Here is a 72,089-nt window from a genome sequence, read left to right on the forward strand (position 1 = left end):
GCACCCTTGCTCAGTTTTATCCAATCTGCAATGGTTGTTTGCTGCTGTTTCACAAATCTGCGCACTGTCACCGACATCTTCGTTTTCATCTGTGGTTTCAGGATGATTTTGTCAGTGTAATTTTAGTCTGGCAGCTCCCTGCAATTCATCATGGTCCTAGTACATGTGACCATGATGTCATTTCCTCTCAAGACAGGAACTAGCTGACTGCCAGAACTTTGAAAATTGAAGATGTCCAGTGCAAGCAGTCACCACAATAGTTCCATTTTAACGGGAAAGCAGTTTGTACGAATGAGTATTTTTTTTACATTGAGACTGTGAAAAACCAACCAAGCATTCTCACATTGTTCAGTATATTGAAGAATTTGGTTTAACAGAGTTCATCTCAACGGGAGTTTACTGTGTGTGCATACTATATACAGTGTCATGCACCGAGGTATAGTACATGACAATGACAATAAACTTTTAAAGGGTCCTCTAACACTTTTCAAGCCCCCGTTTTTATCTGCAGGTAGACTAATCGCTGAAGATGGTTTTAGCGCAGGTGAAAACATCGATAATAAAATAGTACTTAGTATTTCAATCACGCAAAAAAATACACTTCCACCATCCGCATCAGCGCGTAGTGGCACTCGCCAGAAGTATTTCTGAATGAAGTGACGTCACTAAGCACTCATCCATAATTGGTTAAGAATGAAAGTTGCACGTAGTCAATTTACTGCTGCAAAATCTTGCTTTAAATTCATTTCGTTTTGTTTGCTGTGCTTTTTATAGCAATGCGAACAGATACTGTTGATAGAAAAGGAAGCTCTGGAACTACAAAACACGGTAGGAGCACTGGCTAATATGCACCCAAGGTTTGTGCACACGACGTTTGTCTCTGTGCAAAAGCTTTTCTTCTGTCTGTGTATGCTAATGAGCAGCCTCGTTTTGTACATGCTGTACACTCGTGAGTGCTATTCAACATGTGTATGCTTCTCACCTTGGCACATTGTTTTTGTCTCACACTTTTTCTTGGGGTGCAGTGCCACACTGTTTATTACTATTGGCCTCGAGGAGTTACGGAGTCGCCCTCCATCGGACGCGCCTCGATTGCGTGCTAGGCAGGATACCGCCGGCGCGCTCCCCATAGGTTTTGCTGTCGGTGCTCTACAAAAACACCTCGCGGAAGCCCTCCAGGGCGTTTCTGTAAGTACTTTCGAAATGAACTGTGTTCTTTAATGTCAAAATAATCATTTTCGACGAACTGAAAGCACAAGATAGTCTACAGTCGCTGTCTCTTTGCAGAAAACCGAGCACCCGCTTCACGCTGTCACCGCGTTGCAGACCCCTGAACCGGCTTCTTGCGTGAAAGGTAGTCACTCGCTAAGTGCAAACTATGTGAAATATCTCGTTAGAGTAGACTGCCTGTATAACCAAACGGAGCATAACAGAAAGAAGCCTCAAGCCAGCGATCGCACGGGTTCGCGACGACTGACGGTGCCTCTGCATGTATGAGCGTCTGCATGTATGTTCGTACTGGTGGTTTCGCTTTTGCTACGAGCGCGTTTTGGCACCGCGCTGTGAACTTTAGGCCGCAAAATATGAGAATTTGTGAGTAAACAAACAACTACTGTTGCGCGGACGCTATCAGAGCAGTTAAAAAACAATTTCCTTACAACTGCGGCTTCGGTGCGCATGGCAACTTTGTGATCTGCCGTCCCGACGATTCAGTGTTTTTTTTTTTCTTTTTTGGTCTAAATTCGGGTACGTTTCAATGTCATTTGACAAGTTGTCTCGCACTGCGTATTGATCGGTCTTCTCAGCAGGCAAATGCCGCTGCTTATGTTTCTTTATTCCGCGCATTCGTTTCGTTTGGTGCTCACACAAAACGTGAGCAAAGGCGACGCCTTTTTTTAATGCTCCTTAATTATCGTTCCGTTTGCATTCCAGTGAACTTGCCGCTCTCTGTCATCAACAAATTCATAGACCAAAGCTTCACCACTTCGAGATTGCTGGTGGAAGAAGAACCAGTCTACGAGACTGAGCATGTAGTAGCATGCGACGCCTAGGAAAAGAAAGAAAATACAGTAACGTTTGCGGACTTGTTCTGCAAACGTCGGCTGTGAACTATGTAGGACCCACATGAACTTGAAATAGCGGTGAATAAAATAGAAGTTATTGCAGCAACCAACAGCCGCAAAACAGGATAGTAATTATTTGACATGTACCCCAGCAATTTTGGCAGCAGTGTCGTGTCTAACGCCAACAGGGTGGCATCTTTCCCACGTAAATAAATGAGGCTCCAAGAAAATAGATGGGGTTGGCGGGTGGGCCGATCACGGAGGCAATGCAAAATTTATGTAGCTTATGAAGCAATGCATACCTCATCAAATAGGAAGGTTGCCCGTCGGCGTCCCGCGTCGGCAGCGTCAACACGAGTGATGCAAAAAATAATCGTCACGTGATGGTGTCACCATATGACGTCATCATGACGTCACAGATCGCCAAAATATGTAGCGTCATTCTGACGTCACATAATGTGACGTCACATGATGACGTATTCACACGTCATGGTCGCTTTGCATTGCCTCCGTGATCGGTCACGGAGGCCGTGCAAAACCGCGTTAGGCGCAGAACGCTTTTGGAGGGGGGCGCGGGAGAATCAGTACATCGACTGACAAGAAGAAGATGACTTTCGCCTTCTAGTCATCTTTAACGAATGCATAAGGGACGCTGTGCGTTTTTTAATTCAACGTATCTAAACAATGACTTGCGCATCTGCAGCCGATTTTGTGGACGCTGAGCACGGGGCCGACGATCAAGAGGTCGCATTGGAGGGTTCTGAGATGGCATCGCACGTGGTAAAAGGTAGCGCTTTTACCATCCTGTGGCAGATAAGCATCATTTGCCGGCGGGAAGCGCGCGCGAGCCATCGTCTCAGTGCGCGCTGTCTGCTACTCACCGAACATCGCAGGCCCGAAGCAGTAACAAAAGTCTTCGACGCGGAAGTGCTTGTTGCACACAAGACTCGTAGCGGATGGCTACTTGCTGGTTCTTAGCTTTACAACCCATGCTTCACGCTGTTTCTTGTCCCGCGGTTACCAGTGCAGGCTGACACTGGGCTCCTTTGCGTAAGCACGGCACTGCGGGACCGAGCGGTAGAGCCCCATGTTCGTCGCCTTCGGAGGCAGCCACTCTATTACAATGGTTTCAATTGAGTAGAAAATGAGAGATGAGGGCAGTATTTTTTTCTTGTATGTTGATTTTTTCCTACGCTGAATAACTTCAGACTGCATACCCCTATTGGTGCCATTCTTGCTGTATTTATCTGTCCATCCTTCAGTCATTGCAATCCGCCAATAAAAAAAATGGGGGTTTGGAATGTTAAAGGGCCCTTTTAAGGATTTTCTTTTTTGCCGTAACAATTTGTCTTCGAACTCAATTTTTGTGCAGACATTGTAGAGAGGAGAGTAATGATAACAATGTATGTAACAGGCTCCCAGCATTGCAACACCCTTAGAAGCAATTGGCAGGAGCAATAGTTATTGGATACAGGTGGTAAAAGGTGACAAAAACAATGGGGAGAAGAGGGAGTCGAATTTACCTTTCAAGGATCAAATGGAGAAAACAAGCACCAGGTTGACATCGCTGTGCAAGTTGGTAGGAATTAATAGCATGAAAAGGCAGGCATACAAGACAGACTCCTCTAGCGTTGTATACTGTACGCCTACCTTTTCATATTATGATGCAATGGATAAGAAAATGCCACATTGTAGTCTACAAGCATGGGAAAAAGCAGGTAAAAAAAAAATTTATTAAAAGGGGCTCTGAACCGACCACAGTATCCGAGTTGATTGCCTCATGAATCGACTGTGGCAAAAATTTTTCGAATTTGCCAAGTATGAGTGGAGTTACAGGGATATGTCACACGCTTTAATCACTTTCTCTCTTCATTTGGCCTGATGAGCAAGCTGGAAGCTACACAGGGAGGAATGGCAAGAGAGAAAGAAGGAACGTTACATGCGTGTCATGAAACCTTGAACAAATGTCATGAAACCGTGATCGCTCTCTTTTGGTGTTATTCTGGTGGGTGCCAGTGTCACTACTGTGTAATTTTAGCACACTATGCAGCATGTGGTGGCAACCCATGGCAAGAGGCACATCTGATCCTAATGCCGCTCTTGGTTTATGTCAGCTTTTGGCCAATATCAGAATCTGTTGTGTGATGCAAGATCTATTGTATGACTGCCCTCCGATGAGAGCGTATGGGCCTCTATAGGAGAGGGCACTTGAGAAAGAGGTAACTTCATGCTTCGTTTGTGAACTCTCCTTGCCATTCATGACTACAAGATTTGGCTGAGCTGTTCATAGAAGTGTCTGCTGTTCACTGTATGTACTTTTTCACCAAGCACGACGGGTGGTTCAGGACCCTTTTAAGAGCGTTTTGGTAACAGAACAGCTGAGGAGCAAAATCTAGGCTTGTGCGAATATTCGAGCACTTTGAATATTCGAACGAATAATACAGTATTCGAATTCGCTTCGATTCGAATTTAAATTATTGAAAATTTCGAAGTATTCGAAAGGAACGAATAGGTGTATATTATTCCGCTTGTAACCCGCCTGTAAAGGTGGTTTCACTGCAGTGCAATGGTGTTGTACCGTGAAAACACCTTTTATAAAAAATCCGCACTTTCCGTTTGTAATCTCCTGTAAAGGTGGTTTCACTGCAGTGGAGGGATGCTATACCATGAATACACCTTTCCAGAGAAAATCCGCGCTGCCGCGAAGCCCCACTTCAAGGTTAAATGAACATATTACCCTCACATCAATTCATCATTTTTTACTTGTTGTACCAGCTTATATACTCCAAGTGTAGTAAATTTTAAAATGTAACATACTTTACAGGTTATCACTTGCATTCTACCGAAAGCCAAATCCTGCTACTATTCAGAGTTGCTTCGACTTCCTTTGAACCTAAAAGAATGACATTTGCACATGCCTTGTTACAATTAAATGCAGGTTCGTTGGGTCATGACAAACATGCTCGTTTTTCTTTATAATGTGTGATATATACTATTCGAATTCGATTTGAAATCATTCGACCAAAATCACTATTCGCTTCGAACCTAAAATGTACTATTCGCACAAGCCTAGCAAAATCCCTACTGTGCAGTAAACAACGCTGGCAAACATCTGTCACACTAAAAACAGGGAGATGCTTCGTTCAGTGTGAGAACTTTCAGTGCATTTCCTTCTAGATGACCTACAAGAAAGCCTAAACTTTAGATTTATCTTCATTGTTTGCATAATAGGTGGTATGTCAAAATGTGGTCACCAAGTGCTCACGCCCAGTGAGAGCAGTCAAGATCAAACTTCCAGGAGAACGTGTCGATGGTAGGTAAACTAGGCTTCAACGATGCACACGTCGAGCATGCAGAACACGGACCTGCAGAAAAATGGTGGTAATGAGGCTCAGGAAGCAGCCTTCTATATGCATGGCCCTGACCCATTGGCACAGCACTTATGAACTGCACCAACAAGCTGCTATGACCGAAACTTATTTTGATTCCCGATTAGCGTAACCATTTTCGCTTTGCAGCCTCCTCATGAATGGCCGAGGAAGCAGGTACCATTGTGATGGCTTTACTGTCTCATAAAAAGCACTGGTGTGCTCGCATTTGCTTCCTTGAGGCCTTATGACAGGAAATGCGGGACGAAAATTTTTAAACTTTTTCATGAACAGTCAAAAAATGACAAACATTGCTGAAAAAAATTTTCAAAAATCGCTGTCACCAAATCTTGGCAGATGGCACAGTATGGTCAGTGCAGTGAAATGTTCCTGACATATCCTGTACTTAAGCTGTTCTACACGCTAAAAATTGTCACAAACCCACATAGCTTTCTGCACTGGAAAAGATTATATACATACTGCTTTGTACAAAAAGAAACAGTATTCCATGAATTAATTAGAGTTCCTTAGGTTTAAAAAAAAACGCTGTTTTATAGCCCATGACTAGCCATCTGCTAAGTGTCAATAGAGTTGTTGCACATCACCTCAGGATCACTAATAATTACCTTGACAAGTTCACTGACAAACAATACTTGTGAGACTGTTGGCTACAGTTACTTGTGAGCTGACAATGGCTCCATTCTGCCTATCACAAATGACTAGCATATGTAAGCACTAACAATACAACAAATATTATCTGACCTATATTAACTATGAATTATGTCTTATAAGCTAGTACTAGCTCCAAACACTAGAAGGTGTCTGAACGGTCTATAAGACTACGTGTAGTACGAATCCAGAAAGTTGTGTGCTTACGAGGCAGCACTACTCTGGCTTCATTTACCTGGCTAGTATTATATCACATTATAATGCTAGCCCTAAACTTCCAGTTATAGGTCAGTACTCGTGTAGTGACATGCTTCTTTGATGTACAGTGTCTTTTGTTCATACCGTAGATAAATGGTTCTCAAACTGTGTACTGCCGCAAAACCCAGAGGTTCCATGAACAGCACCTTAGAGTTCCCCAAGCAATTGGAACTGTTGAAAAACAGGTCACTGACCAATGTAAATGACTGTCACCGACCAATGTCAGTGACTGTCGCTGACCAATGACACTGGTCAGTGACCTATTTTTCAACAATGCCTTTACATGACGAGATGGTATCCTGTCGAACTCTCGACTACTAAACAATCGAAATGAATCTGATCCCATCTTATTTTCCTATACAGAAGAACTTGAGTCTGGCCTAGCTGGTGCTTCCTGTTCGACATCTTGACCGCACACAAAAGACGAGGACAGAGGGAGGTACGGTGACACGGGTGCTAAACTTTCAACTCGTTTATTCATAGAAAGATCTAGCAATATATAGGGACTTATGACATGCGCAGAAACCGTTACATTCACTCATCAGCCTAGCGGGACAGACACATATCAAAAAAACATATTTCAGATTGAAATAATCTAATGGATGTATCGCTTACACAGTAGCCACTTTTATTTCTAATATAATAAGCCTCCAACAGCTCTCGGGCTGTCTGATTTTGGCTTCTGCTCAGAATCTTGATCTCATGAAACCACGGTTCACAGGCGCAGTCATTACAGTGTGCAGGCAGATGCGTCAAATCGTCTTTTTTTTAAACCTTTGTTCGTGTTCCTGCACAGTTCTATTTTCCTATACAGTTCTACAATTCAGCAATCTCGAGAATAAATAATGAAATGCATTTTAACCCCTTAAGCACTTATGACGACCTGAGCTCGCAATGAGCAAACGTCACTTTGTTTGCTTATGATGACCTGTGCTTGTCATGTCTCTTTAGCAATGTTCCATAAGGCTTTTGACGAGCCCAGCTCATCAAATGGTGTTTTCCTATTTAAAACATACATGGCAGCACGGGTTCCGTGATTGGCACTTTTATTAAACGAGTCTGCACACTAAACGGCGAAATGCGTGCCGTGCGTTTCCTGCGCATTATAAATGAACATGGCGCAGTGCTGTGCTTTCAACGCTACTTCAAGGATGGTAGCCTCATCTAGTCTGTATTGAACTATTGAGGAATAGTACATTTTTTCCATGGGAAGCCAAATGGAACCCCTACTTGGAGTTGCAGAAATTTCTTTCGAAATACACATCAAATGCTCCAGGTGTGGGGTATTACCAGGCCCGCAGCCAGGGGGGAGGGGTGGGCTAGGGGCCCGGGCCCCTTCCACCACCCCCCGCCCAAAATTCTGATGAAGGGGGTGTTTTACCGAAAATAAATAAAGAAAATAGGTGTTTTTCAAGGCCTTCAGCAAATGCCACCCCCCCCCTTCCAAAATTCCTGGCTCCGGGCCTGGGTATTACATGGCAGTGCGAAATATGACGAATAAAGCACTTTTATCTGTTGTAAAATGTTTTTGCAAGTATTTTTCTGTTTTGAACATGTCACTGAAGCATTTCATGGCATAAAAAAATTTGGCAATTTTCGAACGATTTTTCGTAATTCAATTGGCACTTAGGGGTCAAACAATGCCACCACGGTAATTACACACTAAATTCGCACTTTGGTAGTCAGTGATCAGCAACAAACCCATTTGGATATGGTGTCGAGACTCATCACTGTGCAACTTGTGGGCCTACAGTGGTCACACTGAGTGCATTGAATTCATGCTTGTGAGCACAGCTTTTAATATGACAGCACTAAAAAGTTCTGCAAGTGCCACTTCTCAATTCACTGGCATCTGCCTTGTCGATTTTTGTTGCCAATAGATCAGTGTTTAAACATGCATCAATGGTGATTCAGGCACATCACTCTCTGCATTGTCCAATTTCAACATAGATAGATTTGCTACCACATTGTGTTTACTCTGATTAAATCTGTATGACAAGCGTTTCAACGTGTGTGAGAGGCACCACTACATGCATTTAGGCTTAGTGCAGTGATTGCTATAGTGAAGACCATTCTGCAGCACAAAAGACCTAAGGCATTTGTTTTAAAAAATGAACTTTCCTTTGCCTGATACTTTGTTTACATGATGATGTCACTTAGGCGCGGAGTACATAGTGAGGTAATCGTACGGTCGATGCACCATGGCATGCACAGAGCACCATGAAAAAGAAATCAGAGCTTTATGTATTATCGCAAGTCCCTCATAAAGAGCTATGGCCTTCAAGAGTAGAGATAACATGACGAACCATGAATGAAGGAGGGCACATGAAAACACAGCAATGATTAGGGAGGTCCAGAGCTGATGTGGCTGTCCCTCTTTCCCCTCCTGCCTCACTCCCCCTCATTTTACACATGCAGACATTGATAATGATTTCAGGGTTTTATGTGCTAAAACCATGATATAATTATGAGGCACGCCATAGTAGGTTCTTTAACATCCACCTAAGTCTAGATACATGGGTGTCCTCTCCCATCAAAGTACAGCCACTGTGCCCAAGAATCGAACCTGCGTCCTTTAGCTTAGCAACACCCTACCTGCTCAGCTACAGCGACAGGTTGGCAGATGCTTCTGTGCTTACAGAATAAAGTGCAAAACAAGACCCATTATCCCACCTCCCACACTCCCCTATCCTCACCTTTCTTTCTCTGTTTTAATCAGCCCTTATAGTGAGTTGATCGAATCAGGAGCGGGTGGGGGAGACAGGGGGATACACTCCGTGGCACTGCTAGTGGAGTCTCCTAACGTGAGGAAGCTTGAGAATGCCCTTGCTGCAAGTTAAGATTCGTAAGGCCAGTGCACATGTTATTATCATGATCATTATAATTTGGACACCATGTTATGGTTCCTGTTGTGTCGTGCGACCCCTAGTGACATGCGAAAACACCAGTGCTGTAAAGGTCCTTGTTCATGCCACTGGGTAGAGCTGGGCCTCCCCCCATGCCTGTTTGCTGCCACCAACCCGGAGTGGAATGCCGGTCATGTGACCCATGCCTCGCTGACCAACAGCCCTTCTTCCCCCTCCATAAAACCACCTGCAATAAATGCGAGAGAGTGGTTTCCCGTCAGTCTCACCGAAGCTTGGTCTACGAGTCGTTACTCTACGCGCCCTCCTGTCGCTCGGCTTCTCCGTCGGCCTGTCGCGGGGTTACGCCGCGCTCCTGCCTATACAACACATGGCGTCGGTACAACACATCGCGACAAGGATGGGATCCCTGTTCATGTCACTGGGTGGAGCTGGGCCTCCCCCCATGCCTGTTTGCTGCCACCAACCCGGTGTGGGCATGCTGGTCATGTGACCCGCGCCTCACTGACCAATAGCCCATCTTCCCCCTCCATAAAACCACCTGCAATAAACGAGGGAGATCAGTCTCTCGTCAGTCTCGCCGAAGCTTGGTCTACGAGTCATTACTCTATGCGCCCTCCCGTCGCTTCTCCGTCGTTACGCCGTGCTCCTGCCTATACAACACATGGCGTCGATACAACAGTTCCTACAAAAACAAATGGTGGTAATGGCTGTTAATTATTTCATGTACAGCTCCATCACAGGTGGAGTCTCGCAAGGCTCTCAAGAACTCAAATGTTCTAATGTATGCAGATGACACTGCTATATTATTTACTGGCGACTCACTCTCTGCTCCCAAATAGACATGATGCCAGAGCTATCAAGAATTTCCTCATGATTCTTTACTTTTACTAACTGTAAATCTAAATAAGACAAAATATGTAGCTTTTTTATCAAGGAGAAAGAAATGTATTTCGAAAAGGTTTTAAACTGCGCGATGAAGACAGGACAAAAACAGGAACGCACACACACACACTGCGCTTGTGTGTGTGTACAGTCAAACCTCGATATATCGAACACGGACATATCGAATTATTGCCTATATCGAACAGTTCCCATATCACGTGGGAAATCGCATGCATTTTTAATTTTTTATTTCGAACGAAGTTTGACGTATAATGGATGTATCGAACTCGGCCACCCCAAACCGCCCGCGCTCCGTTGACAGGCGGCGAGCTTTCCCGCAACTCTCGAAAATAGCGGTAGCGCGGTGGGCGTTTACGACTGCTGCACACATCGATGGCCACTTGCGGCGTGCGTATGCTGCCACTTGAACGTAGCGGCATACGCACGCCGCAGCCTTGCAGCAACGACCATAGCCTCCTCTATGCAACGACGCACTGCACTTGTTGCACCAGCTCCTCCTTGATAGTATCGGTATCGCCAGGCATCCGTCGCATCGGTCGTTGTGCTCGTGTGTTAGGCCTGCCGCGCGTTGTGGTGTGTGTAGAGATGGCTGCAGACGCGAAGAAACGGACGGCCCTGACTTTTGCAGCAAAACTGGAAGCAATCCAGCGCGTTGAGAATGGTGAGAAGTCGAGCGTCGCGGACGGGTTCGGCATATCAAGGAGCACATTGAGTACTCTGCTCAAAAACAAAGCCGACATAAAGGCCAAGGCCGAGAAGAGTCAGCACACGGGCTTCGGTGGACGCACTGACGAAGCATCAGTGGAAGAATCCGAGGAAGCTGGGTTGGCATGCGCAGATGAAGAAAGTGAGCTCGCCGAAACGTGGAGCAAGCTGGAGAGCTTTGTTGGTGCGGAGTCGCAAAGCATGTGCATCGAAGACTTCGTTGGAGGTGACGACAGCACTGGTACAACGGCGGAGCTAACGGATGTAGAGATCGTCGCCGAAGCTACCGCTGAGCAGCCGAATGAAGACGCTGCCGAGGTGGATCCCGCAAGCGCTGATGGTGCCCCGCTCCCGACATCAGCTGAGGTCGTAGCCGCTTTGGCCCTTGCGCGCTGCCACTGCAGCGCGATTGAAGGCACCGGCCTTTCACTTGTGGATCGCCTGGACTATGTTGAGGACGCAGTCGTCAAACACGCCATTGCCAACAAAAAGCAGGCTACTCTTTTTCAGTATTTTAAGCCAACACAATAAATACTTTGTTTGAATCTTCAAGTGAGTATTTACTGCACCACGATTGGTTCGTTGGTTGTTTTCCACAAGTTCTTGACGCATGTTTTACGTGATTTTTTATATCGAATTCTGGATATATCGAAACTATTTCGCGATCGCCGTGCCGTTCGATATATCGAGGTTCGACTGTATGTGTTCCTGTTTTCGTCCTGTCTTCACCGCACAGTTTAAAACCTTTTTGAAACCATGAACCAACTAGCCCAACAACATGCCTTGCTTCAGTAGAAAGAAATGTAGACACCAGCCTTAAAAACATTGTTAAGTAACTGCCCAATCTAAGAAGTTGTTTCTTTTAAAAATCAAAGCATCATATTTGACCAATATTTACACTGAGTCCATACATCACAAATACATAGTATTCGTGATGTATACATACAGTTGTTTACAACCTTATCAAAGCAAGGATATATTTTCCTTGTGATGTACTGTGATGGTCGTAGCTGCATTAGTTAATGTTAGAATCCTGGGGCACGAATTACATGATATACTAAAAGCCTTTACTATAACTTGAAGGGTTTGGGCCGTCTTGCTGCCATGGAAATGATGCTCGTCGGTTCAAACTCCAAAATAAACGCTTATTAACATTAACTCAGAAACTGTAACATGACTGCACGATACAATTGCTCGCGGGCACTAGCACTCCCCCCTAACCTTCGCCCCGGCAGGGCACACGCTCCCTGCGCGCACTGCGGTCTGTCGCCGACTGTCTGGACGTGCCATGACTGCCACTTTTAAAGGGACACTAAAGGCAAATATTAAGCTGACGTTGATTGTTGAAACAGCATTCCAGAAACCTCGTAGTGCTTGTTTCATGCCAAGGAAATGCTTATTTTGAAAGAAAATCACGTTTTAGTGGTCTGCATGGCGTTAGCGCGCTTCAAATCACCCGCCTGAACGGGCCTTGTGACATAGCAGTTGCCGTGCCCAAGGTTGCCCTCCTTTAGTGCCCGGCTGCTGACGGTACGGTTTCTTGCGCAACAACGGCCATCAACCTTGCCAAGACGCAGCCACGGGCCACTCCGAAACTGTATAGTTCACTGTAACAGAGCTTAGCTTGGCCAGCAGCAGCAGCAGCAGAGTAGCAACAGTGCGAAAATAGCAAGAGCCAAGCACATGCAGCAGTACACGATACCGAAACTACCACTGAGACGCGACCGTGTGAGCGAAGCGCAGATCGGCGAAAATGGAACTTTTGAACCACTCGCTCCGTTCCCCCATGGTAACATCTTCCACGAACAAGAATCAAACAGAAATTAACAAGCAGCATTTTATTACGTCTTGTGATGCACAGAAGGTTTTTTTTTTTTATCACAACTAGTTTGATTATTAGTGGTTAATTGTACTCGAAACTCTTGATGCCATCGGGTTCATTTCCAACATTCCTCAGTCATGGTGCACATTGTGTCCTCCATTTACCTTAATTTCTCGATTAGTAGAGCACCACTGTTGATAAAATTGACATTTTAGACGTTCTCACACATTGACCTTTCACTCTGACATAAATTGTTATTTGCCTTTAGTGTCCCTTTAAAGCCCGTGAGTGGGCCACGCCACATCACCATTGTGCAACGTGTGGCGCTATGATAGCAGCCTGGCGATGGGCATGGCTTCCACATATTCCCTCCCTGTGAAGAAAGGGTTCGTGGCAGGTGTTCAAGGGCCGTTCACTTCGGGTAGGGCTCGGCGGTGTGTCCGTCGACTGCAGCGCCAATGATACTTTCGCGGCAGAGTCCGGTCGTCGGATGCGGTCAGCTGGCAGTTACTTTGCAGTCTCCCGGTTCACCTTGAACAGGGGCATCATAGCCAGCCTGAGAACCATGCTCGCTACTTTGCGAATGCTGATCGGTGTCATTGCTGTACTGTCGCGACAGCGGTTGCCGTCCTCCACCGTGCAGGCGGCATTAGAGCGCCTCACCCAGCGCTCTAATGCCGAGGCGGCACTAGAGCGCCTAGAGTGCCGGCACTAGAGCTCCAAGCCGAGGCGGCACTAGAGCGCCTCACCCGGTCGTCCTTGCAGCTGTCCTGAAAGGGTTCTTGGTGCCGGATCTGTCGGCGCTCTTCTTCCTCACGCAGCCTAGCCAGCCGTGCTTTGATCTCACGCTCTCGGGCAGCCATGTCAATGAGTCACGCTCCGCCGAAAATGGTCGACGAGGCCTTAGGTGCAGGTTCGGCGGCCTTGGGCACGGCAGCACCCTCCTTATTTGCTTCCACGGACACCGAGCGGGGCTTGAGCTGCAGCTTCTTGCGCTGCTGCGGTGCAGAATCTTTACCTCAGACATCCCCGAAGCTGCTGCCATACTCCGCTCCGCCCGTGGCCGAGTCCTGGTATTCGTCAACCGTCATGACCAGGGCCTCCTCGGTCTCACCCCTGACGTCTTCATCCTTGCCTTCACTGAAGACCTTGGCCACGGGCTCTCCCTGGTGCTTTGCTGGCGAAGACCGTCTGCCGAGCCAGAAGCGCCGCCCATCGTCCCTCGGTCACTGTAGGGCCCTGAACTCCTTTTGCCTCAAAGTAGGCCGCGGTCATCTCGCCCATCCGCTGGACCGTCTCACGAAGCCTTTGCATCAGCGTCTCTATCTTGCTGACAGCAGACGGCAAAATCTATGTTGGGCACGAGATGAAGGGTTCGGACCATTTTGCTGCCACGGAAATGATGCTCGTTGGTTCAAACTCCAAAATAAACGTTTATTAACATGAACTCAGAATACTGTAACAAAACTGCATGATACAATTGCTCGCGGGCACTAGCACTCGCCTCTAACTTTTGCCCCGGAAGGGCACACCCCTCCCGTGTGCACAGCAGTCCGTCGCCGACTGCCCGGGCCGCGCCATGGCTGCTGCTTTTAAAGCCCGCGAGTGGACCACACGCATCGCCACGTGTTGCCGCCATGATAGCGGCCTGGCGATGGGCGTGGCTACCAAAAACTACAAAAAAGGCCCCGAAAATAATTAATATACTTCGGAACTGCACTAGTGATGCATTAATAGATATTTTCCAAACACAACATGGGTTACTAGTTAGGGCAGCATGCATTCATGAGATTTCTATATAAGTTCATAATATTTTGCACACAATATTTGCTATTCTCCAAAATATATTTTCTTTACTAGTTTGCAGTACTAGACATGCTTTAAGAGGCAGCTTTAACTTACGAAATTGTTACAATGTATATGGTAAAAGGGTAATTGAATTCAATATAAAATAATTGCCCTTACACATTAAAACTGCATGCAACTTCAAGCAGTGTAGCCAATTCTTTTTTTCATGATAACCAGCCTCTCTAATGGACTTATTACTTTATGTGTATTGAGTGTCTTCGAATCTTTCTTGAATATGTTCAAGATCATTATATTGTGGATTGATATTAGATATTATTGTATTGTATTGTGTATAAATTCTGCACCCGACCCATTTGTTATATTCTTACAATGGGGAGGGAACTAGCCTCCCCTAGTTATCACTATAGGTATCTGCGGATATCAGTCCTCATGGCGCATGCGCGTCCTGCAGGCCAGTTTTACAGCTAGACAAACCTAGATAGACGTATTTAGAGTGGTCACCACCGTGCGAGGTTTGGCACTGTGTTCTTGAGATGGTGGCCCCTAGTGGTGAGGTGACATAGGGTCATGAGGAGCAGAGCTTTTGCTGTTGGGTCTTTGGCACAGCTCTTCAACGGGTGTCTCTCATGGGGAGGTCCGCAGGACGATTCCGCGGATTGTTCCCGTGAGATTCCCATAGTGAGTCGAACATCAGCAACGCTGCATTCATTTTACCTTGTGTGTGTTATATTTGTATTCTATTGCGTTACTGTAGTTACTTGTAAGATTCGGCTGGTGGACTTGCTGCTGTGTAAAAGGGGCTAATAAATGCCCATGTATTCATTGCACTACGGTGTGCTGCACCCATTCGTTCCTCAAGCATGAGACCCGGCAGACTTTACAGCTTAAATAAAGTTGCTACACTATTAAGAGGATTTTGCAAAAGTCCTGTTCATAAATTAGAGGTACTAAATGTCCGCGTTGTGTATAATATAATGCATCAATTTTGCCTCTTCTAGGTGTCTTAATCGGTGCAGCTTGCAAAATTGCCATACATATTTCTTTTTGTTATTTCCAAGTTGTAAAGTAAGCTTGACGTCTCAGTTTCTCTTCTATTAATTTTGTGATATTCATTCAACACTTTCTGGAAAAGAATTGATGGCCTAAATAAAAAAGTTGTGGCTTAAGGTGGCTAAATTTTTAGAGTTTTCTTCTTCTAAAGCAACATAAATAATCAACCTCAGCGCAGTGAATGCTCAGCAAAACAATCTTATTATTCCTATGTACTACTTAAGATTTCCTAGGGGTTGGCAGTCACGAATGAGCATGCTACTACTTGAACTCTCTGAGAAAGAGATTTTGTATATGAATGATACATATCATGTTTTTTACTGTTTTTCTCATAATTGTTTATTTCTGCTTGCTTTTTGAAATTTTTCGCTGGTGCATATATAGTGGTGGCTGCAATAAATTTGTCAGCTGGCAGTCAATACTGTCTCTTGTGTTCTTAAACTGCATCCCATCTGCTTGCTCTTCTTCGCCATTATGTGCTTGAAGGCTAGTTGGCTTGACATCATAATGTACATTATGCATGCTATATGCACACACATAATCATGTTCAATGTGTGAACCTACCTCTGGATGTTTTACGCAAGACAGACACAGAAATGTGCAGTGATAAATGGGACATGCATAAATACACTGGAATGCACTGAGCACTTCCTATTTTATTCTAAAACTGAGCAGCACCTGTTTGATTTTGTTTGTACTGGTGGGGCCTGTACTCAACGTTTAGCAAGACGCATAATTCTAGCATTGACTGTTATGTACATGATGCAGTGCTTCCTCCCTACAGTGATGCTACCAAGGACTTCTGATTTGGAGCAATTTTTGGAGCAGCAAGATTTCCTTATTGGAGCACTTTGGAGCAACAAAAATTTTCATCTTGGAGCCCTTTGGAGCAGATAATTTTGCATCTGGGAGCACTCTGGAGCAGCAAATTTTACATCCTCGAGTGCACTAGAGAAGCTAATTGCATTAACATTCAAGCACCTGAATAATTATCATGGGGCTCTTATGAAGAGCTAGAAATATTTTGGATTTATTGCAAATCTCATGGAAAAAATTACCTCAGGAGAACTCCACGCTTCACTCGCTAATGAAAAAATAAGGGCTCATGCAGTTGAGTGTTCTGAATTAACCTCTTTGGTGATTATTTTCGACAGTAGTAAATAAACAGAATACCAGATCAATAAACTTGCACTTTATGAAATAACACTCTAAATACATCCATGTGGTTATCAGCAGACATGGTAGACAAGCGCCGTGACGTATAGTAGTGCCTCAATGCCAAAGAGCCACACTGTCCCTAATGCATTCCCCTAACACAACTCCAAGACGAAAGCCAGGTTCTTTTTCTTCTCGATCGATGTGTTGATCTTCCCCCTCCTTCTCTGCAAGCTTTCTACACCTTACCTGGTTTTGCACTACCTCCATGATCGACGCATTGATCACGGAAGCAGTGCAAAGCGACGATGTCATGTGATCACGTGACATCACGATATATGACGCCATGATGACATCATAAGTTTTGACAATCTGTGACGTGATGATGAGGCCATCACATGATGATTATTAAAGACGATAGTCTTTCTTGGGGAACTTAAACGCAGAAATTTTGGTCTGTCTTTCTGTTTGTCGGCACGTCACCCGATTCAGCCAACCGGCCAAAGTTGAACCACTTGCTTACCGCCCACCCATCTTGAACTGGTATGGCTGTTCATACACGTTGTCGATCAAAAAGTAAATATTACGCATACCTGAGGCGTAAAATCATTAGGTAAGCATTAGGTGGTGTGTTCCTTTAATAGAAAATACATAGATACGCAATTTTAAAGACCTTCATGGTATGCGTTTAACGTTGAGACAGTAACGCGTTTATTAAAAGATTGCCACAGCTGAAGCGATCAGCGGTCCAAGCCGAGCAAGCGCGAGCGCCAACGACAACCGTCTTCGTCTTCTTCTTTCGTAGGCGTTCTTGTCTGCGCCCAACCATGTTACAAATCACTCCCCCGCGGAAAAGGAGCCATCCTGGCGACCTAAGGAACAGGTACAACTGGTCGGTCATAATGCGGCTTCAGTCGATCGACGTGAACAGTCTCGCGGCCGCGACGACGGCGGTCCGTAGAACAGGCTCAATTATATAGTTAACTGGGGATGCTTGACGTAGGACGCGGTAGGGGCCTTCGTACTTCAACAGTAGCTTTGTGGAAAGGCCAGGAGCGGAGGAGGGAACGCGAAGCCACACCAACGTCCAGGCGAATACGACTGAGGAGGCAGGTTTTCGTCGTGACGGTCCTTCTGGCCCTACTCGCACTACAATGTTACAACCCTAGTTTCTTAAGGTGCGCTGAAAATGCGACTGCGCTGAAACTTGTCTTCCTCCGTGCACTCCGCACAAGCTCATGTTGTGTTTCGGTTTCGGTTCAGTATTGCATTGTACGAATGACAGGGGGCGCTGCTCTGGCATTCCTGTTTTACCCAGGCGACGTGTAAGTAAGAGAGTTTGTGGAGAGTACTCGTTGAGTGCGGACGTTTCTTCTCCTTCGGCGCATCGCGCCAAACAGCGTGTTCGGGCTGGCCGGCGTCCCCACCGGTCGCGTTGGTCACCGCCGGTCTTCGCCTGCCGCTGCGCCGGGACTACCAGCCCGCAACACAGCACTCATGTTTCCTGACGTATTGCGAGATGGCGTCCATATCTCACGCAGCGCCTCTTCTATCGTCTTTAGACGACATTTGCAGCGAAGCACGCAGATACGCGGCCAATTTTTTTTTTCATCAATGGACTGACACCGCGGACGGTCAATTTTCGTGTTTGATGAAGCATCTAAGGCTTTCACAATAATATTGCATTTTGAATGTTAACAACGTGGCCGTTAACAACCTGGCCTTACGTACCGAACTGTCCTCCACCATGTCACCTCTGTGCCTTGCGCGAAACAGCTTCGCTTATCATCCACTTCACAGAGTGGCACAGAATGGCTCCTCAATTTTTTTTTTTTAAATTTTTATTGTGGTAGCAATTATATGGACACTCTCGACAGGTTTTTGCCGTCACCGTCGCCGTAAAATTCCGTATAAAGTACAAATTGATAGCATCACCCCGCGCATCCTAGCCGCGGGTAAAAGCTCGCGAGCGCTGGCGACGAACGCGGCTGAAGCGGAGATTAAACGAGTCGGCCGTCTATCTCCGTCGCACGGAGAGCGCATGAGATAACATCTTCCCGCGTGTGGACCTGCCGTCGATTGCTCATCAAACAGAGAGGAAACGCCCTGCTCGTCTTTCGTAAGGAGCATCAAGGGATGGCATGGTATGGGGGGGGGGGGGACCGCATCGTTCGAAGGGCGCAGTCACTTGCGCGTGCGCCATCTCGAGGCATCCGGAGACGGCTCGTAAACTTGCTGTGCTCTCAACGCTTACTTCACGTTTAGAGAACTCACAGCACGCAAACGCTTCGGTTCCTGGAGCGGTCATATTCCCTTAAACCAGCGTTTTGTTGAGTTACACGAGATCAGATCCAAAAGAGTTAGCTGCTAGCCTTACTTCGTATAACAATACAATTTGTTGGTTATCGCATTCATTGCTTCGCCCTTAAGCGAAACTGTGAGGTTTTTTTTGGCTTACTTCGTATAACAATACAATTTGTTGATATCGTATTCATTGCTTCGCCCTTAAGCGAAACTGTGAGTTTTTTTTTTAACTGTCAGCTATTGACCCTGGAAAGCGAGGGGCGGACAAGTAACATGGCGTAGCCGCTTCACTGTGGGCCGTCAGCGACGGGCCCGCTACTGACAGCAATGCATATTAAAACGTAATCGCGGCTGCTCCGACCAGGAAGCATGCTTTTATTATTGAGATGATATTTTTAAACAAGCAACCAAAAAATTTGAATTGGAACCCTAGCACTCACGAGCTCAAAAGGACAGGGCCTTTTAGGGGGTATTCACCGCAGAGTGATTACAAACTCGGATGTGCTGGTGGAAGGAATTATGAAAAAGCTCTTCTGGATGAAGGTCCATGGATAGAGTATATCTGAGGAAAAGTGTCAACGCGTTCCCACCATTCACGGGCTCTTCCATAGACCCGAAGCACGGAAAATTTGATATTGTTCCATATATCTATTGCTAGAGATCCCACATTACATTCCACGATGTCCAGAAACAGAAGTGACAGGCATTTTAGCGGCAAGCGTGTAGTTATTACTGAACATGGCTTTTCTTACGTGCCGTGCGACGCTTGAAACGAGCTGTCAGCAGCGTTTCTGGAACAGACGACGTCCGCCGATGAATCACCGCCACACTTTCTCGCTGCCGATAGGCCTAGACGTCACGAGCCTCTGCGGCGAGCGCATATTGCTGTCATGCCGACTTGCAGAACAGAAGCTGTGTCGGCACCGTGCATGGTACCGTGACTTACTCGGGACGCACACGTGAGCGCTATTTATTCAGCGAAATAATTCTTGGTCCGTGGTTGCGACTTTGGCGGCCCCAAGATCAAGCTGCACATGTTCTGACGCGCCGGCGGTACGATTTCCGGTGACAGATGCCCCCCAACCCGAGACTCTGGCGCAGTTTGGCGCAATTTTCGTCGATATTATCAGAATGGCGCAGTAAATACAATTTGGTGCACTTTGGCGTAGTTGGCGCAGGAGTGGAATCACTGCCTCCCTAGAGAAAGCGAAAGAGAAATGATTCTTTTTAACTGGCTCGCTTTCTTTGCAGCAAGCTTGCTATCTTCGCACAATGCCACAAGTGCTGTCAGCCATATATTTTGATGTGTCCAGTACTGATTCTCGCGAAACATTAGTTCTCTTTCTACTCTTTCTGCCGATTTCATTACTGTCGAAGGTGTCTTTTCGCTGTTACTGAATGTTAAGACTAAATCTTCCGATGGTCCAACGGTATACCTAACGCATTTCTGCAACGTTACGCCGAACCTATCGCGCATGTCCTCACCCATCTTTTTCGTCTTTCGTTTCATAATTCAATTCTTCCCGATGATTGGCGTACAGCACGTGTTATTCCCGTATTTAAAAAAGGTGATCGCCTAAATGTTGAAAACTACCGCCAATATCATTAACTTCCGGTCCTTGTAAACTTCTTGAGCACATCATCACGCATTACATAATGTCATTTCTTGAAGAAAACAATATTTTGATTCCTTTCCAGAATGGTTTTAGAAAAGGCCTCTCAACTACCACTCAACTTGTAACCACAATTCACGACTTCGCAATAGCACTTGATAAGGGCGTCCAAATAGACGCCATCTTCTTAGATTTTAGAAAAGCTTTCGATTGTGTCTGCCATGGTAAACTACTCACCAAACTTTCAAATATTGGTCTACCCATTAATGTAATTAATTGGATCCGCTCCTACCTTAGCAACCGGAAACAGTTTGTCCAGGTCGAGGGCGGCAGCTCTGGGGTTCTGCCTGTAACCTTGGGAGTTCCACAGGGAAGTGTCCTTGGCCCTGTCTTGTTTCTCATCTTTATCAATGACATCGTTTCATCAGTTGACACCTCCGCCATAAGCCTAAAGCTTTTTGCAGATGACTGCATTCTTTATAAGCCAATTAAAAGTGAAAGGGACCAAGAGTGCTCGCAGAACAACCTAAATTCTCTCTCCGATTGGTGCCATACCTGGTCGATGGAGTTAAACATTAATAAATCAGTCTTTATGCGTATCTCAAATAAAATTACCCCTTTTACATCACGCTACACCTTAAATAATAATTCGTTGATCGAAGTGAGTAGTTTTAAATACTTGGGAGTCAATATTACCAATCGGCTGTCGTGGAGTAAACATATTGACGACGCTTGTTCCTCCGCCTCTAGAAAGCTAGGGTTTCTTAGACACAAACTAAAAAACGCGCCATCTCAGATCAAACTTCTTGCATATAAGACATTTATTCGGCCCCTTCTAGAGTACGCATGCGTAGCCTGGGACCCGTATTTTAAAAATGATGTTCATAAACTTGAAATGGTCCAGAGGAGAGCGGTAAGATTCATCTATAATGCCTATCAGAATCTTGATTCACCTTCATCACTTATGGCTACTAACAACATTCCACTCCTGAAACAGCGTAGAGCTATCGCCAGACTCAAGTTTCTTTTCCTGCTTCGTAAATACATCTATCCCTCTTCTTCCAGGAAAACCAGACATGCTCACAATCATGATCTGACGCCATACTTTGCACGTACTAACCTTTTCAAACACTCCTTCTTTCCGAGAACCATTAGCGAATGGAATACACTGCCTTCAAATGTTTTTCCTGAACGTGGCATTCCCGACTTTGAAAAATACATGCATCTTTTTGTGTAATCAACACTGTTGATATTGCAATGCTACATTATCGCATCTTATTATTTCAGCTGTGTAGCTTTACTTTTTTGTGCTTGAAAGTGTTTCTAGAAGTTTGTTCACTTTTCTTCTAGAGATGTATAACTAAGCATCCTAGTTAGTAAAACTTGTTTTTCAAGTATTGTGTATTCTAACTTGGTGTATAATTTGTTCGATTTTTTTCGCTATGCTCCTTTTTTTTCGCCCCTCCTGCTTGGTCTACGGACTGCAGTATGTACTAAATAAAAAAAAAAAAAAGTTATGCTGTACGTCACCTCCTCATGGATGTTGCTGCACTCGAAAGATTGCTCTAGCTTCTTGGCTCAAGATAAAATATAAGGAAGTGACCAATCTTCTTAGAGTGTGCAGGTTAGAAAATATAATATTTTAGCATGCTACTGGACCTGCACCGAGGTACAAGGTTTCCTGCGTCCCAATAAAGTGCCACTGGTGCCTGCACCTGCAGTATTATTTTCATTTTTACATTTTATGGTGGTTTTGGTTTCTTAGTATTTCAGAGTATGGCTTATAGTTAAAATTGAAGCTCCTCCCATTTCTGTAGTGCAAAACTGTTCATTAAAGACATAATCTTTGTTAGTCTGATTATTAGACACCAGGATCATATAAGGCATTTTAAGCACTTCCATTAAATTCATAATAGGGGTTTCACTATATACTATTGAACAAATTTTTGCAGAGCAGCAGGACTGGTAGTTGCCTAATCTTAGTAACAGCCATATCGATAGCACATAACCAGACAATGCCTGGTGAGCACAAGCAAATGTGCTTGGGGGTTAGTGAAGGCAATGCAAATCTCAGACCATAACTTTTCAAATTTCCAGAGCACCAGAGGTCATGACCTCCATCATCGTGGAACTCATGCTGCTGAGAAGCCATGGCAAATCTCAAAACAAAGTTGTAGGTTCCAAGTAATCTCCAACAAACAGCAATTGTAGTTTGTTTTTTTAGGGTTTTAGAATCAAAAACATATTTTAGCATGCTTTTTGCAATGCATTCATTTATATTTAAAGAGATTACTTCACATATAGTATGCATTACTGAAAACTAGGCTTTTTAAGTCCAGAACTTCTTGGAGTTTGCCTTTTAACATAGTGGTGACAGCGTGTTTCAAGGATGTTGGGAGACGCAGAGCCAACCTTTCTCTCACCTGCACGTTGGGCAAAAGCAGCGACTTCCTAGCCATGTCTCAGGGCGTGCCTGGTCCTGCCGGCTGGCAAACCAACGACCCATGCAATCCAGGCACCACATTGGTCGACACAAGCAGCCCTGGCACTGGCCTACTAGTGCTTCATCACAGAGTTTCTGCAGCTTTACGTTGGCCGTTGTCTGCATGCAGCCAATGCATGGCTCCAGTTCCTGCGCCATGCAAAATTACCACTTGTCTCTTCTCCAGCTGCAAATTTTGATCGGACAACTCATACGGCTCTCACAAACACGAGCCCCGCCGCCAACCCATAGTTGGCACGTCTGATATGCATGCTAGTAAAATACAATTGACCTCTGTTACTCTGACCTTGAGAGGACCAACAGAGCTGAGAAGTTATTCAGTGAGCTGAATTAAAGAAGATGCAGAAAAACACCCAAGTACATTTCTGTTTCATTTAGATGCATTTATCCAATTCGAAAGTGCCAACAGATCACTAAGCAAATAAAAAGATGGCTGTATGAATAAAAAAGCAAACTGAAGTAGACTATACAGTTTTTATGTTTCTTTAACCAATTGTTCTTTTTGGCAGGAGAATGTAGCATGCCTCCTATTCCGGCGACCAGAAAAACATTATTGAGTTTATTGATTTATCTTTTTTATTTATCTGAACATATTTGCGATGAACCCCCGTCGGGGTCAGCAATTCATCGCAACTACATTCTAACCATTAGAATGCTTGAAACGGGCACATAATAAAAAGGTCCTACTGTATTATATATGATGATGCCCCAATAGGAAGGAGGGGATTGATTGACGGCTCGTTTCTTTGTTAGACACAACCTAATCAAACCAACACACAATGACGCTAAGGAAGGTATAGGGGACATTATTTGTAACGCATCCCGTGCTCTACCTATTGAGCTACAGTGGCAGTCGCTTTCCCACCCACTTTATTGGGTATTTATGCTTGTGTAACCCCCCGAGTGTTAGCCATGACGGCGAGTGTGGTACACTCTTTTTTTTACAGCTGGCCTCACGTGCCACATGATGCCACCTGGCAAAAAAAAAAAGTGTTGCACACTTGCCATCATCAATGCACAGCAAGAACTGTATGTTAAAAAGCAAGCTAAAACCAAAATAAACGTGAATACTGGAGTTGTTTACTTGCATTCAGATACCCGATATACAGTACACTTTCAGTAAATAGAAATCCCTTCAACGGAATTGCTGCATAAATGGTATAACTGCCACTAGTATTATTGGTTTCGTAGTTGAATTTTGCCCCTCTTTTCATCGCTCAGTAAACAGAACTCCTGTTAAGTGGAACATATTTTCCTGGTTCCTTCAGGTTTCCCTTAACGAAAGTCTACTTACAGTATTCACTTTATTTAAGTGTTGAGATGCGTGAAAGTCAGAACAGTATTCACTTTGTTCAAGTGTTGAGATGCGTGAAAGTCGAACACCAAGAAGGAAAGCTGATAAAACCCGCAACTCAAGCGCACCAAAACAAGTACTAAATTCACGCAAGAAAATTTGTGGGTAACAGGAACTTTCTACAAGCAACAGTGTGCATCGCAGCGTCGCACACTGCACAAAGCCGGTGCATGTGAAATGAAGCCGTGTCGTGCGTCTCAGTGTCGGTCGATCTCTACGACCACTGTCATGCAGATGCTTGCATGTGAAACAGGCATGAGCGTGCCTTATGCATGCGTGACATGACGCGGGACAAGGGGGGCTAAATGCGAAAGTAAAATCTTTCTTTTTCAAAAACCAGGACGACATCATAGGGGTGCACATGTTATGAAAGAAAATGTGGTAACTAAGAAGTTAAATTATTGGAGTCAAATTGTAGCAAGGTTAGTGTTTATTAATTTTAGAACAAATAACCTCGTATTTCAGAACAAGCTCTACCATTAAGAATCGTGCAACATCACCACTTGTACTTCCATATGCAAGGTGCTATGTGCATGTATGTCCTGCAAACTCAAAACAGGCTCAAAGCGAAGCAGCGAACTCTGAAAGAGCACACAAAGCTATACTAACCATGCCTGCTGGCAGCCTGTACCTGGAATTCTGTTCAACATGGCTTCTGAAGGCATCAGTAAACCTGTCGCTAAGACTACGGTGTATTACAATATTGCGCACATTGTCCAATGGAGCCTGCAGCTTTTCCTTCAGGTCATTGTACTCCATTGAATTCACCCTGGAACAAATTAATCATATATTACAAGTATGTAACATAAAAAGAAACTACAGTAAAACAAAAGACTAGGGGTGTGTGAATATTCTATAATATATAATATAATTGTTGGGGTTTAGCGTCCCAAAACCACGATATGATTATGAGGGACACCGTAGTGGAGGGCTCCGGAAATTTCGATCACCTGGGGTTCTTTAACGTGCATCTAAATGTAAGTACACAGGCCTCAAGCATTTTCGGCTCCATCGAAAATGCCGCCGCCGCAGCCAGGATTTGATCCTGCGACCTTCGGGTCAGCATTCGAGGTGTGACTATTCTATTCGAATAGTTTGGTATTTGATTCAATTTGCAAGGCACATTTGCTATTCGAAATATTCGAACACCACAGAATTTTATAACAAGTATTGAAATCAGCACAAAGTATTACATACTTTTGCTAAATTTTGTTATACTTGATGCAGAAATAGTAGAGCTGTGGGAATAGCAAAATTTTGGGTGCAAAGCGAATTCGAATATTGAAGTGCGAGTGCGAATCGAATCGAATATTTTTCGAATACTTCGAAGCGAAATTGCAGAAAAAATAGAGAGGATTCCTAAGCACATTCTTATGAGATAGCAACATGAAAGTGTTTCTTTTTGCCAGGTTGATGAAGTACTGGCGGGGTGGTGTTTCATAGTTGTCTTATCAAGAATGAGGCAATGTAGAGGCCGTATTCTATTTATGTACATGATTTGGTGCAACCAAAGTGTTGCTTACAACACTTTACACGTGATAGGCAAAGATACCATTTCCTCAGCCCCTCCTCCTCTCTCAACTTCTGTGGAAGCCCAACTGATGTGGCGGACAAGGGCGTGCTCCCTCCAAATCCGGAGTTCCAAATCTGCCTCGTAGACGTCGATATACAAGAACATCTGAAATTTTGGATGCTAAAAAGCTTTGACTTGCGATTTTTCGGACTTCCTGCCCAAATTTAAGGTCCAAAACAGCATCAATTCAGCCCCCACCTCTGCCACATCTTTCATCTCCACGTTGGAACCAGCGTTTTTTTGAGTTGTTACATTTGTGACCCTAGCAGAGCTTGAAAGGCAGCTTTGCCGCAATACCGGGGTGTGATGAGGTGAAGCATATTGAAAATCTCGGGACCACTTCCAATCAGCCGTTGACTGTCTCTTGGCAAAGTTCGACCGTAACGGAGCTTGAAAGGCAGCTTTGCCGCAATGCGAGAGTGTAATGAGGTGAAGCATATTGAAAATCACAAGGGGTCACTTTCAATTGGACCGTTGACTGTATTCGTTTTCGAATATTCGCACACCCCTAAGAAATAGACAAATTAATCTCAGTTGCCACATTCCTCTCCAGCTCCTTTTGCACTTTTGCAAAAGTTGTGCCAGTATTCAAGAGTAGCAACCAGGGCATGGCACTGTGTATGTAGTCAAGCACGTTGCTACAATAGAGTGCTGAAACTGTACTGAACAAAACCACCAAACCAAATGGGGAGCCACTGCAAAATTAAGAAGAAATGTCTAAAATAAGAAAAACCAGCATTATTCCGGGTTATCCTAAGATGAAGCACCTGCAATGAACACCATGCCGATATGTTGTCATTGCTCCTCCCAAGTGAGAAAGCGAACTATGATAGCAAGATTAAAGGGGCCCTGCAACACTTTTTCATCATGGTCAGAAAACGCTGCCGATCAGTAGTCGAGGCTCCCGAGAACATGCGAGCCATACATTATAACGCAGCACACGGCCTGGAATTTAGAATAAATTCTCAAAGTCAGCTAAAAAGCGCTTCTGCTTCTCTCGACAAAAATGATGCTTACGGCTTCACTGACACAAGTTCCACGCCATTGGCTGATTTGAACATGGCGGGCTCGATAGTTACTGCGGCCACCGCGGAAAACCGTCACTTGCCCCCGCGCACGTGCGATTGCATTGAAAGTACGCCGTGTGTTCGAAGAAAAAGAAAAAAGTGCTAAAGGTCACGCGTAACGTTTCTTCCCCCGCGCCACCCCTCCCTGCTTAGCTTCCAGCACTTTCGTCAGGACGAGAGAAGAGAGGAAGCAATTACAGCGTGCGACAAATCTTTCTAACTCTGCTCGTACTAGACAGATTCTAACAAGTTTTGCGGTGGTCAATACGTAAGGAAATAAGCTCCTTTAATGAAGCCATTCCATGGCTACTTAGAAAAGTGTTGCAGGGCGTCGTTAACACATCAGCCCTAGTGTGTCTAGTGAGTGGCTGTTTTTGCTGTTTGGAGGAGTGGTGACACGCGTGCCAGTGTCGTGGTTTCCTGAACATACTAAGCAACTATCCGTCCTTCACGACAAGATAATATAACTACATATGCGGTACTATCACGCAACAGTAATGTACAATGCATAAATTTCCTGTATATTATTTTAAGTACAACAAGCTTACTTTTTCATGCCTGGTTGGTGAAAAATATTTTTTTTTTTTGCAGAAGTCAGTAGTTGTACTTTTTATATTCGAAAATATTTGATGTGATTTGCACTCGGTTTTCATTATTTAAATTCGTTTCGATGTTGAAAATGTGATTTTCACACACCTCTATGAAAGGCAGTAGAAAGTGTTCACTTCCTGTGAAAAATGGGCTGACGAAGCAATGTAATTTACATACAGCATTCCCTTTTCCTATCACTAAGTGATATGTTGTGATCACACATGGGCAACCTCACGAGGGCATCCTCCCTTTCATGTGGTGATGTGAGGAATGGCTTCGAAAAACTGACGAGGGTGAAGTGAGGGAGATGACGTGGACAAGGTGAATCTAAATTAGGAAGATGCTATTCATTTTGCTTATGTGCAGTGAAGTCGCTTAGACTGCATGTGTGATGGGTTTGAGGTCTAAAGTATCGAAGCACACTAGCAGGAACCTGGTTGACCTCAGAAGCACATTAAAGCCCACTTGTAAATGACATTAGTTGTAAACTGTTGTTGATGGTATTTGAGACCATTCCTTATGACTAGAAGCTGTAGGAGCAATGAAAGTATCAACAGTAATGACAGACTTTGGCATCACTTTAAAGTTTCTTGTGTTTACCACACTTCAGCACACTCCATAATCTGAAATAAACATTATAGTATTGATTATTAAAGAGGAACAAAAATATTCAGTTTTAGGCTTTTTCAGGCATAGTAACACTTGTTAACTTAGTGGTGCAAAGAAAAAACAAGAAAACATCTCCTGTATACAGAGACCACTCTGAGCAAGTGCACTCTGAGCACTCCAAGCTCAGTCAATGCTGATAAGATATTTTATTTTGATATTAAAACAATTTTCTCATGGCACACCTACTGACATCGACACTAGCATGAAATCAGGTTACAGTGTCAATTCTGGTGACGTCATGCACTAGTATGGCTTGTTGTGATGACGTCAGGTACCAAAAAAAGACAATATGGCCACTTGCACATCCCAAAATATTCAAAATGTCCGCTTGTGCATTATCAACAGAGCCATGCAGCAGAGCGACCTTGGAAACGTCGTGATAATCTTGTGCGAGGACGCGATGAAAAGCTCATACCATGTCGTGATGTCAGGATACAGTAGGAACCAATACTAGGTTTAGAAACATGCTGTGATTAATTTTTCTGGGAGCATTCAGTTTACCAGTACATTTTCTAGGCTCTTGAGGACTTCACCTTTCATTTGACACAAGAAAATGACAACTGAAAATTTTCGTGTCAGTACCCCTTTGAAATTGTCATCAATGTGAAGTGCATGAAAAGGATTAGCTATATTTAAAAAAATAATAATAAGATCGAGTATTAATATTCATTCACATTATGGGGTGCTGGCAAAGTGTTTCAATGGGCTTCAGCCAGTTTCAATGCTTTAAAGGAGTATGGACACGAAAATTTTCAGTTGTCGTTTTTTTGCATCAAATGAAAAAGGCCAGTATGAGGGATGGGCGAATATTCGAGTGCTTCGAATATTCAAACGAATATTAGCATTCAAATTCGCTCCTGACAGGAATTTAGATTATTCGAAATTTCGAAGTATTTGAAATGAACGAATATACAGGGTGTTTTTTTAGACAATACAGATTTTTAATAAAAATTATATGACAGTCAGGCTCCTTTCCTTTTCGCACATGAAATCTATGCCGAGGCGGACCACAGCGAAAATTACATTGATGTGACTAATTAACTAATGAATTATTGACTTGAGGGCAGTTATTTATATTAGAAAATTCTAGTGCATACCAATTTAAGGCATACCCATTTTTTAGAAATCGCAAAAGTTGCATGTAATTAGAGGTATTCATCACCGAATTTCAGGGCCGATACCGAAACTTACTGCGCATGGTGCACAGGAAACACAACTGCTCTGATATGCCCGACCGGAACTACCTACGACAAGAAAGTGACAAATTTTAAATCAAGGTGCGCCAAAGCAGAATCTCTTCAGGAAAATCGGCAAGCATTCTGAAATACACAGGTAAACAGCTTATTGTTTGCGTGCGATGTGTGGTGCTCACCTGCTTGCTTCTTAAACTACAAACAGATGTGAAAATCTATATCGCATGTCTACAGGAAGAAGTGCCACAGCGGCTCCCCCCCCCCCCCCCCCGAGTTTTATGCTTAGCAGGGAAAGACAAGGTTGATATTGCGTTGTTTTTTCGCACAGCTTGAAACAAACAGATAAGCATCAAACACTACACGCAAAGGTAAGGCGATCCCACTGGCGCAACTGAGATGATTTGCCGCTTTTCATGAAAAGATACGACCGGGATGCACCTTCATTTAAATTTTGTCAATTTCTTGCCACGTGTAGTTTTGGTCTGACGTAACCGAGCGGTTGCATTTTTTGCATGCCGGGCACGCTCAGTTTCGGTATCAGCCTTGAAATTCAAAGACGAATAACTCTAATTACGTGCAACTTTCGTGATTTCTAAAAAATGGGTATGCCATAAATTGGCACGCACTACAACTTTCTAATATAAACACCTGCCCTCAAGTAAATAATCAAAAGTTAATTAACGAGTTTTTGTTAATTAGTCACATCAGTGTCGTTTTAACTGTGGCAAAGCACTTTTGCCTCGGTGTGGAGTTCGTGTGTGAAAACGACAGGAGCCTTACTAATATAGGATTTTTATAAAATAAACACCCTGTATATATTTGACCGCATGTAAGTCCCTGTAGAAGTGGTTTCAGTGCAACGTAGATGTGCTATGCCGTGAAACCACCCATCCAGAGGAAATCTGCACAGCCACGAAGCCAGACTTTAAGGTTAAAGGTACTTATTACATTCCGATCAATTAATTACTTGTTAGTTTACAAGTGTCTCCTATGGGATTATATGCACTAATTATAGTAATTTCTAAAATGTAACGTATTGTACCGGTTATAACTTGCACCCCCTTGCTATACACATCTTGCTACTATTCGAAGTTGCTTCCACTCTAGTTGGATCTAAGAAAGTGACATTCACACATGCCTAGTTCCAAATCTTAAAAATATTGTGCAAGTCAGTTGGGTCATGACAAAAATGCTCATTTTTCTTAATAATATGTGATATATACTATTCGAATTATACGATTCGAAATTATCCGAACAAATCACTATTCACTTCGAATTCGCTTTGAACCTCAATTGATATTCGCCCATCCCTTGCCAACACCTCGAGAGGCTATAAAAAGTACTGGTACGAGTGCGCCTTGAAAAATTAACCACGTTTTTAAAAGCTACAGTAGACTCCTGTTAAACGGAACCTGAAGGAACCAGGAAAATATGTTTCGTTTAACAGGAGTTCTGTTTAGTGAGAGATGAAAAGGGGTGCAGAACTCAAGCACAAAACCAATCATATTAGAGGCAGTTGTTCCGTTTAAGCAGCAATTTTATTTAAGAGATTTTCATTTACTGAGAGTCTATTGTAGTTTCGGTTCCTGCAGGACCCTGACGTCCCGACACAGTATGAGCTTCTCGCCACGTGCTTGCACAGGCCATTGTGACATTTCCATGGTCGCTCCGGTCCGTGGCTCTGTTGGTGACGCACAAGCAGCCACTTTGAATGTTTGGGTACCTGGCATCATCACAACATACCACACTGGTGCATGGAGTCACCAGAAGTGATACTGTAGCCTGACATCACGATAGTGTCGATGTCAGTAGGTGCACCATGAGAAAATGGATTTTAATGCCAAAATAAAATATCTGATCAGAATTTACTGAGCTTCACACATGCTAAGAGCCGTCTCTGTATTTAGGAGATTAGTATGGCAGAGTCAACTCAGCACTGAAAATTGGTGTCAGTACCCCTTTAAAGGGGCACTCACACCAATTTTCGAAGCTGAGAAGTAATTGTGATAACATATTTTATTTTGACATTAAAGTCAAATTTTGCATGGCGCACCTACTGACATCGACACTAGCGTGACGTCAGGCTACAGTATCAAGTTTGGTGACTTCACGCACCAGTACGGCTAGTTGTGATTACGTCAGGTACCAAAACATACAAAACAGCCACTTGCTAATCACCAACAAAGCCACAGAGTAGAGCGGTTGTCGAAACGTCCTATCTGGTGCGAGCACGAGACGAGAAGCTCATACTGTGTCATGACGTCAGGGTACTGCAAGCACTGAAACTAGCTTTTGAAAACATGCAGTTAATTTTTCAGGGTGCTCATACTTACCAGTACATTTTCTAGGCTCTTGAGGTTGTGGCCCTTCAGTGATGCAAGAAAAAAAAAAGAGCTGGAAATTTTCGTGCCGGTAGCCATTTAGATGTTAAACAATGGTGATCAAATGGCAGGTTCTGCCACATGTACTACGATATTTCAAACATCCCTCTTGTGAAAATGGTGACACAGTACAAAGCCTCATTTCAATATATAGCAGGAAAACTACCTTATGGTAAATGATGGTATTCCAGGCCTGCGGCTCTTGACCAGTATGTCCAGGTACTGAATACCCATGCCACTGACATGTGACACGGAGTGCTCAGCACTGCTCACCAGTTCCAGTACCGCATCTGTCTGTTGGATCAGATGCAAGTTGTAGGGTGTAGCTTTGATGATCCATGAATTGGTCACTACAGTGCGCGTGAGAGACCCTGCACCACTGATGAACTTGTCAACCTGCTCAAAAACAGAAAACCACAAGGTAAACAAGAAACAGAGGAAAAAAAAACTTGTTCAAAGGACATAACAAAGCAGCCTGTTTCTCAACCCTGAAAAGATGTCAAACTCTTAAAAACAGCAAGTCTTCATCTTTTCATACCTGGCAACCAGTGACATGGGCAGTGGAGTGAAAGGTTTACGAGATCTCCAAAATTTTTAGGTGCCAGACAGCCCCCTCCTTCCAAAATGCTGATCATGCCACTGGTTGCCGCTGAGAACCTTTATGGCTATGATGCCAAAGACAATGTACACATATTTTAAGAGGCGAGGAAAACGAACAGCATCAGTATGAGACCTTGCCGCAGTAAAATGTAGCAGTATAGATAAGGTGGGCAGACAAATGCTTTACTGGCATGTGAGTGTCTTGATGTCACGTAATGAAATACATGGCGAGGAGGGTAAATATGGGGGAAAAGTGGTCGGAAAGAAGTTGTGGCAATGGGGTGCAAGCTTCTACCACTGTCAACGGAAAGTCTTGTGCTGGTGTTGTCATCACCCAATGGCACCAAGGCACCAACGTGTCATAGGCTCTTCCAAACTTTCAGGTTTGGTGACAATATTTCATTGCAGTGAAAATTCTTATTTTATCAATTTCATTTTTTTGCTCCATGTTTAGAGCAAATTATGCATGTCCACTGAAGCTTGCAAAAATGTATGTATGTGAAAGAAAAGGCTAGCCAGCCATGGCCAGTGGTGGCTGGCTAGTCTTTACATAATTGCATAAATGTGTGCCATAAATTTTCTGTTATGATAGCACACAATTAAAATAAAGGATGGAAATATATCACAGCTTTATTATCAATATATCATTGCCAATGCTATAAAAATCTGCCTCAACAGAACACCAGGTTATCCCACCATTCTTTTAGGCGTCATTTTTACTGTTAATTTCATTCTCATGAATGCATAAATAAGATATTTATGAAATTTTACATCTCTTTGTATGAATTTTCTTTTTCCTCTCCACTTTTATAGCACTTAGGTAAATACATAGTCACCACTGTAATTCTCATTTCTTGTAAGCTGGCCCTGCCTCACTGATAGTGTTCACTGATAGTAGCCTACCTGGGAGAATTCTGCATTGATGCGCATGGCAATGATGTGCCAAGGGCTACCGTACTGCAAGAGCCGCTGGGTCACAGGATGTCGGGCCCAGTCTGCCATGGACCATGTGAAGGCTACCACAATACCTGCTGTGAACACCAGGCAAGATACGGCCAGGCCTGCCTGCCACAGCAGCTTGGACTGCCATAGCTCCACCAAGCTGTCATCTTCAATCAGGTTCATGAAACCAAAGAAGTAACCTGGGAACAAGATGTGTGACACAAAGTCTACACAAGTGTCTCAATGAACCACTTGACTGGGGCCACTGCAAAACGGACTACAAGGGACAGCACATATTGATGGTGGGATCTGGATGACTGCTGACAACTCAGGATATTTTAACGAGTACTTTTGCATTGTGCTTCCATCAGAACACAAGGAAATTGTGTCACTGCAATGGGTGAATGTCCCATTTAAGAGTGCTTTAGTATGCACAAAAATCATAGTGTATAATACCATTCTACAAAGAGCCAATTTAGTTTGGGGCTGGTTGAATGAGACAAACACTGCAATTTACCAAACTGTCGTATGGTAGTTACTTGGAGAACATGCCATATTCAGTGTTCATATGTTTTGAGTTGTTAATTAGTTGCTCTTTTGCTGTCAACTGCTAACCTCCGGGTTAGCTCAATTGGTAAAGTGACCCGCCAGGAGAGGTGTTGGTCCCATGTTCGAACCCCGAACCAGCAAGAAATTTACATCAACCAGGAAGCTTTTCTATCTGAGAAATTTGTGTGGATTTCTTTGTAGCTTTGTGCTAAAAACAGGTGCATGGCAATATTCCATTGCATAACATCTGTCTGTGACAAGCATGAAATATTTTATTGATAGTCTCAAAATTACGACATAAGCTACAAAACCAATACTACGAAATGGCCAGGACTGCTGTCATTGGTCACATTCAAAACATTTCATTAAGAATACACTGTTATGCAGGGGCTGTTCAAGGCAATATAACAGAAGCAGTGAAGAAATAAATGATTCCAGATGCTTATTTTGCATCTTGTAAAACTAAGTTTACCAAAAATTTGATCACTGTGGAATGTCACAAGAGATCTCAAGTAATTCTGATGTCGCCAAACGAAGGTCTGTTTGATTCACCTCCATCATCACCTCAACCAGTTAATGAGATGCTGTACTATGCCATTTGTTTTAGCAATGAAGCAGTAGTGTCCTCTGAACCATGCTGTTCATTTCAAAAGGTTCAATGTGGTTCACAATTATTCCTGCATTCTCTTTGCTGGCGGACCCAGGTGGGTGCAAAATGTGTGGGTATAAAGAAGCAGCACAGCAGGCGATGAAGCACATGAGCATGGTCACTGTTGACCTGCACATCTGCTGAGTGCACAATTCAGAAACGGATCACACATGCAGTTTGCCACTTTGAAAACTTACGTGGATGGTGCACATTAAGTGAACAAAACACAAGGCCTGCACCGCAACGATTTCGGAGGTTTGCATGCCCCGCTGTGAACCAGTTCAGAGTGGAGCCCGCAAATCAAATGCGATCTTCACAAGCATGAATGACAGTGGATGCAAACACAAACTAACAAATGACTGCAAGATTTCAAGTTCAAAGAAGCAACTAGTACACGAAAAATTCGTTTCCAAAAATTTCCCACTTTTTTTTTGTAACTTAGCGGCGTTAAACTCTTTAGCGGCGTCCAAGTATGCACATCTTTCTTGCACACATAACGTTTAACAATTTCACGCTTGAAGCCTCCAAGACCCGACCTCTGTTTTTTCAATCACGTTTTTAGCATTGTGTCCTCTAAGACAGTGTCAGTTTTTCCCTGCTTGAACTTCATTAAACTCAAGAGATCTTGACAATTTCAATTCTGCTCGAACTGTTAACTAAGCTAAGAAAAAAAAAAGACGTTTATGTCAACGCTTACGTCGTAAGGCAAGCTTAGATTTCGTCACGAATATGCGTTCAGGGACATTTCGAACGTTTGTAAACTACGTGACAAAGAATCCGATTCCATCATTTTCAAGTTCATTTCTGGCTTTTTTGCTCGAGCAAGTCTGCTGCGCGTCGTATTGGCGGCGAGTCACGAACCGCACGATGCTTAACACCCGACACTCGTTGGCCCGGCGCCCCTTCGATGGCAAGCGGCTTTTACTGCACGGATGCAGGCCAATATACCTTAACGCAAAAAAAGCTCAGAAAGGAGTCTTGGAGGCTTTAGCTTAGTTCGGCGCTACCCACATCCACAAATATCAGTGCGTGTAACTTAGTCGCGCGTTGGCGGTGCGTGCTAGCCACTAATGCGTAGAAGGGACACGTCACTTCTATTCATGTCATCACATTTCGTTTATAACGAACCGATCACTGTTCGCGAGTGCGCACACTGCGCCGGCAAGGGTGTCATTCCCGACATGATCTGCAACACACGGCGTAATAAAAAAAGAAGAAAAAAAAAAGGCGTAAGAAAACAGACTTTACCTAGCGGCAGAAAAGTATGAACGATAACAGTCAACAGTGTCCTCTGAATGTGGTGCTCAACGAACTTCACATCCTCTTTGTCGATGAACCTTCCGAAGAGATGTGTAAGAGTCAAACCAGCTGTCACAAATTCTGTAGGTGGCGTAAGGATATAAACACATATCATAGCATACACTACGCTAAACCATACCGCCTCAGTCGCCATGTTTATTTACACTCTGGCAGTGCTGGCTTGGCTGCGCGCTCAGCTTTATCGAAAGAGCTAAAATGTAGCCAATAAGTGGTCGGCCATTGCTTTCGGTTCTTGTACTTTCCTAGCATCTAATAAATGTGCTTGCATTACGCAAAAGCATATCCTTTAAGATTTGGAACATTCATAGAGCTTTATGAAACTCTATGGGAATATGGGGACATGAGTTGGGACACCAATGTGAAGTGTAAAATATTGCCAAAATACAGTATTATGTTAAAAATATTTATACTGTTGAGATAAAATAAAAGTCTACATACATTTTTAGATAAAGTAAGACGTTTGCATCTTGTTGTGTTTGTGCAATCCCGACGCTCCGTGCGACGCAAGAACTCATGCAAGAACTCCACCAATGTTGACAGGAGGCGCTGCACTCACAGTGGTGGAAGTGGTGGAAGTGGAACTTCTAGCCTTCTAGAACACTGTCCACGGAATAGTTGTTTTCCTCTAGCAACAATGGCCTACTGGTTGCAAGAGAATTTTTCTTTATCGCGCATTTGACTTCATTGATTACATCGCTGTGGACTTGCAAATGGTTTAAGTCAAATCTTATGGCATAGGCTCCCCGTACTAAGGCTGCGGTGTGGTAAGCTTCAATGTATGCTGACTGAATTGTGCTTATGCTTTTTTTTTTTTTGTAAAGTATGCCTTGGTTGCGATTGAAGTATGCTTTGGTTGCGAATTTTTACAAACGTGTTCGTCTACTTTTCACGGGGAAAAGGGGGGAACACCGACGCAGCATTATTGTCTCAGATTAAATTTAGTGAGCTTAAAGAGAACCAACGCCTCCTGTAAAAGGAGGCGTTGGTTCAGGGATCACTACTGCTAACTCGTTTTGCTGCTGCTGAACTATAGTTGACCACTTTCGCGTTCTCTTGAGCTGGCGGTGTGCCGTTGACAAGTACTTATCTTATTTCGTTTTTATTTTGCAGCTGTTGGTACGTGTCATCATGGCATCTAGCCCGAAAAGTACATATTTAGACGATCTAAAAAAATCGGCATCAGTGGAAGCGGGTTCTGCCGTGGGAGAGGAAACGAGCGAAGCTTCCGAAGAAAAGTTTTTCGGCACTGACCCTGAGAACGCTGAGGACGATGGCGAAGAGGACTTGTATGTTATAGATGAGGAGGAGCTCGAGAATCTGGAGAAGACCATGACCGATGATGAGAAAAAGGTAGGCCAGTGAGTGGTTCGTTGTAGTTCTTGCGTGGGTCCAGTTCTTGCGGTGAGAATAGCCACCGCTGATGTGATACAAAACACATGATGCTTGACCTACTCGCGCACGATAGTCACAAAGCTTACATCCATTGTTCGTGTTCACCAATCCCTCGTCAGGCGGGAGTTAAACTGCTACTGCTTCGTAAACATCACAAGCTCAATCCTACTCATGAACACAGCTTGTTGTGCGAGGTGGTACATGGTTCTGAGCTGGTTCATACCTTCAACTTAGTCTTTACCTCCTATTGTGTTTGCTGGCGTATTCCTGCTCAGGCCTGCTTGTTGCTAGTCGTGACTTACACTAATTGTTACTATGTGGCTGCACTTATGGCTATGGCAGTTCTCTCTTATTAATGGGTTATGTGTATTTTTCACAGGCCAACAAGGAACGTGCACTAAATCTTAAAGGAGATGGCAATGTGAGCTTCAAGACAGGCCAGTACCTTGATGCGATGGAGGCTTACACAGAAGCATTGAAGATATGTCCCCTCTCCTCCATAGAAGAACGCTCTGTTCTGTATTCAAATAGAGGTGCCACATGGGCTAGGCTGGTGAGTATACACGTCTTGCTTAAAGGGATTAATTCTGTGTTTGTGTATTGACTACATAAAGGACTCCAGTGGACATTGACTATGGCTCAAGTGTATTTGAGATATGTCGAATAAGACAGGAAGATACGTCAGGACCAAGGTGGAATAGAGGAAGTGGGGAGGGTGCGGGGCAGGTTGACTGGAGGAAATTACAGGAAGGCTGTTGCTAGGGTTACGTCCAGACGTAACTGTAGTTACCGCTATCGTTACGTCCAGTTTAAAGTCCCTAGATTTTTCCCTGTTGAAGAGCAGAGAAAATCTAGGGACTTTAGTTCGGATGTGGTGTTCCACAGACGTGAGTACATTATTCTCCTGTTGCTCGGTGAAGGCCCTCTGCGCCCTTCGGGCGCGGAAGACTAATCGTGGCTTCGCCCTCGCTCCGCGAGTGCGGCCATTTCGCTATCGCTCAATGGCCGGTTGGCAGGGTCACGGTCACACGCTACTGGCCGCTGTCGCGGCCACGCGCTGTTTAGCCCGCTCGCCTGCCCCGAAGGAGCAGGCGGAGGCGCATGTAACCCACAAGCCGCGTCGCGCCTCTCTGGCAACAGGCTTCAGCAACACCTGAGAAAAAAAAAAAAAAACACCAGCAGCGAGGTTCGAACCAGCGCCCTCGCAGTTCCGAGCACGACACGCTAGCCACTGCGCCACTGAGGCTAATCGGTTCGGTAGGTCTAACGGGCTGTATTTGTATCGTCACGCTGGACGTAACTTTTAAGACTCGTTATTCTTACGTCCAGACGTAACTGCAACGGCTCCTACCGTTACGTCTAGACGTAACGCTAGACACTTCCTTACAGGCAAGCTGCCTTGTGTTTTATAAAGGATTGAATTATTATTTTTCGGTAAGAACAAGGAAAGCTTTCATACAGCTTTACTACAGCTAGTCATAGACTGAATTAATTAATTGACAAATATGCATATGTTAGTTTCAAAATATGGTCTATATTCAGTATCCTGGAAAGATCAATTCGTAAAACTGTCTTGACTGCTACCTTTTAAGGTTGTAGTTTTCCTGCCTTGCTGTAGTAAAATCATGTGATCCTGCTCTGAAGAGACCCTGAAACGGTTTTGACATTTTTGTAAAAATGCATTGAGTCAGTAAAGCAGGTCCTTTGGATCATTGGCAGACTTATTTAAGCACTCTGCGTAAAATATGTACTAATCCATTATGAGGTTTTAAATATGTGCATCGCTACAGGTTGCAGCTGCACTGCCAATTATGCAATGTCCATTCTATTTGGTGTTGTTTTATTGTGATTATTTGTCTTATGTGCACATTATCTACCCTTCAGTATGCCATCAGAGTTTTCAGCCACCACTGCCCATGGCACATTGCGTGGGTGAGTGACGTCACACAGGCTGCCTGTCCCACTGACGTCACGACAAAATTTTCTAACCTAATCATGAATGAACGTTTCTAACCTAATCATGAATGAATGTTTTCCGTAATAGTTAGAATCCTTTATAATTTGTTATATTTAAAAAGCAATAATAGAAAGAAAACACTTTGGTACTTTCAGCAGGTAATTAATGTCATCTGCCTGCATTACAACATGCTCCATGAATCCGGTGAATTCCTACCAGCTAGATGAAGCTTCTGTCTTTGGGTGCTGCATGTTTTTTGTTGTTCTGTTTGCATCTGGTGGTCACAGCAATGGAGCAAAGCATTGTATTATGGCCCATCCGCTGAAGCTGAAGCTGGTTTACTGTTGGAAGAGATTCAGTTGCAAATGATTCAGTGGGCTTTGCAAGTTGCCACTATATTTTCTAGGGTTCTAACGTAAAATTATAAGAAAAAAAGGAAGTACTTAAAAAAAAGAACACAATAATTCTCATTAACTAATGCTTACGATACTGTTAACTCTCTGCTTGCAGTTGTATACACTTTCAATCAATCAGTCATATTGGGAAAGACTTGTTCATTTGCTATAATGTTGCAAAGACATGAAATGCACAGTGCAGAAGTGGACAGGCGATGGAAAGGCATTGTGTAGAGAAGTGCTGTGCACTTCACCATGGAGTACAATATGCATGGGCCCATACCTTTCAAAGGTGCGTTGTACGCACACACGTATACACATACATGCTTCTACTAGAATGCGCTAGATCAACTTGCCTGAAGTCCAATCTGTGCTAGAAGTATAGTACAGGTTGACTCACCATTTTTGTGTGAATTGCACACAAATATAGTATACTCTTTCAGCATTATTAAAGGGACCGACAACTGCCGTGCTTATGCAACCGTGCATGCAGTTTGCAGGTCGCTAAGATTTTGGAGCGACATAGTTTTGCTACCTACACTTCATCTCAGAAATAAAGCGCGCTGCTACTCGGCGTGGCTGTGCATATATGTAGTGACGTTTTGAATGACTCGGGTTGGCTCGTGCATCGAGAGGGTAACGACGCTGGAACAAGCCACCCATGACACAGGTGCAGGCAGCCTTGGACGCGGTACAAATACAGGGAGGTGTATAATGCCACATCCTCTCATTGTAACAGCTTGTTATTTTTCGAAAATAGTCGAAAATCTCTAAATAAAGGTGGTTAAAGGGACACTAAAGGCAAATACTAAGTCGACGTTGATTGTTGAAGTAGCGGTCCAGAAACCTCGTAGTGCTACTTTTATGCCAAGGAAGTGCTTATTTTGAAATAAAATCACGTTTTAGTGGTCCGCATCGCGTTAGCGCACTTCAAATCACCCGCCTGAAATCAGACTTTCATACGTCACTGCTGCCATGCCCAACGTTGCCCGCCTTTACTGCGCAGCCGCCGACACTAGTAGCAGCAGAGCGAAAGTAGCGGGACCCACAGTAGCAACAACGGCCATCGAAGCCGTCGCAGCTTGCGAAGCTTGCCGCAATCGTCGCGATGGATGTGGATGGAGAACTTGACAACGAGACATTGGCTCGCGACGCTGGGCTCCAATTCAGCGACTTGAGCCCCGGTGAACGCGGTTTGCTGCTGAGACGCGACCGCGTGAGCGAAGCAAGGCGCCGGGCGAAGCGCAGTTCGGCGAAAACGGAACCTTTGAACCACGCGCGCCGTTCCCCATGGCAACGCCACAGAGGTTTCTTTTTTTTTCTTTCATTAATCAAACGGAAACGAACAAACAGCATTTTATTACGTATTTTGATGCACAGAAGGTTCTTTTCTTATTGCTGCTAGTTTGATTACTAGGGATTTATTGTAAGCAGACTCTCATACGTCATCGGGATCACTTCGAAAATGTCGCACTCGTGGCACTCATTATGTGATACATTTAGCTTAATTTCTCGGTAAATAGGACACTGCTGTAGATAATATTGCCGTTTTAGAAGTTGTCATACATTGAGCTTTCACTCTGACATAAATTGTTATTTGCCTTTAGTGTCCCTTTAAGCATAGTTACACGAACTTCTGTGAAAGCAGAACAATGACAGCTTTCACAAATCGCGAGCAGTGCTGGTGGCATCGCTATCAATTCTCAGCGTTGCTGGAGGAAAGGTACGCCCGTGTTTAGAGCCTTTCAGATCGAAAAATACTGCTTGTAAAATAACTACATGCTTTTGGGATTAACTACTGCAGCTACAAACACTGCGAAGGGTGAGCTTTGTCGCGCCACAAAAAAATGGGTTGAGAAAAATCGGTTGTCGGTCCCATTAAAGGGACCGACAACTGATTTTTCTCGACCCAGACTTTTACGGCGCGACAGGAAGCTTACCCTTCGTAGCGTTTGTAGCTGCAGTGGTTTATCCTAAAAGCATGTAGTTATTTTATAAGCAGTATTTTTCGATCTGAAAGGCTCCAAACACGCATGAAAGGGACACCAAAGAGAAACAATGAATTGGTTTAGATTGATAAAGTGTGCTCGGAGAACTCTTGTGTAGTTTATTTCACCACCATAGGTTTATTATTAGAGGAGAAAACCAAGTTCAAAGTTTCACTTTTAAATTTCGCGCCGAACTTTGTAATTCGTGATGTAAAAGATTTCAAAGAGCATTTAACGTATTTTGGCGCCACTGGCTCGACGAAATTTCCACAAACTCGTTATGTAAAGTCTCTGGCCCCCTCAGAGGACAATGTACATTGATTTAACCGATTAGGAACTACGTAGGCCCAAGCAGGCGCTGTCAAAAATATGTGAGTCACGGCAAATGGTGCGGGAATTCCAAGGTGGCGTCGCCACGTGTATTTTCTTTTCGCGCGTTTTCTCAATTATTAAGTGTCTCGTCGCAGCAAGCGTGGTGTTTTTGGTATCGTGGAAGACTACTTTACTAATGCGAGAAAAATCGTTTTGCTCTTTAGTGTCCCTTGAAGGCTTGCTCCAGCAACGCTGAGAATTGATAGCGATGCCGCTAGCCCTTGTGAAAGCTGTCGTTGTGCTGCTATCGCAGTAGTTACTGTAACTATGCTTAACCACCTTTATTTTGAGCTTTCCAACCATTTTTGAAAATAGCAAGCTGTTACAATGAGATGATGTGGCTTTATACACTTTCCCGGTATTTGCACAGCGTTGTGTGCGGCTGCGGCCAAGGTTGCCTGTGCCTGTGTCATGGATGGCTTGTCCAGCATGGGATCATTACGCCAAGCGAAGGCAGCGCCACTTTGTTGCATACAACTAACGCAGGCCTATATGTACATTTTTATGGAGTAATATCTTTTATTATAAAGAAATGAACAATATTTCAGTACTAACAGAAAAGTCATCGAACGCATACACCAATCAATGGTCACGTGACCGGCTTCATCGGACCGTTTATGATTTTGCCGCAAGAGGCGCCAAAGGTCATTTTTCGCGACTTTCAATGAAGAACTAAAAGTTTGCATCCACCTCTCACGAGATAAACAGGGTTGGTTTGAGTCAATGGAATGGACAATCTTGCCATCAGTGCAGTCATCTCATTTTATGTTCTGGGCAGTTGTTGGTCCCTTTAAGGTATGTTGTTGGGGCTTTTTTATTCCATACTTGTTGTTTTCTGTCTAGCTTATATTGGTTCTCTCTGCAGGAGAAGAACAAATTGGCTATAAAAGATTGCACAAAAGGTGAGTGGCAATTTTATAAGCTCACAGTGGTCAGGGGTGGAAGTGCTGCGCCATTTGCGCCACGCTGCGCCAATCGGCTTATGCAGCGCCATCCTGCTCCAAAAAGCATTATTGCGCCGAAACGGCTCCCAAGCGGTCTTTGCTGCCCTCATGTGCCGCTCTCATCTGCGACGTGGCGCGCCCAAGCGAGCATCTTGTCGTCATTATCATTTGACGCGCCCACCGTAATGTTAATCACGGCGCGAAACAATCCGTTTCGCCGCAAGGGAGAAGCAATGAATGCGATAGCAACAAATTGTAATGTTGTATGAAGGGCTAGCAGCTAAGTCGACCGATCCCGCGTAACTCCACAAAACGCTGGTGTAAGGGAATACGGCCGCTACAGGGAGCGAAGCAGTTTTCGTTCTTTCTCTCGTCTCAACGCGAAATAAGCGGGCCGTTTGCTGACGTCTGCCGAGATAGCGCGTGCCCGCGCCAGCGACCGTGCCCTTATGGTCAAAGTTCGCAGTTGCTGCTCAAGCAGGCAGTCCAGGCCAGAGGGTTCCTGGAATGAGGGACCCTCCCACCTTCACTCACAAGCCTTTCTGTAATAAATGTTTTCTCTCTCCCCCTGAAGTGTAGTCAGATTTAGCTATGCAGTACATTGCTTATCTCTATTTTGCTCTCGGTTCACATGTCGGCTGCGGCGGTTTAATGACGTGAGCAAAAGCTTTTTTAATTTAATGTATTGTATAGGGTCTCAATGTTTTAGAATGAAGGTGACTTTTATTAAACTTTCTCTAGTTTAAGTTGTTGTTCTTGAAAGCTTCGGTGTCTTATCAACATGGACGTTTTTCATACTTCTGAGGTCTTGTCAAGTGTAGCTATCCAAAAGATCACTTAGCTCTTGTTTTCTCTGAGTTATTCCTCTCTCAGCTGTGATGTTTTAACGATAGGAAGACACACACACACACACACACTTGCAGTAAGTCTGGTAGTTCATCACTATTGAATGTTTTGTAAAAACCATTGAAATTTTTTGTTTCTCAGAAGTAAAAAAAGTCAATTAACATGTATGTTTGGCCCCAGAAATCTGCTCCAAAACCACCTTGCATTGCTCCAAAACACACCTTTTCGTGCTCCGAAATTGCTCCGAAAATCCCCTTTTACCGCTCCAAAGCTGCTCCAAAACAGCATTATTCGTGCTCCCTTAGCTGCTCCAAAAGACTGAAGTCCGCTTCCACCCCTAAGTGGTGTATTTCATAAGGGAGTTCACCTACTAATCTAATCAAAATACAGGGGGCACTTTGTCACGGCCATTCATGTGCTCTGGAGGGGTGGCTGAAATTTCACCAAGCTAGAATAAATGCTTCTTTTTAAAACTGCAGCTTTGTGTGTTGACGTAATGCTGAACCCCCTCTCCCTCCTTTTTTTTTTGTCAGCCATTGAGCTGAATCCCTCCTATTTAAAGCCTGTCTTGAAGAGGGCTTGGCTTTACAAGGAACAAAAAATCTGGATGAGGCTTTGAAGGACTACCAACGTGTCCTGGAGCTGGATCCCAGCAATGGAGAAGCGAGACATGCATGCATGGTGAGGCATTGCAAATGTATGCACTTTTGATAGTAGTTATTTCCTGTATGCTACTTATGATTACTGAATTGGACAAGGAAAGCAGAACGGTATGTCAGACAATTATTAAGCAGAAAAGTAATGTACAACAGTCTTGGAAGAGAACAGCGCTTTGCGATAGGTACCGAGGCACTGGGAGTTGTAAAGGAATACGTCTACTTGGGACAGGTAGTGACTATGGAGCCGAACCATGAGACTGAAGTAACTAGAATAAGAAGGGTGGAACACATTCAACAAGTGTTCTCAAATCATGAATGGTAGTTTACCATTATCCCTCAAGAGGAAGGTATATTAATGAGAACTAACAGACAATAATTCCAACGATAGTATAGTGGGTGTTATTTGTAGTAATTAGGATATAAGTGCGAAGAAAGTAAAGTGGACGAAAAGATAACCTGCCGCCGGCAGGAATCGAACCTGCGACCTTCGAATAACGCGTCCGATGCTCTACCACTGAGCTACGGCGGCGGTCATCCCCTCGTCCACTTTATGGGGTATATATGTGCATTTAAACCTTAGGAGTGTTAGCCAGTGCCGATCGCCGCCATGTCGTCCACTTTATGGGGTATATATGTGCATTTAAACCTTAGGAGTGTTAGCCAGCGCCGATCGCCGCCATGGCTGCGATCGGCGCTGGCTAACACTCCTAAGGTTTAAATGCACATATATACTCCATAAAGTGGACAAGGGGATGACCGCCGTCGTAGCTCAGTGGTAGAGCATCGGACACATTATTCGAAGGTCGCAGGTTCGGTTCCTGCCGGCGGCAGGTTATCTTTTCGTCCACTTAACTTTCTTCACACTTATATCCTAATTTCTACAAACAACACCCCCTATACTTTCGTTGGCATTATTGTCTGTTAGTTCTGTTAGAAAAACGAGCCCTTAAAAGTCATCTTCTTTCCTTCATTCAAGAGGAAGGTATATAACAGCTGCATCTTACTGGTACTTACCTACGGAGCAGAAACCTGGAGGCTTACAAACGGGGTTCAACTAAAACTGAGAACTACGCAGCGAGCCCCATATCCAGGAAATAGGTCTCGTCAAACAGCAGACATCAAACAGCAGGCGCCGGCAGCTCCGAAGAGAGAGAGCAAAGGCCTATATGACGAGTGTGCCTGAGAAAATGTCAGCTTCGCGCTCAGGTTGTAAACTTTCTTGCCACGCACGGCTGCAAGATTTGGCCGAGCATTCCATAGCAACGTCTGCTTTCCGCATTGTGTTTTTTCACCGGGCACGAGGGTTGGTTCATGACCCCTTTAAAGGCATATGACACTGAGATCCAGGTTAGCATCTCTGATGTGAAATGAAACCACTGCAAAAGCTGCATCTCTCTTTTCTTTTAATACACAGCTTCAATAAAAGTTGTGTCATGTGTTAGTACTTATAAACCCAGTGGCAACATGCCTGCATTTTTTCGCCTCTCATAGCCTAGCTTGCAAAATTATTCATTAATGCTGCTTTTTTTTTCCAACAGACTCTACCTGATGAAATCAAGGAGAGAAATGAGAAATTACAAGCTGAAATGATAGGTAAGATGGTGTGTGTGTGTGTGTGTGTGTGTGTGTGTGTGTGTGTGTGTGTGTGTGTGTGTGTGTGTGTGTGTGTGTGTGTGTGTGTGTGTGTGTGTGTGTGTGTGTGTGTGTGTTTAATCCTTTAATCCTTGGAATCTTGATAGTTTCTACTAAAAATTTCGTTTGTCCATGCAGATAAGTTGAAGGAGCTTGGCAACCTTGTTCTAAGGCCCTTTGGTATGTCAACTGACAACTTCAAGCTTACAAAAGATGGGGAAGGGGGTGGGTACAAAATACAGTTTCAGAAGTGAATGTATTGTAAAGTGAAACCAAATAAAATAAACACATTTTACTCATTGCCCTAGTCATGGTTGCACTCTTAACATCCTTGTACAATTTCTGCAAAGATATAAAAGTCGTCAATTTGTGCGATTGAAGACCTCTCATGCTGAAAATAGTATAAGTGTGATAGCTATGCAGGACGCTGCATGTCAATAGAACATGCAGAAATGCGTTGTGAACTTGCAACAACTGATTTCGAATGAAGAAAGAGCGCTAGAACAAGACGAAGATGAGAGGACACAAACACGGCGCTGTTGTCCTCTTGTCTTCGTCTTGTTCTAGTGCTGTTTCTTTATTCGAAATCACTATGTACCAACCAGCCCAATTCAAGATGCTAATTGCAACAACTTATTGTTTCACATTGTAGTACTTGTTCTTGAATTGGCACAGTGAAGTATGGCTCAAGGAAGAAAAAAAAAAAACTAAAATTGAATATGTGTATGACTAGTTACTTATGTGTCTAGGTTGGCCCAATATGTAGACGCACAATCACCCATATTTCTCTTGTACTATAAGCTCTCACTCGCATTATGTGACCTCAAGCTCGCTGGCACTTGCTTGTATTTATAATTGCTTCTAGTGACACTTATTGGCACCTGCTCGCGTTCAGTTGCACTAACCAATGATCTCACACTCATAGTACTTGTCCAATTACACTAACAGATACTGGCATTCATACCTCTGCTCACACTAATGGGCACTCATTCACGTTCATGTCTGCTCACTCATGTAACCATTCTTACTCGCATACTCCCTTACACCCTTTATCACTCACTCATACACACATTGCTGTGTAATGACCATGAGGATGCAAGACTATGCTTAAGGGGGGACACTGCTCTTAAAAATTTTTCTTTATTTCTTGATAGATTTTGATGAAACTTGGTGACTTTATGCATATTTGTGTGCTGATTTTAAATATGCACTTTTCTATTATATTGTGTAGTTTTTAAAGTATAAAATATTTCATGTGCCTTTTGGGGAGCAAGATTATTTCTAAACTGACTTCATTACAAAGTAAATCAACACATCACAATAATCTGCATTTGGAACTGTGTGCAGTGAAACAAAAATGGATGTTGTAAACCCGTTTGAACAAAAGTTATGGTATGTTGAACATTCGCGAGTGAGTCAATTTCAAGTTAGAATTTCACTCGCGAATGTTCAACATATCATAACTTTTGTTCTAATGGGTTTAAAACATCCATTTTTATTGCACTGCACACAGTTTCGATTGCAAATTATCGTGATGTGCTGATTTACTTTGTAACTATCTGAGTTTTAAAAAAGCTTGCTCCCCAAGAGGCACATGAAATATTTTTATTTTAAAAACTACACATCATATTAGAAAAATAATTGCATATTTGAAATTGGCACACAGATTTACATATACTCTAGAAGTTTCATCAAAATCGATCAAGAAATAAAAAACTTTTTTTCAAGTGTCATGTCTCCCCTTAAATGACCTATGTGAAAGGTACAAATTCGTGCCTGGTTTTACTGCTTGTGTGATGACACATAGCGGTGTGCTTTATTATGTTCAGCAATAGATATCGTGCTGCAGGACATACGGAAAGCACCTGGGCATTATTCGTTCTATTTAAAGTGTCCTTTCTATTTCTGTGGTTATGTGAAAATCTGTTGCAAAATGTGCTAATCTTTGATACCATTTATTCAACGGAGGAGCCAGCGCTGTCGTGACACGTGAAATGACGGCTCACTTACTGCAAGCCGTGCGAGCGCTATCAAAGTGAAGCAGTCTCACGTGACACTACTTAACATGTCAAAGGACAGCAGCGCCAGCACTTTTATTGGCAGCCCTTGCGCCCAATGTAGAGAGAGGCCAGAAAGAGCAAGCTGAAAATGCTATTGACTGTAACAGAGGTGATAAAGATTTGGCAGAAACTCCCTACTGAGAAATTGTTTGGTGGTGTGGAGTCATTATTTGCAACTGCATCGCTTGATGATCATACGCAATGCAAGTCTACACTGTAGTAGCCTCAATACTCACCGGAGTCAAGACAACCGCGGGTTCAGGCTTAGCGAACCACAAGGTCGCATCCGCCGTCTCCTACTCGCGTGTAGCGCGCTCAGCTAGCAAAGGCGTTGAGTGCCGCGCAGCAAAACAGACAGTGTCCGATCTAACAACACGCACGCAAACATTTTATTTTGCCTTTGGCACCACCCCAACACACAGCACAATGTCTGCTCCCGAGACACAGGGAAGCTAGGGGCTTCCTGTGTGGATGGTACACCAAGGGGAACTGTGAGCACGTCGCAGCTGGCAATGGCAAGCTTTGACACGCCGCTCGGGAAAAGGTCTCTCGCAGCTATGCTGCGCACTCCCGCGATGACCACTGGGCCTGGTCGCGAGAGCTAGGGCAAATCTTCGTACACGTGAGCCTCCGCATGGCTTGGCAAACTCACTCATGAGTCGACTCACTCAGACCGTGAGTCTGAGTGAGTGAGTCGGGCAGAGTAATATTTTCATGAGTCTGGATGAGCAATATCTTGGTGCATCTGAGTCCGAGTGAGTATGGATGAGGAAAACCTTGGTGAGCCTGAGTCCAAGTGAGTCCTAAGGGCAAAATATATTTAATTAGTGAGTCTGAGTGAGCTCCACATTTTTTTGCCGACCTGTGGTCCTATCTATACACAACTTCAGTATTACTAACAAACAGCCTTATGTTGGCTCACGTTTATGCTCACGTCTATTGCACATACTTCAATACACTAGCGTTCATAGCCATCTCAATATTTATCGATCAAAGGCCTGAGTTACGGAGGCGGTGGCAAGGGGGTTTTCACCTCCCTCCGGCAAAGTCTTTCACGGAAAATTCTTCATAAAAATATCTCGTGTGAGTCATCTCTTTCAATAAAAATGTCCTTACTGCATTCAACCATTGATAACACGTATTTGAAGGCACCAGATCAAAACACGCCAAGAAGAGCACCAGTTATGTGAGATATAGATGTTAATGAGCATTGACACTAGGGTCGAAAAAGTTAATTGTGTGATAGTAGACTCGCGAGTCGACTCACTCAGACTCAGATCGACCCGTGAGGCTGAGTATGAATGAGTCCAAGTGCACAATATTTTGGTGAGTTTGAGTACGAGTGAGCCCGGTTGAGAAAAATTTCAGTGAATCTGAGTCCTGGTGAGGAAAATTGCCGTGCGTCTGAGTCCGAGTGATCCCTAAAAGCAAATTATATTTCGTGAATGAGTCTGAGTGAGCTTTTTCTTTTCCCCTTTCTTAAGAAGGAAACAAAAGTTTTGAAAATGATCTACCAACTAGCCCAACAACAAGTTCTTTTAGAGTACATTTCTAGTACAGTGGGCCTGTCTTGTTACCCGTTCAATTTTGTGTCGTTAACCGATGGACTTGTGCGCAACATCATCGAGGCCACCTGCCAAGCAAGAAAGTGCGCCTTCTGCATACGCAAGGGCATTACCCCTGAAGAAGTGTGTGCCTTATTCGGAATTGTTCAACCCTCCTGGAGACACGTCAAAAGAGTGTGCAAGATTCTCAAGGCGGAACTGTGGCGCCAGGTGCGTTTGTTCCACGACTGGCTTCGTGTGGTCCACTACAATCTGTTTCCACAATGGCTGGCTGCTCAATATCTTCGAAAGCTGAGCCAGCATGTGGGCGAACTCACGGAAGCAAGGTGGAAACAGGTCCTGACACCACTGCTCAAGGTGTGTGAAAAGCAAAAGAGAGAAGAGCGGAGGCGCATCGTTGTACTCGAAGACGCATGCATTCCGGCAGATGTCGAGAGATGGCTCCAGAAAGGACCCAAGTTTGCCGTGCCGCCTAGCCTGTCTGCCCATGAACTTGTGGGATTGAACAGGGACGTGTCTGCGAAGGCCAGTCAAGATCGTGACAGATGCCTACAAGATGGTATGGACTGTTTTTCAAAATGTGCACCGCAGGCTCTAGGTCGACCTAAAGATAAAGGATTAAATAACGTTGTGTCGTATTTCAAAGATAACAAATTAAAATTAATGCTAGCAGACAAAGAAGGTTGCTTTGTGGTGATACCTGAGGGAGCGTTTAACGAAAAAGCTCTAGATGCTATCAAGAAGAACTTCCGTTCAGTTAAGAAGGGTGAGACACGCGTTAAGTCGAAGTTTGTTGCTTTCTGCAAGAATGCGGGTCTTACGGTGCTAGCCAGGGAAATAGAAAATAGCAGAGGGAGCAACCTTAACGTTTTTTTCTCGGCTAAGACACACAAACCTGATATACCCTTTCGTACTATTGTTAGTGAAGGGGGATCCTGGCAAATTAATGTTAGTAGATTTCTTCAGAGCAAGCTTAAGAAGCTTGCGGTGAATGATCCTTTCCGAACTAAGGGATCTAGTGATGTGTGCGATTTTTTGCGGTCTCGTAATGGTACTTGCAACGCTTTCTCGGTGGATGTGGTAGATCTATATTATTCTGTACCGCATGACAAGCTTCTGGCATCTGTAAAATCCTGCATCGAAAAGAACGGCGACGTTCCTTTTATCAATGACGCAGGCGTTACTGTTGACAATTTCTTATCGCTTTTAGAATTTTACCTCAATGTTACCTTTATAATGTTTGACGAAAAGCCCTACCTTCAGCGGCAGGGAATCTGCATTGGTTCGTGTGTCGCGCCGGTTCTCTGCGATATCTTTTTGGCTGAAGTAGATGGGGACTTGGATAATGCTTTTAAAGGGGGGGAGGTTTTAAAGGTTTTTAGATACGTAGATGATTTTTTAATTCTTTTACAGGGAGACCTTTCATCCCCTGAAGCTATTTTAAACGTCTTTAAAAGACTAGGACGAGGCCTATCTTTCACGGTCGAATTACCGCAAGAAGCTTGTCTGCAATTTTTAGATTTGAGCCTCACATGGAACGATGAGCACTTTTGCTGGTTTTTTCATCCCCGTGTTAAGAAGGAGCTGTTGCCGTACGACTCTGCCCACTCAAAGATTGTCAAGAGGGACGTAGCCTCTCTCTGCTTGGAATCGGCGCTGAGGAAGTCCTGTACACACTGCATGCAACGTAGTTTTCATAATCAGGTTAGCCGATTAGAGGCTGCTGGCTTCCCTCGATCGGTCATCACGGCCGTTGCTGAGTCTCTGCTGCAGAAGTTTAAACGTGGAACAAGGGAAGCGACGACTGCTACCCAGCCCTCAAGGATTAGGCCACAAGTTGTGCCATACATCCATAAGCTCTCGCACAATTTCAAGAAAGTTGCGGGTAGGCACGGTGTACCGATGGTCTTTTCGGCGCCCAAGAAAATCGGGAAGTTGTGCCAACGTATTTGCGATAGCAAAAAGCGCGGCTGCGAGAAGAAGCATGAGAGGCCTTTTGTAAAATGTTCCACGGGGGTCGTGTACTCGATACCCCTATCCTGCGGCAAGGTGTACATCGGTCAAACCGAAAGATGTGTTAATGACCGGTTAAGGGAACACGCCCAAAAATTAATAAAACGAGATGACAAGTATGCGCACCTGGTTGCGCATGCTATAATGTGTGGCTGTGACGCAGGATTCTCTGAGACAAAGATTCTGGGCAGAAGCACAAGGAAAACTGCACGTGAAGTGTTAGAGGCATTTTCCATAGAAAAAGACAAGGACCGCTGTGTAAGCACCCCTTCGCTATCTCTGTTTCCCAGTGAATTTCACTTCATCAGATCTAGACTGTGAGATGGAAGGAGCAGGAAGGAAATGTATGTCTTGATTGTGTGTGTGGTGGCCTTATCTGATGTTAATGCGCGCATATGCCACATGTATATATTCAAGCCCTTGCGATCAATAAATCAGTTGGAAGTGAGCGCTGTGCGTGGTTGATGTCTGGGGGTGTGGGTGTGTGAATGTGTCGTGTGGTTGCGCTCTAATTAAGTTTTGAAAAAAAGGAAACATGTTTACCCAGCGCCGTCCGAGGAGAGAGACTAGAGCCCGACGTGCACGTCTCGGTCATGCCAAATCTTGCGGCTCCGAGACCGCGCGCAGCGCCACCGCGAGAACTGGTGCGTGGCGAAAGATGGTGCCACTTGCCGTCGCGGGAGAACGGGAGAGGGAAGGGATTGATTAGCAGAACGGCGAAATGCCCGCACAGAGGCTTCGGGTGCACCTCAAATTCCCACACTAGCCACCACTGGTGCAATAATAGCCCTTATTTAGCCGCTATTTGCCAACGCTATCTGATGGCAGCCATCACTTGCCAACATAAGTCGACATTAACCATTGCACACCCCTGCTAACAGAGTGCAAGTAAATGTGGTAGGCCAGCTGCTAGCAGTATGCGAGTAAACAATGAAAGCCAAAACACTAGTCACCGTTCACCGTTCTTTCCAAATTCAAAGGGAACAGGATGCACTAAGATATGCTCTCATACATGGGATAGATACTTATTGTGGCAAGTGTACTAAGATGCTTTCTTTTTGCAGCAAATGTATATATTTACTTGTTGCGGTAACTGTCATGTCGATAAAGGAAATTCCTTGTGGCTCTTCTGTTGGCATCTCCAGGATCAAACCACTTGCTGAAATGTGGCAGATGGAACAGGGACAATTTTGCGCAGAGAAGCAGCCCTAGAATGCGTGTGCATTAAAACACGTGATTAGAACAAACTGGCTTTGTACGTGACTACCAGTCTCGGCTCCTAGAATGGTTAATAATGGAATCATGATTAGGATGACCAGTCTGGGTGCATATTCTTCGGCGCTCCTAGAATTCACGCTTATGCGTTAAAACAGTGTTAGAACAAACGGGCTTGGTACGTGACTATTAATCGCTGCTCCTTGAATGCCTATGCATTAAAACATAATTAGGATTAACAAGCTCGATACGTGACTGTTATTGTTGTGGAGCATTCACAGCTTTGTAAGCCAAAAATGGTGGCCTTTTTAATGATATTTCACAAGACTCGTGCCATTTCCAGTTACCATAAACGCCTTCGTTCGCAGCCCACAGAATTTACAGAATCTTCCACGAACTTATGGTAAGACATTTCTTCACATTTTCTTGCACCTTAACTGCACAGGAGAGTGGAGCTTCATGCAATGCATATTGCGTGGTTCTTTTAGTTTACATATGCCTATCAGGTTATTATAATGAAGACTAGAACCAACATCTTGTGCTCAACATTGCTGTTTGCCATTGTTAATCATAGAACTGTGGACTTCACAAGGTTCTTTGAAGGCCAATATAGTATTGGTAACGAATACTTAGCAAAGAGCTGTGGGCAGATACCCTCTGCCACGGGCCTCCCAAAGTCCACCAGGCCCTTTCTTTGGCCAAGATTGCCCTGGGAACCATGGGCTAGGGGTTCGTCTCACACACTGTGTACTTATTACAGCAAAGCTGTAAATGACTAAGGGTTTCAGTGTGCAGCAGAAAACCCATAGTGCACTCAAGAGAGCAGTGTAAGAGCTAATGTGTATTGAAGCACTGGAGCCCTCTGTGGAGTGTTGGAAGAAACTTATGCATTAGAGTGGAAAAAATTTTGTTACCGGTGCTCGTGTTTGAACCCGGACCGCCACGCATTGAAGACAAAGGCAAGTGTCTTCACCACTAGGCTACACCCACGCTTGCAAAATGTGAGCATATCTGAACCGCATGAAAGCCTTGTCTTTTGCGTATGAGGAAAGATGGAGGGAATGTCAACGGCGCATGCGGTTGCCTCGGGGCAACAGGAAACAATTAGAAGCACCCTTATCCTTAGGTGTCTGGTAGTCACGCTCACACATCACTGGCAATAAATCTTCCTACCACCTCGGCGTTAGTGTGCCTTAGTTTATTCCTTGGGTTAACCTTGTTTTTCATCGCGCTGCCCAAGTGGATCGCAGAGGCCAGGCGTGGTTGAGATCAGCTCCGCTCAGGTACCGCAACGATCCCACCTCGCAAGATAACAGTCTGCTCTTTCAATGAACTTTAATTATCATGACAGTTAACTGGCCCTTAAATAAACTTATGCTCTGATATCATATGTATCCATTATAACTCTAAACTTGATTTGACATAAGATTGCTTATATTGCTGTCACTTGTCCCTTTTAAGATTCCAAGGGCTGATGTATCGGCCGCCCGAAACGCACCACGAAAGCGCGGACAATTTAGAGTAGGTCCTCTTAGTGCGCCAGCCAACGCCGGTTGTGGTCCAAAGGCTGAGTCAGAGCCAAGAGTATCACACAAACATCCACACTTGGCTGGTACAATATAACTTAGATGGTGTTTAAACACACAGGAACAAAAACATCACGCGTTACAAATGCAATCTCATGCATTACACGCTATTCAAGAACAGTTAAAGTCCTGAATATTCACCAAGCGTATCCAGTCCACAATTCTTCGAATGTAACTTGAATGCTCCTCTTCCATGGAAACACTCACGCAAACTCCAGCGCCGATCGTCGTTCCCTTCCGTCGTCGGTCCCGAATGTTTCTCTTCCAGGAAACACTCACGCAAACTTTTCACTGCTTGCACGGCATCATCACCTGATTCTTCCAGATCGACGACTGACATACCGCACTACATCATAAAACACGTCTTTTTCGCTCGACGGAACCACACTCAACATAAATTCTTCACCATCTCCGGACCGACTCCTCACTGGTCGTCGCTGCTCGCTCATATCTCATCGCTACCGGGTACCAGTAGCTTCGGGTGTTTTCTTTATCGTGCATGGTGCCACGTAGCCCAAAGCTAGGGAAAGGACGAGACATTTTTCTCGTCCAGGGGCGTAGCCAAGGGGGGGGGGTTGGGGGGGTTCAAACCCCCCCCCCCGAAATTTTTCAGTTTTGCTTGCGTATATAGGCACGCACACATACAAACGCACGCATGAACATACATAAAGTATGGTTGAACCCCCCCCCCCCCCCCCGAAAAAAATTTCTGGCTACGCCCCTGTTCTCGTCGGTTCCACTCGCGGTGGCGTCACTCGGGGTCGCATCATGTTTTCTTTCTTGATGGTTCCAGACTTTGCCGGGGTTTTATCCGAGACTTCTGTTCGACGGTGGCCGTTTCGGTGGCGGGGAAGAGGCGCGCCGACGCGGCGTCTTTGACGCTTGCTTTTTTCTCGTTGCGCGCGCTCTGTGGGATTTTGTGTCGTCGTTTTAAATCCGCGACGCTCGCTCAAATAAGCGCTCGTTCGTGACAATTGCCCTGTCCCAAGCCGACCTTAACATTGGCGTAAGCTTGGTATTTGTAAGATGGCTTTCCCAGATTTGTGTTGCGGTGAAGCATGGCCTCCGAGATTGTGGTCGAGGTGATTGCATCAAACGTGGCGTTCTATCCAAACAGTATTGAAATCAGGTGTTCCAATTAGTAGCCCAGCGGTGTTGATGATGATGAAATGATGATGAAATGAAATGGCCCTCCGCCCGTTCGCAGGCCTCCTGGACTGCCGACAGCTGGACCAGGCTGGACTGAGAGCTCGCGGCTTTTAAGAGCCCTCTCCCAGTCCTCTTCTGTGCTGAACTTTGCGCTAAGTAACGCCGGGCACTGCCAGAGCATATGAGCGAGTGTGTTGATAGGATTCACATCGAACAACAATAATGATGATCTCGACATCGCTTTTTTGTGACGCTCATTGCGGTCTCGAATGGCATTTGTGGTCGAATGTCACGTTACGACGTGCACAAACGTTGATGAAGAGAAATGTACACATCCTTTAGCTGTTGAATTTGTTTGTCCTCGGGAATTTTTTTATGCCACGGCGCAGGCACGTAACCAGGAATTTTTTTCGGGGGGGGGGGGGGGGCAAGGCCTAATTATTCGAAAGAAAGTCTTTTCATGGCAAAAAGAAAAAAAAAAGTTGTCCGAGAACATAAAGGCTGGACGAATTTCGGGGGGGGGGGAGACCCCCCCCCCCTTGCCTACGTGCCTGCCACGGCGTGTATGTATAACCAACTGTCCCACACAAGAGCTTTTCCGATGTGCGTCAGCCCCTTATTTCGACGCATCTAACGCTGAAGAGAACCCATGCACCATGCGCCGAAATAAGTCGATCTGAATACGTGCGATAAGGTTTTGTATACGTACAATTCAGTGCCAATACCACCTCAAGTGTCAACGTGTGAAGGCAACGCAAATTAATGAAAGCGGGTTTGCGACGTAGTACGATCGATGCGAGCTCATATGATATATACACTCGATCGCTGTCGCTTTAGGGGGACACGTATAACTTTCGTCAGATTTCACGTCATGTCGGGCAGCGATTGTGGAATGCGCTGCGTTATGGTAAGCATTTAATCATCGTCCACGCTAGCAGTGCGACAGTGGTCTTTGCCGGCGCGGATCACCATGCGCCGGCATCAGGGGCGTAGGCAGAAATTTTTTTCGGGGGGGGGGGGCACCTCCTTGATCTGTAGTGGGGACGAGCAGGCAGATGTGGTCGAGTGTCATTTTCTGCTCTGTATGCTATGGCAAAAAAAAATTTCGGGGGGGGGGGGGGGGCACGGGCCCGGTGTGCCCTAACGTGGCTACGCCCCTGGCCGGCATGATTTCTTCGCGGACGGCCTGCGAATCGCGCATCACATATTTCCAATCAAGCAATGCGGAAAAGACCGACTGTACGTGTTCGCGCGGCGCAGTTCTTTTGCTTTGTTGACGTGTACTTGCGATGATTCACATTTTCATGTATTGTGCTGTTTCTAATGGCGTCGGGGTTTCTTAGGACGTTCACCTTGTTCTGTCCACTCTCAACCGTTAAGGTGTCGTTGCCTTTCGCACTTTTTCGTCCACGCGCTGTTTCGTGTTGAAGTTATCTCGTTTAGAATCATTGCTCTGGATCGAAAGTCTGTGACAGAGCCTTTAAATCGAGAATGGTGACCAAGACTACTTGGTCTTTTTGCAATATTCACCGTCGTATACAAAGGATGCGAAGCGAGCCAGGGCCTGCGTCCGCCTCGCTATCCAACTGCAAAAAAAAAGGCAATAAAGAAGAGGTAAACAGTACACCACCGTGATGACGAGAGGTCCAAAACGAGACATTCCCACAGAAAGAGCCACAACGCGTGGAGCGGCTGTAACCTGTACAAACGAACACAGATGGGCGCGCGCGCCTCGCTGTCTAGAACGCATCAAGAACACAAAATGCCACGAAAAACTGGACGCGCAAGCTGCACTAATAGGTTAGTAATGAGTACAGCAGCCGCCAAGTCGCGCCGTCGCTTAATCAGACGGCGCGACTTGGCGGGTGCGCTGTGTGCCTTCGTGGCCTTGTGTGTTCACGATGCGTTCTAGACAGCGAGGCGCGCGCGTCCATCTGTTTTCGTTTGTACATGCAGGTTACAGCCGCTCCACGCGTTGTGGCTCTTTCTGTGGGAATGTCCTGTTTCGGACCTCTCGTCATCACGGTGGTGCACTGATTCCCTTTTCTTTATTGCTTTTTTTCTGCAGTTGGATAGCGAGGCGGGTGCAGGCCTTGCTTGGCTCGCTTCGGTATTGCAGAAAGACCAAGTAGTCTTGGTCACCATTCTCGATTTAAAGGAATCCTGTCGCAGGCTTTCGATCAAGAACAATGTTCCTAATGTTTTCTAAAAAAAATAATACAAACTGTTAGAACTGTGGGAAAAATAAAATAACCATCGAGAACTTTGTCGGTCGGTTTCGCAGTCGATTTTTACTGCATTTAGAGCGCACGTATTTAGCGAAAATGGTCCAGTGGATTGATGACATTATTCTTTTCCAATAAAAATGATTATGCAACCCCGTGAGTATTTTTGACACTTTGTCACGATATGAATTCAGAAAAAAAAACATAACATCACCTGCACATACGATAAATGTCCCAATAAACAAAGTAATGCAGAAGTTTACTAATTGGGATGAGTTAATTTTAATGGTCTTTGTCATTTTACCATAAATGTTTAAACTTGAAACTAAGTTTTTACAAAGAGAACATTTTTAATTTCCTTAATTTACTTTGGTTAAAGTCAAATGCGTTTCCTAGCATTCTGCGCAAAAAACATCGCGTTGTTTGGCCATCTAATACGGTACAAGGCGTCAAGTGTGCATGTGACCGATTCAGCGCCTCTCCACCGATAATGCGCTGAAAATCGGCCGCCAGGTCGTTCCACTGACCTAGTGGAGATCAGTGGGTCGTTCAGAAATAAATATACCCGCAGACGTAGTCGAAAAGGAGGAAGAGACGGAAAAAGGAAGAAATGCGCCGCCAGGTTGCATGATGTGGCAAGCTTTGTCTTTCGGTCCACCGCTCACCAAACTTGAGCAGACGACCTGTACGCGTCGGCAAGCGCTCGCGCTAACGTGCGTTCATGTTTCGTCAGAGCCGCTTCGATGAAGGGCGAACTCCGCTTGAGTTACAAACGTTGCTCAGACGACGGATGAGATATAAGGAATGGATCAATGTATATAGCGAAAGCCAGATAGCGACGCGCAGATGCGCCAACAATTAGGGTCCATATCACTTAAACGAAAAGCTCTGCCGGCATCCCTTTCACATGCGCGCGTCTCTCTTCCCGAGATGCCGCGATACGAGAGGCGCCGCGCGGCGTTTAAACCTTTGTAAAGCCTGCGCGCACCTGCGCGTCCTTCGGTTTCGTCGTCTACTGCGGAGCGCACTATCTGCGGTTATAATTACCAGGTGCAGTGTCGCGTATCCTGCACGTAGCGGCTGCCTTTGATGCTTCTGTCGGCATACCCGTTTTTCTCGGGACAGAGAGCCGTGGTAGCAGTACGCGTATGTCTGCGACGCACAAGAGGGAAACGTTGGCGTGCAAGGTCAAGGGAATAAGTAAGAGGTAGAAGAGAGTGGAGAGTCCGCCGCCATAATCATCGAGATGCGCTAGCGTATGCACACCACCGCCGATCGCTTGTTTTGGTTACCTCTGACATCCCTCCGTAATGGAGAAACAAATGGACACGCCTGTCGGCACTTGGGAATTGAACCCTTTCTCCCACGTCGAATGCGGACGCGAGAGTGAGAGGGAGATAAAGGGATCTGTGGATGGAAGGAAGAAAAAGATGCTGGGATACAGCATCTCAGAGAAAGGAAGATGAGAGAAGTGTACACACACTCCTTTCTCTTTGTTGTTTTTTCAAATAAAAAGGCGTGACTGGGCGCAGCTTTCCATCATTCTTGCTCGCTCACGCTTTTTTGCAAACATCATGTCGATATTTTACGTCGGCACTTGTCGCGAACGCACACGCCGCTGACGTCTCTCGTCGATTTAGATTCAGGCAGCTTAGCGAAATCGTTGGACGGGGTACTTGAGCTGGCAAAGCTCCCCCCCTTCAGCTTTTCCATTCGTCAAACGCTCAGAGGAGGAAATAGAGCTCTGTGCCTCCCCACTCGTTGAGGAGGAGCTCCATGCAGCTTTAAAGACTATGAAGCGCAATCGTAGCCCCGGTTCCGACGGTTTGGCAGTCGAATTCTGTGTCAAATTTTGGAAGGTTCTCGGGAAGTCTTTCACCACTTTGGTGAATAGACTACTTCGTGAGGGGACTCTGTCAGAGACTCATGATCAATGGCAAGGACGTATCACTCTCTTTGCAAGGACGAGTCGAGACGCACCGACCTGCGAGCCTGGCGCCCCATCACACTACCGAACTGCGATTATAAGCTCATAGCCAAGTGCCTGTTGGTAAGGCTCACTCCAGTACTCAGTACTGTTTTGGGACCATACCAGGCATGCTGCGTTCAAGGTAGATCATGTCAGCTTCACGGTTTCGCGATTAGGGACCTGATCGAGTGGGTGAATGCACGGAACATTCCGGGCATTCTGTGTTCATTCGACCAGGAAAAGGCATTCGGTATAATCAGTCACAAGTACCTCTTCCAAGTACTAAGCGAGGCAGGTTTTAGCGACAGGTTCGTGAGCATGATTCGAGCTTTGTACTCGCGTCCTAAATCTGCTGTCATCATACAGGATCGCGTCTCGGAGTGTTTTGACGTGTGCCGCGGAGTTCGTCAGGGAGACCCGCTCTCGCCTGCGCTCTACGTGCTTGCGTTTGAACCACTGCTGCAGAGGCTTTCCTGTGACAGCCGGCTTGCCAAGTTCCCCCTTCCACCGGGTGCCCCTCCAGTCACGCTGTTTGCTTATGCAGACGACTTGTCTATTGCCGTCCAGGACGAGGCAGCAGTCTGCACCGTCTTGGATGTGTTGGACAGTTACTGCAGGGCGAGCGGCACCATAGGGTTAACAGGTCGAAAAGTGCAGTAATGTACTTAAACTCAGCTCCACGCAGTGCGCAACCAGTACACGGCTTACCCGGCCGTGAAGGCTCGGTTGCGTATCTTAGGTTTCCACTTCGAACCGGGGGGCCTGACTCCTGAAAACTGGCGGCTAGCTCAAGAGAAGCTGGAGGCCAGAATTCGGGAGCTCAGACCCCTCTCATGTCCGCTGACTGCAAGAGTAACGATCGTCTGATCGTTACTCTTTTCGTTCCTCACTTACGTAGCTTGTGTTATGCCGGTCGAGAATCGAACCAAGAAAAGCTTGGAACAGATTCTTTTTCGTTACCTATGGAGCGGTTCATGTATTTTCGTGGGGCGGCCGGTTATTAAACTGCCCAGGGACAAGGGAGGACTCGGAATTCCCGACCTGGGCATCATGGCCAGCGCGCTCCACGTCAGATGGACTCGCGTGTCTTTAGATTCAGACATGACACTCACTCGAAGCTTCGCATCGTATTTGCTTAGTACGCGGTTACGGCAGTTCTCGGCGAGTGCGCTTTCTCACTGTGTGCCTCGCGCGGGAACTCCGTCTTCTTTTTACGCGGACGCGGCAAATGCTTTGTTCCAACTTCAGCGCGTCAATCCCGAGTACGATGTAGCTTCGGTGCAGCTCCAAGAGGTAGTCGATATACTAACCCCGGAGCTCATGACATGTCCCGGCACAAGCCGAGCTGGAAGCTCATCACTGCCAGCTTTCTCGACGCCAAGCGTGCTACTTTTATGTACCGCCTGGCACGGGGGTGTCTGCCTATCATGTACAGACCCTTCACGACCAACAACCGGAGAGGTGTTTGTCCTTTTTGTCAACAACGAGAGGACACGGTTCACATATTCTCCTATGGAGCAGTGCGCTATTCCAGCAGCCCTGCTCCAAAGAGTAGCCGATCTGTTTACGGTCCCGGGAATTCCATATCTCACGACCAGGTTTTTGCACCCCTTGCCTTCATACGCGGTCAACCAGTTCGTGCTCCTTCTCGTCGTATTCACGGGGAGGTTGCCAGGCCTCCACGAAGTACTTGCAAAAGTACGGAAGGAAGTCTGGTTCGCTCTCTTCCGCGAGCGGTATCGCCTAGGCATGAAGGAGTTTCTCGAAGCCTGGCATCGACCAGCAGTGATCTTCAGTGAGTCAGGAGGGCAACTAACCATTAAGCTATAATGGCTCCCCTTCGAGCAACACGACTCGGCGAGTCGTCATTCGTCTGCATGATTTGTTTACGCGCGGCGCAGCTTCCTTAGGCCCGCACGCGCACCAGCACGGCGCGAGTAGAGTGTGGTGGTGGTGGTGGTAGTGGTTATTAAGGAAAGGAAAAAGGCACCTAATTTCTGTCTGCCTATAGGCGACACGGCGCAGTGCCTTGTAGGGGTGGGGGTAAGGAGGGAATAAAAGAATAGTAGGAAAATAGAGAGAAAAGTGATAGGAGCACATCCATCCAACGAAGAGAAAAGAGGACAAGAAAGATGGGGAAACGGTCACGGGAGTTCGGGGACGGCTCCGCGAAACACAGCTAGAGGCACGGTGCACAACATCGGCGAAGCGGCGAAGGCCCCGTCGATGAGCGGCGCACGGCATAGCGGGCGAGGAGTCCGTCACGGGGCGCCGATCAGCGAGAGGTACGAGGAGTAATCCAGGACATCGCGGCCGGCACGTCCGTTTTGCTTGAAATCCAGCGAGCGAATCCTAGAGCGTACTAGCGTACTAGCGCGAGTTGTTTTTCTTCTCATGGGCGCCTCCTGCGGGCGCGCCCCTCTGCCTCTCCCTTTTGCCCGCATTCCAGCGGCCATGCCCTCTCCCCAGCTCCCCTCGGCACGCTCCCGTTTCTCTTTCCCTCTCGCCCGCCTCCGAGCGCGCGCCTTCACTCACTCTCTCGAGTGACTCCTGACTTGTTTGTTCCATCCACTTGTTTGCATGCCGCGCATATTCTCTGGCCGCGCTAGCCGCGCCTTGCGCGCTGGTGCTGTCTTGGTTTTGTGTGCTCGCAACTTTCGTGCGCTCGCACTCCACGCCTCTCGCTGGCGGGAAACCAGCAGGCACTTTTTGGCTACGCTTGTCCTGTGAGCGCCGACCTTTTTCGACGCGCACGACGATAGCCATCTCGTCCGGGTAAGACGGGAACCTCGCCGGCTCACAGCCGCGCGTACCTATGGACTGGTTGCAGCTCCGTGCACAACAACCCCGGTTGTTGAGCAAAAGAGCAGTCCCCTTGCCTGGGTAAGGCAACGATTTTTCTCGTTGGCATGGGGCCTCGAGAAATGCCGCGTCTGCTCGGCGCTTCGCGCCGAGCGGTGGTACCCTTGTCCGGGTAGGACCGTTCGCCCAAACAAAATTTCCCGCCCTGGGACTCGGGGCGGGAGGCTTCCGGGACGTACGTACTGGATGATGAGGGGTCGATGAGTATTTGAGCTCCCGGACTAGATGCCTTCGGGTGTCGACTCTCCTTCCCTTCTGACAACGGTTTGCTGACGGAAGTTTACCCGGGCATCAATGTTGATGGACTGCCCATCATCGAAGATGGTCTGCCAGTCTACGTTACCTCAGGTACGTTCAAGTATTCCTCTTGAGATCATTGTACACAGCAGTGTGCGTATATAAGCTTATAAATCTTAGCGCTTAGATATACAGTGAAACCTCGGTGATACAAATCTCGCGGGGTCACCGAAAATATTCGTTTCGCCCGAAATTTGTATCACCAGAAAATATGGAAAATTGCCATGCGACAAAAGAAAGCTGGCGCGCGCACGTTTTCGTTCTTGTTTCCCAGGGCCGCCCCAACGTCACGAACAGCTGTGAATGATTGCCAGTGAAGTTTTTAGACATCAATGATCATACTTGCACTCGTAAATATACGGTCCGTGCGCGCGTGTGTAATTATGAACCAGGGGTGTGAGCCGTGCTTGTCGCTTCTTCCGCGACAGCGCGGGAGCACCTGTTCGTGCCTGTGCGGTGTCGTACGATCGTATCAAACGTCGTGGGGTGAAAATCGGTTCACAACATCCGTACTCCATTGCATTGCAGGCCAATAGGCCTTGCTGGGACCAAAGAAAAATTCGTATCACCCTGAAATTCGTACGAGCCGTGATCGTATCACCGAGGTTTACTGTTTTTCTGTTGCAGGGGGCGTGCCAATCCGCGTAGACGTGACCCATGTCACGGTGGGTGCTGCGTCGCATGGCTCTCCTGAGCGGCCAGAGGATGCTGCGCCCCATGACTCTCCCGAACCGCGGGCGGACGATCCTGCGCCACATGACCCTCCGGAACGTCGGCCGGAAGAGCCGAAGCGCGAGTCTTATATTTAATTGATTTGGTCAAAAAATATCAGACTGACATGAGAAATAGAAAAAAACGAAAAGGCAAATGTGGCAAATAATTTCGGATCAAATTAACTTGGAATTCGGCTGCAAAATTCTGCCCAATCAAATTGAGAATAAATGGAGTGCCCTAGAAAAAAAGTACCGTATGGTCAAACAGCACAACAACATTTCAGGAAACGACAAGAGGACCTGTGAATTTGAAGAGTAAGATATATATTTTGAAACTCTTTTCTTTCATGCATGGCCGTAGGATATAAACCTAGATCATGTTATTGCTCTCACGTTCTGTACATATATCTTAGTTCTATATATAATTTACAGTTTATATTATGCATGTTTGTTTCTTTTGTGGCGACTGCTTTGCAGGTGAGCGAATAGGACAGAATTAAACCAGATGCCAATGGGGTCATTGTTTGTGTTATCGAATGGTTATACTTTTTTTTTAAAGATGAAACGCAAGCACCATGTCAACCAGAAGTTGCCGTTGCTTTGTTTTGGGTTTTCAGACAGCTGGCCGAGGTCCTCGAGAGGCAGCATTTAATAAATCCTGTTTACGTCGCGGGGGCAGGATGTCGGCGAGTGCAGAGGTATGTTACAATTATTCTGTACATTCTTTCTTCAGGTAGGAGATTGTATTAAATGTTTCAGCAAGCACCAGGATGCTGGCCTACACAACTCTTTTTGGATTTGCGGAAGTTGACCATCTATAGCCTGTGTATGAGTTTTCCGTTGTACAGCAACGTTTGCATCGCATGCAATACTCCATTATTTGTCAGTTTTATATTTGAAATTGTATTGTTTCTACAGCATGGCTGACTGGATGCATTATGCATAGTCATATTTTAATATACATTTTAATTAGTTCGCACTATTTCGCTTTTAAATTATGAATGCTGACCTGCTATAGCCTTAGTTGACAGTGGCAGTATGCATGAATAAATGTCTTATCATTACGCTTGCATGTGTATTCAGCACAGAAGGCTTTTTTTTTTTCTTTTAAAAGGGTTCAAATTTGGCTTGCCTAATATTTTTCCACCAGTGCCCAGTCAGCTGCCCCAAGCCCCCGGACCTACTCAAAGCCCGCTGCCCAACACAAGCACGGCCATTGAGGACGCAGCGGAAGTGCGACTGGCAAGTCCTTTGCCACCAGTAAGTGCAGCCCTGGAAGCAGAAGAAACAGGGGAGCAGCAGGAGGAGCAACGGCAGGGGCGGCGGCGGCGGCGGCGGCGGCGGCGGCGGCGGCAGCAGCAGCAGCAGCAGCAGCAGCAGCAGCAGCAGCAGCAGCAGGGCCCTCCAGCCAAACGCAGTGGCAAGACCCGAACCGGGCATGAGGGTTTTTTAAACTATTTGAAAACAGCCGAAGAAAATCGGGAACGGCGCCACAACGAGCGCATGGAGGCGGAAGAGAGGCATCATCAGGAAAATCTTGCTGTTGCAAGGCGCTTGGCGAGTTCCCTTGCAGCAACAGCAACCTTTTCCTGATGATGACTAGTCTACTGGGCGTAGTTATATATTACCTGTAAAAAATATTTGTATTATTTGTAACCCTTTCATTTTCCTTGTGTTTTTGCTTTTGATTATTTCCTGTTGTATCGTGATTTCGTAGATTTGTTGGTAGTGTTATTTGTGAATTTGATTTGTGATTTATGATTGTTTGTACCTTTTTCAACCTCTAATAAACATCTGATAGTAGAAATCAGTGTTCTTTGCTTATTTCATAATGTCCTTTATGCTGCATGCTATGCCTTGGCTTAATGAAGTTGTAGCCCCTCCAAAATGTAACCTGTGCTGCAGTTTTGGCTACATTCACCTGTCTTGACTGAAAAAACATAGCCATGCCCGTTAAGAAACTTAATGAGCTGCCAAAGTTGCCGATATACATATATGTGTGTGCACCACACCGTACACATACATCAAGTGCAAAAAATTTTTATTGCAGTTATTGAGCATGCAAATAGGTTAGGTTACTCAGAAAGGACAATGGTTGATTTCGCTTTCGAAGAGAAGAGGATGCATTTTAAGTTTTCTTTGAACTAGTGTTGAAAAGTAAGTCAGCCCCTACTTGGCTTTAGCCACTTTTGGTCTCGCTTCCTGCATTCAAGCTAGATACATGAACCTATAGTTGGATATATTACATAATGCAGAGTGAACATGGTAATGTAGTGAGAACTGACCCACACCTCTTCTTTGCAGTACACTTTGTAGGTACTGTGTGGAAGGTTAACAATGGCAATGATTAATTTACGAAATACCAAAATGTATATAATTTTGCACATTTACACGTTGTATGCTAATCATTTTAAGGTGACAACTTGATGTGGGCTAGTTGGTTCATAATTAGAACAAAGAAAGTGACAGCGCGAATGAAACAAGGACGCCAGCGCTTGTCCCGTGGTCTTCGTTCCTTTGTCGTCCTTGTTTCATTCGCGCTGTTACTTTCTTTGTTCTCATTTTAAGGTGTGCCGTAGTTGGGGCTACAGAATAATTCTGACCCTGTGGGGTTCTTTAACATGCATGTAAGTGTATGTGCACAGAAACTTTTTTGGTATCTACAATCATTATGTTAAAAGTAGTCTGTATTGAGGATGAACTAAAACAGTATACATAACAAAATAAGCATAACATGGACAATTCAAAATAAGCTTGAGGAGGAACAAGAACATAAGTGAATGCACAGAGACCAAGTGCGAGTGTGCAGAAAAGGACACACATAATAGAATAACCCAGTTGTCTTTATGAACTTATTATTCGTGTATACAGGTACCCTAAGGGCGTTCTTGAGTATTACATAGGACATGAAGAAACACTGTGTTTATTAGCAAACTTGCCGAATTTCGTCATGCATCATACAATCCATTACAAAATTTGGTAAGTTATGCGAACAAATATAAAATGAATGATACACTGAACCAGTTACACATACTTAAAAAAATGCACGATAGACAAAAAAGAGACAAATATATTTATTTCTTGATTTACAACACCTGCAGCGCCCTAAGGCATTATTGCACGGGGGAATACGCAGGGTTACATATGATTGTACAAATATACAACTGAGAATACAAAATCAACACAACAGAAGCACAAAAAAATTACTAAATTTCCTGCTGTTATACATTCAAACGTGATGCCCTGAACAATGCTTCAATATGACAGTCCACAATTCGCTGCGTTGGGTGATTCTACTGAGTTATGGTCTGTGGGAAAAACGAATGCTGAAAGACTGTTGTTCTACAAATAGCTTCCCTCATTTTTAAAGCGTGGTCACTTGTATGCTATATGAAATAAAGGTAAGTTCCCCTACCTATATTAACCATACTGGAAAAACCTTCAAAAGCATTTATAACCTCATGTTTTTTTTTTGCGTGAGCTTAATAATTCCCACCCCTAGGTATTCTTAAGTGCAGTAACACTGGAAGTAAGGCCATAATTACTAAGGGCTAGTAGGGTTGCACAGTTTTATATATGTGCATGTCAGACAGAGTTTCAGTTTGTGGGTCCCAGGCAGGGCTGGGCAAAGATACTTTGAAATTGTATCGATACGATACAAGGTACTCAGGCAAGGAGTATTGGAGATACAGATACAAGATACTACCCCAATAATTGTATCCAATACGATACTTGCCAATTGTATCTTAAGATACTTCGATACATTCGCAAATTTGTTATTATAGACCCCCATAAAGTAGTAGCGACCGCCTATGCACGAAAAAGTTTGCTTGAAAATGTCTTTAATGTGACCAATTTGGTTTCATTTTAATGAAATGTCTGTTAGTATCTCAAAAGTTTTGTCCTTCTTGCTCAAAGTGCATCAGTTTACTTCCGACAGAACTTATTGGGGTTTGTTTTGGCTGCTTAACAGGACAACTCTTCATTGACAGCGGCTCTTGCTTGTCATTTTTGTAATTGATGGGGAGACGCTGCTCAGCTTGCCGACCAGCTAGCGGGTCGCCATCTGAATCACAAGAACTTCAATAAGAAGCCTTCGCGCACGATGGCGCAAATACCGGTGTAGAGTTTTACCTTGTCTATTAAAGACCGTTTACGCAATACCGAATCACCGCGGTGTACAGCAGCAACGACGCTGCTAGCGACATTTTTTGTGACGCACTAAAGCTTATAAAACTGCAGTGAATTTCCATATTCTACTTATCTGCTGGCGTAAAGCGTTCGTTATCAATATACTCACTAACGTGCAATCTTTTAACAATTTTTCTTCAACGAGAGAACATGTGCACCCCAGAAATGCCTAATACCTATTGTATTGTCACACGGTGGTGACGATGAAGAAGGCGGCAGTTGCGGCAGTCACTCTGTTAGAGACGAGACTGCGCACTGGGCAAGCATGTGCCCAGAAAACTAAGTAACTCGTGGCAATAAAAGTCGTGGGCCTTCGGTATTCTGATCATCGGCGGAAAGCGTGGTCTTTTATACATCAGCGATCGAACCTTCCGGCGTTACCGCTGGTGCTTCCGTTAGAGTGCTCGTACCCTGCGCGTAATTTTAATAATAATTGTTGCGGTTTTGCATCACAAAACCACGATATGATTATAATGTACGCCGTAGTGGAGGGCTCCGGAAATTTCGACCACCTGGGGTTCTTTAACGTGCAACTTAACCTATGTACACCGGCCTCTAGCATTTCGCCTCTATCGAAATATGGCCGCCGCGGCTGGGATTCGCGCGTAATCTTAACGGAACAATTTCAACCAATCGCGAAGATTTCGAAACATCGCGGCGCGGCTTGAGCCGAGCGCTGCTAATATTTCTTTTGTGGTTTAAACCCGATCATACCAAAATAAAGAAATAAGAGTGCGTGGCAGTGTACTTGCACAAATCGTAGCAGGACACCGCTGCTATTCACGCTATTGCCTGGCGATTAGTAATAGTAAAAAAAAAAAAATTAGAGAGGCCTCAAAACGAAAAACAAATAGACGTAAATAAAATAGAAAAGCCGTTCTGTATCAAACATTCATCGTGTATAAGTACTGAAACACGATACAGGCGGCACCCCTAATAGCTATGACAATTAATCATGAAGTATCGTCAACTTCCTTAGTGCCAGCAGTGCGGCGGTTTGGGCACGTTGGTATTCCATCTTGAAAAAACTATGAGCGCACAGAAAACACGGACTGACAAACACGGACGTGTGTGCATATGTGTGTCTTTTTGTCGTCCGTGTTTTATGTGCGCTCATAGTTTTTTGAAAAAAAAAATACAACTTAGTGCCTTTGCAAAATTCACTGAAACGGCTCGTTGCGAGGCTCACGAGAAAAACGGATTATTTAGTAAAGCAATTTTTCTCAAATCCCCTTCCTAACAACTTTAAGATGGGTCCTAATATTTCCATTATTATAGTGCAAACTCAATTTCGCCGTTTTAATAAGCAGTAAGCAGGTACTGCATACTGAGTGCGCGCCCACATAATTACGTATTTATTTTCAAAATCGCCTTGGCAGACAGTAAACTCAAATGAAATATAAATATGTAAAGAGTAGCAGAAATAAAGCAGACAGTTCAAAGTAAGAATAAAGCAGAGAGCTTATTTTGGCAGCACGTTACAAGAGCCATATTGCTGCGACCAGACCGAAAAAAAAAACAGTTCAGAGCCCTAGGTAATGTACGGGATGCAAGAGAAGGACAACTAAGAAAGCACTCGTGCTAACAATCAAATTATTATTTCAAAAAATCTTTCAAGAAAGATAGCAGGAAGATAATATTAATAATAATTGTTAGGGTTTAACTTCCCGAAACCACGATGCGATTATGAGGGACGCCGTTGTGGAAAGCTCCGGAAATTTCGGCCACCTGGGGTTCTTTGGCCTACTCCGGCGATTTTTTGGCCATGCCAAAGTAATGGTGATTTTATGTTCCTGAGACGTTCCTGTTACGGGCCCGATAGCAGAAATACTCGGCAAATTGGAGAATAATTTTAAATAAGCAAAAAAGCGCAACACCGAAACCGAAACCCAACCAAGTGTATTGTCTACGTATGACGTAGACGTTGTTACGAACGAACCGGAAGTCGTGCAAGGCATGCCTGATCACGCCGGCGCGGAGTATGAAAACTGTGATAGCCGGGACGACCAGCGAAGCACTGGCCAAACCAACGCTGTCTGTCGCCTTGTGCACAGCAGACGCTCGCTGTAGCGGCCGAAGCGCCGAAGTTAGCGGTACCCTCGCCTGCGTCACTTCCGCCGCCTTCCCAATACTGACGTCACAGACGCAATGTTGCCAATAATTGTGTGAAGCCAGGAGGGCGTTTGCAGACAATCTTTAAAATTTATTTGCAAACAATCTGCGCATGTCTCAAGCCTGTAATTTGGCTTAAATGACGGAAACGTGCAAAGGAACGTACCCAGCGAATTTCATTGAGATCCATCGACCTCGAAAAATCGCCGGAGTTGGCCTTTAAATGGGCCTCAAGTATTTTCACCTCCATCGAAAATGCGACCGCCGCGGCCGGGACTCGATCGACAGCAGGAAGAAAAAGTTGTGGTGCACGAAGATATCTTCTGTTAGGTGAACGCTTGCTCTATTAGATCTAGCATCGGTACTATAGTGGTGCTATAGTTAGGATCCTATTTGCACATAAGTCAATCGCATGTAAGTCCAAGTTACATCCACAAAATCCTTCAAATCGCTGATGTGTAAACGCCACGAGACGCGAAGCAACCCTATGCTTCAGATTTCGTAACGAAGCACCACGCAGGACAGCGGCATCAGAATATATATGAGCGATAATCACCGCATGCGTTGTGGTACGCGGCGCTGCAGAGTGGATCAGGGCAAGTGTCATGGCACTTGCACAGGTAAAAAGAAAAAAAGATCGAGAAAAAATCGAGGACGTGAGCTAAGCACAGACGTTCGCGCGCTTGTTCTGTCGAGACTGCGCGAGCGCTGTCATGTTACTCTGCTCAACCAAAACGGACGAGCACGCCTCATCGCCTGCCCTCACTGGTGGACTCTGCCAGAAAGATAGAATTATGTCACTGCCCTTAGTTTTATTCAGGCGGTTTAGTGGCACCAGTACCAACTTGAGAAGCGGAACTGAACCAGCGAGTGTTGTTTCGTACGGTGGTGTTCCTATAGGAGCAGGGGCGTAGCCAGAAATTTTTTTAGGGAGGGGGTTCAACCATAATTTATGTATGTTCGTGCGTGCGTTTGTATGTGTGCGTGTATATATACGCAAGCAAAACTGAAAAATTTCGAGGGGGGTTTGAACCCCCCCAACCCCCCCCCCCTTGGCTACGCCCCTGTATAGGAGTATCTTGTATCTTAAGATACATGATACATTATTGAATGTATCGGAAATACAGATACAGATACTCATCTTGCGAGACGTATCGCGATACAGATACAAGATACGCAAAGTGTGTCTAAGATAATATCTAAGATACATGTATCTTCGATACTGCCCAGCACTGGTCCCAGGCTATACAGGGAGGGGATCGGAGATCTCTGTTCGTTCCGCGTTCGTTCTGGCGGTGTTACGTCACAAAAGTGGGCGGTCCGCAGGTCTCTTCCGCCGAGAGGAAGAGGACAGCCAATCGTCAAGCGGTGAGCGGCGAGCTTTCCGGAAGTAGACGCGCATCGTTTGTCCTCGGCAAGGGGACCGTATATTTCAAAACGATGTGTTTCTCGCCTTCTAATAAATACAGTTGTTATACGAAAAGATATTGTTTTTCTTTTCAAGCTAAGTTTCTGAAACAGCAATTGGTTTGAGCGCTGATATTTATTGGCGTTAGTTTTTCTAACGTGCGCGCTATGTGAAGTCGCGCAGGCGAAAAACAAAAAGAGAAAAGTAGCGGTTGGCGCAGTTTTTCAAGATGTCGTCCCACCGGAATGTCTGGCTTGGTTCCCGGGTGTCGAATCGTCAAAAGGAGCTTCTGCCGGCTTTTATAAAAGAGCACCCACAGATACCTACGCCGTCGTGCCCACTAGGGCCGTCGTTCACGAGTGAAGACCGGGACGACACGTGGCAGTAGCTGGTAGCGCTTTTGAACTAAGAAGTCCCTGCGCGTAAGACCACAGCCCCGTGGCAGGCCCGTTAATTTTGTTCGCACTGTTCGTTTCGAGAACAGAAAGCGACGCCGCACTAGCTCATGTCTTCAAACGCATCTCGCACCTCCAACCGCAAGAGAAGCACACGTCGCAAGCGC

At 45.1% G+C, this 72,089-nt stretch overlaps 2 protein-coding genes, 1 long non-coding RNA gene and 2 other non-coding genes across 5 annotated transcripts; 3 read left to right on the forward strand and 2 right to left on the reverse strand.

Moving 5' to 3' along the window:
- Nucleotides 1–5,186: 5,186 nt before the first annotated feature.
- LOC119379142 (E3 ubiquitin-protein ligase TM129) lies at nucleotides 5,187–36,146 on the reverse strand. The gene is made up of 6 exons (XM_037648333.2): nucleotides 35,906–36,146; nucleotides 33,421–33,659; nucleotides 32,084–32,313; nucleotides 25,053–25,212; nucleotides 23,010–23,218; nucleotides 5,187–5,428 (listed from the first exon to the last, which is right to left on the reverse strand). The coding sequence occupies exons 1-6, from the start codon at nucleotides 36,108–36,110 to the stop codon at nucleotides 5,386–5,388; spliced, it is 1,086 nt and encodes a 361-aa protein (XP_037504261.1). The 5' UTR covers nucleotides 36,111–36,146; the 3' UTR covers nucleotides 5,187–5,385.
- A 393-nt stretch (nucleotides 36,147–36,539) lies between these two features.
- LOC119379143 (tetratricopeptide repeat protein 1-like) lies at nucleotides 36,540–46,455 on the forward strand. Its single transcript, XM_037648334.2, is given in 8 exon segments — nucleotides 36,540–36,741; nucleotides 37,088–37,327; nucleotides 37,749–37,922; nucleotides 42,947–42,983; nucleotides 44,405–44,464; nucleotides 44,467–44,552; nucleotides 46,069–46,123; nucleotides 46,301–46,455. Coding segments are annotated over 7 exon segments (750 nt in total). The 5' UTR covers nucleotides 36,540–36,741; nucleotides 37,088–37,105; the 3' UTR covers nucleotides 46,417–46,455.
- Trnat-cgu (transfer RNA threonine (anticodon CGU)) lies at nucleotides 44,988–45,059 on the reverse strand. The gene has a single exon. It is a non-coding gene; the product is annotated as a tRNA-Thr (tRNA).
- On the forward strand, nucleotides 45,289–45,360 carry Trnam-cau (transfer RNA methionine (anticodon CAU)). The gene has a single exon. It is a non-coding gene; the product is annotated as a tRNA-Met (tRNA).
- A 16,445-nt stretch (nucleotides 46,456–62,900) lies between the features above and the next one.
- LOC119388227 (uncharacterized) lies at nucleotides 62,901–65,617 on the forward strand. The gene is made up of 4 exons (XR_005182654.2): nucleotides 62,901–63,154; nucleotides 63,731–64,131; nucleotides 64,434–64,514; nucleotides 64,967–65,617. It is a non-coding gene; the product is annotated as an uncharacterized LOC119388227 (long non-coding RNA).
- Nucleotides 65,618–72,089: the final 6,472 nt, after the last annotated feature.

Source organism: Rhipicephalus sanguineus, chromosome 1 (assembly GCF_013339695.2).
Source record: "Rhipicephalus sanguineus isolate Rsan-2018 chromosome 1, BIME_Rsan_1.4, whole genome shotgun sequence".
Lineage (NCBI taxonomy): Eukaryota > Metazoa > Arthropoda > Arachnida > Ixodida > Ixodidae > Rhipicephalus > Rhipicephalus sanguineus.

Coding starts and splice junctions, on each gene's coding strand:
- LOC119379142 (XM_037648333.2), bottom strand. CDS start 36,110: ATGGCGACTGAGGCGGTATGGTTTAGCGTAGTGTATGCTATGATATGT. Junction 32,314..33,420: donor TCAATGCAGAATTCTCCCAG/GTAGGCTACTAT, acceptor GTTTTTGAGCAG/GTTGACAAGTTCATCAGTGG. Junction 23,219..25,052: donor ACAGGCTGCCAGCAGGCATG/GTTAGTATAGCT, acceptor TGCATGGCGCAG/GAACTGGAGCCATGCATTGG.